The sequence below is a fragment of the Felis catus genome, chromosome A2 (genome assembly GCF_018350175.1).
Source record: "Felis catus isolate Fca126 chromosome A2, F.catus_Fca126_mat1.0, whole genome shotgun sequence".
In the NCBI taxonomy this organism is placed as follows: Eukaryota; Metazoa; Chordata; class Mammalia; order Carnivora; family Felidae; genus Felis; species Felis catus.
In genome coordinates, this window is record NC_058369.1 from 70,513,398 (window position 1) to 70,584,626 (window position 71,229).

The window sequence follows — 71,229 nt, forward strand, 5'->3', positions numbered from 1 at the left end:
GGCTAAAAGACACATGAGATGATGCTCAACATCCCTCAACATCAGGGAAATACCAATCAAAACCCTGATGAGTTCCCACCTCACCCTTGTCAGAATGGTTAACATTAACAACCCAAGACACAATAGGTGTTGGTGAGGATTCAGGGAAAGGGGAAGCGTCTTGTATTGATGGTGGGAATGCAATCTGGTGCAACCACTCTGGAAAACTGTATGGAGGTGCCTGAAAAAGTTGAAAATAGAACGACCCTATGATCCAGCAATTACACTCCTAGTTAGTTACCCAAGCAAGCAGCAGAGGCCCAGCCTGCATCCTCCCCTGTCCTGAAAGCAGAGAATGGCTGCTCTACTTAGAAGCGGAGCTATGGAACAGGAGGTGCACAAGGGTCTGGGGTGTGTCACGGGATGGGGCCTGGATGAGTGTGTTCCAGGACATGGGGCAGGGGTGCTGTGCAGGAGGTCAGAATGAGTGGGAGTGTGGGCTCTTCCCTGCCCCCTGGGTCACTCCCAGGTACCCTGATGACCTCAGTTCTGGCTTGTCCTCTGAATTCCTCAGGTATCCACTCAGTCTCAGGGGTTGCTCCCTTCCCAAAGAAGGCCCTAACGTCATAAACAGTCTGTAGATATTGGAAACTGCAGGCTACACCTGAAAAATATGTACAAATTATGTCCCCAAAATTGTGCTAGGTGTGCCATTCTAAAGAAATAGAGATTAATGGTACACATGTACCCTTCAGTACAAGTATGAGAGTCAAAATATTGGAATTGGCCCAATTATTCAACTTGTAGAGACACAGAGTGAATGATGATGTGTGGCCCCTGAGGATGCAGAAGGGGACAGAACTTGAGCCTGTCCATTATAGGGACATCAGGTACTAAACAGCATACTCATGAAACCCTTCCTGCCCAACCTGTCACACAACTGATACACACACACACACACACGCACACACGCACACACACACACAAACACACACAATTGCTGCACTCAAAGTGAAAGGACTGGAAGGAGGGACCCCATGTCTAATGGCAAATATTTCTTGACAGGGGTATATCATTTTCTTCATATGTATTTGTATTTATTTATTTTTTTTCTAATTCTTAATTTTCAGAGAGAGAGAGAGAGAGAAAATCCAGAGGAGGGCTTCGTGCTGTCATTGTAGAGCCTGACTTGGGGCTTGATCCCATGAACCATGAGATCATGACCTGAGACAAAATCAAGTCAAAACACTCAACCGATTGTGCCACCTTGGCGCCTGTCCTTATTATTCAGATTTTTATTTCATTTAAGAAACAACATCCGTATAAAACCTATATCAGTAGTAAATGAGAAGATTTCATATTTGAATTTGATGTTTGTTTAATATGCACCTTAGACTAATTTATTTTTAAAAATTTTTTTATTAACGTTCTTATTTATTTTTGGGACAGAGAGAGACAGAGCATGAACGAGGGAGGGTCAGAGAGAGGGAGACACAGAATCTGAAACAGGCTCCAGGCTCTGAGCGGTCAGCACAGAGCCCGATGCGGGGCTCGAACCCATGGACTGCGAGATCATGACCTGAGCTGAAGTCGGCCGTTCAACCGACTGAGCCACCCAGTCTGCTCCAGACATTTCTCTTGTGGCTTTTAGCTCTTGAGTCAAACTTCTAAATGGGATCCCTATCCCAGATAATGAAGATATTTCAAGTAGGGGGCTTCACATAATCTTTGTTCTTTGGGGAATATTCCTCTGTCCTAAAAATATTAGTTTGATTGAACATTTAACCAATTATTAATCACTCTCATGTTATGTAGCCAGACACAATAAGCCATGGTGTGTGATTGCACACACCTGAAAACCCCAGAGGAGCTAAAGCAGCAGAAACCGAGGTCAGTGGTTGCAGAGACCGGGGTGAGGGTTGAGCCATGGCTGACGGGTAGTATACATGTGTCTGTGATGGAAATATTCTAGGAGAACATAGTGGTCATGGTTGTATAATTCTGTGAATATACGTAATGGCCCTTCAATGTGTACATTCAAAGAATCAGAGTAAAATTATTTTGAAGTGAATTTATGTTTACCTTATTAAAAATACATAAGGACAGTAAATACATAAGGACAGTAAATATCTCTATACAAACCACAAAAATTACAAAACAAAGACTGTAACAAGAGACAAAGAAGGACACTATATAATCATAAAGGGTACAGTCCAACAAGATGTGATTGCAAATAATTTGGCACCCAACATGAGAGCACCCAATACATAAAGCAGCTATTGAAAGCATAATGGAAGCATTGACAAGAACACAATAACAGTAGGGGACTTTAACAGCACACTTACATCAATGCACAGAACATCCAAAAGGAAAATCATCAAGAAAAGGGTGCATTTGAATGAGACATTGGACCAAATGTATCTAATGCGTATATGCAGACCATTCCATGTTAAAACAATGGAATACACATTGTACATTGCACACAAGCGTCCATGGAACATTCTCTGGAATAGATCACATCTTAGGTCACAAAACAAATTTTAACAAATTCAAGAAGATTGAAGTCATACAACGTACCTTTTCTGATCACAATGCTATGAAAGTAAAAATCAGCCACAAGAAAAAATTTGGAATGACCAAAAATACATGGGGGTTAAATAACATGCGATCAAAGAGCTAAAAGGTGAGCCAAGAAATAAGAGAGGAAATTTTAGAGATAGATATAGATTATACACACACACACACACACACACACATATATATATATATATATATATATATATATATATATATATATATATATATATATATATACGAGAGAGACAGAAAATGAAAATACACAGGTCCTAAATCTTTGGGATGCAACAAAAGTGTTCTCAGATAGAAGTTTATAGCAATACACTTCCTCACAAAGCAAGAAAAACTCCCTCATAAACAATGTAACCTTACATCTAAAGGAGCTAGAAAAAGAACAACAAAACCCAAAACCATTAGAAGGAAGGAAATAATGAAGAGTAGAGCAGAAATAAACAAAAATCAAGGTAAACAAACAAAGGAACAGATCAATGCACCAGGAGCTCATATGTAGCATTGCTGGTGTGATGTGGGCTGAGAGCAAACAGTCAAGAAAGAATTTTGAGCCATTTTTGGTGCAAAAATGTGCTTATTACAGGATGGAGCTAGAACCCATGGGTAGGAAGAGCTGCACTTGTGTTTGTGAGAAGTGACTGATGCCATACTTTCTACTTAGTGGGGGCTAAGGGTAATGCAAGTCTCTAAGGAATTTAGAAGTAGTACTTTCAGGACCATGAGGAGCTAGCTGCTGCTAAGATAAGGTTGTTTACTACTGGCTATTAAAACATCAGTCTTGAAACCCTTCCGATGTGTATCAGTAGGCCATATGCTTGAGAGGTAATTGCTAACATCTATCTGGGGAAGTGTTTATGGCTATCAGGGAAAGTGACACTAACCGGGGCCAAGCTATAGTGGTAAAACGTTAAATAAAGTCCTGGAGAGACCTGTAGGAGGATGACAATCTGTAAGCCTCAGGAATTCTACCTGGAGACTATGAGCTGCAGCCAAGTCCAGCTTTTGTTTCTTTTTCTTAATTCTTTTTTTTGTTTACTATGAAGTGTATTGTCAAATTGGTTTCCACACAACACCCAGTGCTCATCCCATCAGGTGCCCTCCTCAATGCTCATCACCCACCCTCCCCTCCCTCCCAACCCCATCAACCCTCAGTTTATTCTCAGTTTTTAAGAGTCTCAATGATGGTTTGCCTCCTTCCCTCTCTGTAACTTGTGTTCCCCCTTCTCCTCCCCCCAGGTCTTCTGTGGAATTTCTCAGGATCCATACAGGAGTGAAAACATATGGTATCTGTCTTTCTCTGCCTGACTTACTTCACTTGGCATAACACTCTGCAGCTCCATCCACGTTGCTACAAAAGGCCAGATTTCCTTCTTTCTCATTGCCAAGTAGTATTCCATTGTATATATAAGCTACAACTTCTCCATCCATTCGTCAGTTGATGGACATTTGGGCTCTTTCCATAATTTGGCTATTGTTGAAAGTGCCGCTATAAACATGGGGGTACAAGTGCCCCTATGCATCAGCACTCCTGTATCCCTTGGGTAAATTCCTAGCAGTGGTATTGTGGGTCATAGGGTAGATCGATTTGTAATTGTTTGAGGAACCTCCACACTGTTTTCCAGAGCGGCTGCACCAGTTTGCATTCCCACCAACGGTGCAAGAGGGTTCCCTTTCTCCACATCCTTGCCAGCATCTATAGTCTCCCGATTTGTTCATTTTAGCCACTCTGACCGGCGTAAGGTGGTATCTGAGTGTGGTTTTGATTTGTATCTCCCTGATGAGGAGCGACGTTGAGCATCTTTCCATGTGCCTGTTGGCCATCTGGATGTCTTCTTTAGAAAAGTGTCTACTCATGTCTTCTGCCCCTTTCTTCACTGGATTATTTGTTTTTGGGGTGTGGAATTTGGTGAGTTCTTTATAGATCTTGGATACTAGCCCTTTATCCGATATGTCATTTACAAATATCTTTTCCCATTCCATCAGTTGCCTTTTAGTTTTGTTGATTGTTTCCTTGGCAGTGCAGAAGCTTTTTAGCTTCATGAGGTCCCAATAGTTCGTTTTTGCTTTGAATTCTCTTGCCGTTGGAGATGCATCAAGCAAGAAACTGCTGCAGTTGAGGTCAGAGAGGTTTTTTCCTGCTTTCTCCTCTAGGGTTTTGATGGTTTCCTGTCTCACATTCAGGTCCTTCATCCATTTTGAGTTTATTTTTGGGAATGGTGTAAGAAAGTGGTCTAGTTGGTCGAGTTTCATTCTTCTGCATGTTGCTGTCCAGTTCTCCTAGCCCCATTTGTTAAAGAGATTGTCTTCTTTCCATTGGATATTCTTTCCTGCCTTGTCAAAGATTAGTTGGCCATACTTTTGTAGGTCTCACCCTGGGGTTTCTATTCTATTCCATTGGTCTATGTGTCTGTTTTGGGGCCAATACCATGCTGTCTTGAGGATGCCAGCTTTGTAGTCGAGGCTAAAGTCTGGGATTGTGATGCCTCCTGCTTTGGTTTTCTTTTTCAACATTACTTTGGCTATTCGGGGTCTTTTGTGGTTCCATACACATTTTAGGATTGCTTGTTCTCGCTTCGAGAGGAATGCTGGTGCCGTTTTGATTGGGATTGCGTTGAATGTGTCGATTGCTTTGGGTAGTATTGACATTTTAACAATATTAATTCTTCCAATCCATGGGCACAGAGTATTTTTCCATTTCTTTGTATCTTCTTCAATTTCCTTCATAAGCTTTCTATAGTTTCAGCATACAGATCTTTTACATCTTTCGTTAGGTTTATTCCTAGGTATTTTAGGATTCTTGGTGCAGTTGGGAATGAGATCAGTTTCTTTATTTGTTTTTCTGTTGCTTCACTATTAGTGTATGAGAATGCAACTGATTTCTGTACATTAATTTTGTATCCTGCGACTTTGCTGAATTCATGTATCAGTTCTAGCAGACTTTTGGTGGAGTCTATTGGGTTTTCCATGTATAATATCATGGCATCTGCAAAAAGTGAAAGCTTCACTTCATCTTTGCCAATTTGGATCCCTTTGATTTCCTTTTGTTGTCTGACTGCTGATGCTAGAACTTCCAACACTATGTTAAACAACACTGGTGACAGTGGACATCCCTGTCGTGTTCCTGATCTCAGGTGGAAAGCTCTCAGTTTTTCCCCACTGAGGATGATATTAGCTGTGGGCTTTTCATAAACGGCTTTTGTGATGTTTAAGTATGTTCCTTCTATCCCAGCTTTCTTGACGGTTTTGATTAAGAAAAGATGCTGAATCATCAAATGCTTTTTCCGCATCGACTGACAGGATCATATGGTCCTTATCTTTTCTTTTATTAATGTGATGTATCACACTGATTGACTTGGGAACATCGAACGAGCCCGGCAGCCCAGGAATGAATCCCACTTGATCATGGTGAATAATTCTTTTTCCATGCTGTTGAATTCGATTTGCTAGTATCTTGTTGAGAATTTCTGCATCCATATTCATCAGGGATATTGGCCTGTAGTTCTCTGTTTTTTGCTAGGTCTCTGCCCGTTTTGGGAATGAAAGTAATGCTGGCTTCATAGAATGGGTCTGCAAGTTTTCCTTCCCTTTCTATTTTCTGGAACAGCTTGAGAACGATAGATATTATCTCTGCTTTCCATGCCTGCTGATGGGTATTGAGGAGGGCACCTGTTGGGATGAGCACTGGGTGTTGTATGGAAACCAATTTGACAATAAATTTCATATTAAAAAATAAATTAAAAAAATAAATTAAAAAAATAAAACATCTTTGCATTTCTGGGATAAATACTAATTGATCTCAGTTTAGTTTTGTAGTGCAGTCTTGGATTCAGTCAACTATTTTATTGAAAATGTGTATGCCTGAGAAACTGAATAGAAGACCATGGGGGAGGGGAAAGAAAAAAACAAAAAGGGAGGGAGCCAAACCATAAGAGACTCTTAAAAACTGGGAAGAAATTGAGGGTTGATGGGGGTGGGAGGGTGGGGAGGGTGGGTGATGGGTACTGAGGACGGTACCTGTTGGGATGAGCACTGGGTGTCATATGGAAACCAATTTGACAATAAATGTCACATGAAAAAAAATGCCTGGTTGAATTCCCCTGGGAAGCCATCTGGTCCTGGACTCTTACTTGTTGGGAGATATTTTTTTTTTCCAACATTTTTATTTTTACTTTTGGGACGGAGAGAGACAGAGCATGAACGGGGGAGGGGCAGAGAGAGAGGGAGACACAGAATCGGAAACAGGCTCCAGGCTCCAAGCCATCAGCCCAGAGCCCGACGCGGGGCTCGAACTCACGGACCGCGAGATCATGACCTGGCTGAAGTCGGACGCTTAAACGACTGCGCCACCCAGGCGCCCCGGGAGATATTTTTTAACTGATTAAATTTCTTCGCTGGGTATGGGTCTGTTCATGTTTTCTGTTTCTTCCTGTTTGAGTTTTGAAAGTGTGTGGGTGCTTAGGAATTTGTCCGTTTCTTCCAGGTTGTCCAGATTGTTCCCATATAATGTTTCATAGGTTTCCCTGATAAATTGCTTGTATTTATGAGGGATCGGTTGTAATAATGCCATTTTCATTCATTATTTTATTTATTTGGGTCATCTCCCTTTTCTTTTTCAGAAGCCTGGCTGGAAGTTTATCAATTTTGTTTATTTTTTTTTTCAAAAAAAAGAAAAAAAAAAACAAAAAAACAACTCTTGGTTTCATTGATCTGCTCTACAGTTGTTTTTCTTTTTTTCCTATTTTTTATATCTGCTCTGATCTTTATTATTTCTCTTCTTCTGCTGGGTTTGGAGTGCCTTTGCTGTTCTGCTTCTATTTCCTTTAAGTGTGCTGTTAGAGTTTGTATTTGGGATTTTCCTTGTTTCTTGAGATAGGCCTGGATTGCAGTGTGTTTTCCTCTCAGGACTGCCTTCGCTGCACCCCATAGAGTTTGGATTGTTGTATTTTCATCTTCATTTGTTTCCATATATTTTTTAATTTCTTCTCTAATTGCCTGGTTAACCCATTCATTCTTCAGTAGGGTGTTCTTTCAACTCCATGCTTTTGAAGGTTTTCCAGACTTTTTCCTGTGGTTGATTTCAAGTTTCATAGCATTGTGGTCTGAAAGTGTGCATGGTATGATCTCAGTTCTTTTATACTTATGAAGGGCTGTTTTGTGACCCAGTGTGTGATCTATCTTGGAGAATGTTCCATGTGCGGTCGAGAAGAAAGTATATTCTGTTGCTTTGGGATGCAGAGTTCTAAATAGATCTGTCAAGTCCATCTGATCCAATGTATCATTCAGGGCCCTTGTTTCTTTAATGATCTGTGTCTACATGATCTATCCAATGTTGTCAGTGGAGTATGAAAGCCCCTGCAATGACCACAGTCTTATCAATGAGGTTGCTTATGTTCGTGATTAATTGTTTTATATATTTGGGGGCTTCCATATTCACCGCATAGACATTTTTAATTGTTAGAACGTCTTGATGGATAGACCCTGTAATTATTATATAATGTCCTTCCTCATCTCTTGTTACAGCCTTTAATGTAAAGACTAGTTGGTCTGATAAAAGTATGGCTACTCCAGCTTTCTTTTGACTTCCAGTAGCATGATAGATAGTTCTCCATCCCCTCACATTCAATCTGAAGTTGTCCTTAGGTCTAAAATGAGTCTCTTGTAGACAGCAAATAGATGGGTCTTGTTTCTTTTATAGATTCTGATACCCTATGTCTTTTGGTTGGAGCATTTAGTCCATTTACATTCAGTGTTACTGCTGAAAGACATGGGTTTAGAGTCATTGTGACATCTGATGTTTTCATGCTTGTAGTGGTGTCTCTGGTATTTTGTGGTCCTTGCAACATTTCCCTCACAGAATCCCCCTTAGGATCTCTCGTAGGGATGGTTTAGTGGTGATGAATTTTTCAGTTTTTGTATGTTTGCGAAGACCTTTATCTCTCCTTCTATTCTGAATGACAGGCTTGCTGGATAAAGGATTCTCGGCTGCATATTTTTCCTGTTCATCACATTGAAGACTTTCTGCCATTCCTTTCTGGACTGCCAAGTTTCAATAGATAGGTCTGCTACTACCCTTCTGTGTCGACCTTTGTATGTTAGGGCCCATTTATCCCTAGCTGCTTGCAGGATTCTCTTTATCCTTCTTTTTCCACTTTCACTATGATATGTCGTGCAGAAGATCGATTCAAGTTATGTCTGAAGGGAGTTCTCTGTAGCTCTTGGATTTCAATGCATGTTTCTTTCCCCAGATTGGAGAAGTTCTCAGCTATTATTTGTTCAAGTACACCCTCAGCCCCTTTTTCTCTGACTCTTCTGGAATTTCTATGATACGGACATTTTATCAAAGAACAAAGAACAAAGATTAGGTGAAGGCCCCTACTTGAAATATCTTCATTGTCTGGCATGGGGACCCTCTGGGGTTTGACACAAGAGCAGAAGCCAGAAGACAAATGTCTGGACCAGAGAGAATTCCTTGAAAATCTTTCATTTTCCTGGACAGGCCATGGTGATATTGGTCTAATGTGCATATTATAAAAATACCCAAATGTAGCAGTCAATATTCCATTTATACTAATCTATTAGGCGATAAAGTATAACGTTGTTAAAGGTTTTTTACAGGTGATGTTTATTTAGTAAAAGGAAGATTTAAATAATGAAGACAGGCACCGAGGTGGCTCAATGGGTGAGTTTCTGAGTCGATTTGGCTCAGTTCATGATCTCATGGTTCTTGAGATCAAGTCCCAAGTCAGGCTCTGCAATGACAGCTTGAAGCCCTGGTCAGGATTCCACTTCTCGCTCTTTCCAAATAAATAAAGAGGAAACAACAAATACAGACAGAGAAAAAATATACATTCTTTGAAGAAATAATAGCCCGTAAGACATGGTGTCATCTTCACAGTCCTTTGGCTTTGAGTGCAGCAGGTGTCTCTGTTTGTGTCTACGCGTGGTGAGCAGGTTGGGCATCCATCCAGGACTATGGTCTTGTACTATGGTATGTCCCCACAGTGGACAGGCACAGTCCTGTCCCCTTCTGCATTCTCAGGGGCCACACATCATCCTGTACTCTGCGTCTGCAGAAGCTGAATGACTGGGCCAATTCCAATATTTTGACTCTCATCATTGTACAAAAGGGCACATCTGTACGGGAACTCTCTCTTTCTTTAGGCGTGTATACCTAGCACAACTTTGGGGACGTAATTTATAGGCATTTTTCGGGCACTGCCTCCAGTTTCCAATATCTACAGACTCTTTACTCCGTTGCGGTCTTATGTGAAAATCAGGGACCCCCGGGACTGAGTGGATCCCTGAAGAATAGGAGGACAAGCCAGCACTGAGGCCATCAGGGTACCTAGGAGTGACCCATGGGGCAGGGAAGAAACCACACTCCCTCATTCTGACCTCCTGCACAGCATCCCTGCCCCATGTCCTAGAACACACCCATCCAGGCCCCATCCCATGACAAACCCCAGTGGCCTGTGCACCTCCAGGTCCATAGCTCTGCCTCTCAGAAGAGCAGCCAGTCCCTGCTTTCAGGCCAGTGGAGGATGCAGGCTGGGCCACTGCTGTCTGCTTGCTGGCTCTCCTCCCAGGCTGGGTCGCTTACTCTCAGGAAAGTACCTTAAGTGCAGGTCAGGTCAATGAGTTAAAGACCATGACCTGAATGGGTTCATCCTGAGGATTCAGTGGCAACAGCCAAAACCACTTGAACCTCGGCAAGCAAGAGAGTGCTTTACACAGCATATCAGCAGCTCAGGGAGACTGCAGGATGGAGTCTCAGTCAGGCTTTGATACCGAGTCAAGCCCCTCCACCCTTCAGGCTCCTCCAGCAGTGGCGCCCGGCACCTGCCAGCCTCATCTTTGGGGAGCAGTGTCCCTGTCATGAGCAGCCACACAGCACCCTCTGGTGACCCACCACAAGGCACACAGGAATACTGCAGGGCTCCCTGATCTCCCAGCAAAGAAAGTGCCATTCCAACTGACACATCCTCAGAGGATTCCAGGCAGATCAGACCCAACTCTGTAAAATCCAATGTTTTTGAGGTGCCTTTCAGGAAGTCTATGAAAAATGTAGGTCTCGTCCCAACTGCAGTATTCTGAATTGAATTCACTGAGCGGTGGAGTCAGGCACTGGGTTCCAGGACAGAAAAGAGAGACAAGGTGGCCAGCTCCCAAGATGCACAGGGCGTGTTGTGGCAATGTGTTGGGAACCATATATTTATGTTACAGCTCTCTGGGTCTGGTTGAAAGAAAACATATATCCAAACAAACCTTCTTTATCGACTTGGTGGATTATATCAACCACGAAACATTTCAGAAAATTTGCACACTCTCACTCCATATATCTGCTTACTCTCATCTAAATTCGATCACATCACCCTATATTCCCAGATACTTTTTCACTTACTGGGAGTGCATGATATGCTCTAGAGACACCACAGTGACTCTACAACAGTACTAGTAGACCTTATAAATGATTTCAGTCCTGTTAACATATGTATGCCGTTGTACATAATGTGCTTCATTTCTGTACATGAATCACAAACTATCAGAGCGAGAAATTAAGAAAATAATTTTAAAATCACTCCAAAAGAAGAAAATTCTTGACAATAAATCACCCTACAGGCACCTGGGTGTCACAGTCAGTGAAGCATCTGACTTTCGCTCAGGTCGTGACCTCATGATTTGTGTTGTGAGACTTCTGTTGGGCTCTGTGCTGACAGCTCAAAGTCTGGAGCCTGCTTCAGATTCTGTGTCTCCCTTTCTCTCAGCTCTTCTCCACTCATACACGTGCTCTCTCTCTCTCTTTCTGTGTGTGTATGTGTGTGTGTTTCCATGTATCTCTCTGTGTCAAGAATAAATAAACATAAAAAACTTAAAAAGAAAAGAATGAATTTAACCAAGAAGATGAAAGATCTCTTTACTGAAAACCAGAAATCAGTGGAGAAAGAATTTGAACAGACAGAAATAAGCAGAAAGACATTCTATGCTAGTGGATCCCAAGAATTAAGATTGTCAAAATGTCCACACTACTTAAAGCCACCTACACATTCCCTAGGTGCAATCCTTTACAAAGTTGAAGCACTTTCCCAAAAATAGAATAATCCTTCAAGGTGGAAAGAAGCACAAAAGGCTCTGAATACCAAAGTCATTAAGAGAACGAGGACCACATCTGGAAGCATCATGCTTTTTGATTTGAAACTAGATCTCAAAGCTACAATAACCCAAGTAGTACAGTCTTGGGGTAAAAGCAGACACACAGGTCATTGGAACAGAACTGAAGTCCCAGGAAGAAACCCACACATATGTAACCAATTAATTCACAACAAAAGAACCAAGAATATAACCTGAGGCAAAGGCAGTCTTCCTCAATGGTGGTGCCCAGAATCACTGAGCACAGAAAAACAACAGGCGCGGAAAAACAACTTGACACCTATTTAGCATCACACACAGAAACGAAGTTGAAATGTACTACAGACTTGAGACCTGAAACCATAAATACCTGGATAAGAACTTGGACAGAAGGTGTGGGAAATCGCACAACGATCTCCTGAGTTGGGAGATTACAGGGCACGCTTGGCAGAGCAGATCACTGCTCTTTGGCCTTCCTGCAAACAGCCAGCAGCAGCTCACTTACCTACCTGGTGTGTATCTGGGGGACAGGCGAGACTTGGCTGATCTAGTGCGTGTGTATCTAGGGGTTGGGTTCTGCATGGGCTCACCAAGTCCTTGGACCGTGTTGTCACGTGGAATATTTTATCCTGTCTAGATATGGTTCGCACCATATCTTCAATACGTTCTTTCTAGCATGTGGCCTGCTGGTGTGTTGCACATCGTTTGTAGGCTTAATGACTACGGGAGCCTGAGAGCAGCTCGCAGAGACGTCCCTTAAACTCCCTCTCACCTCTCTTGACGTGCATGGAGTGTGAAGCAATCCTTTCTGCTGTCCTTGGCTTTGCTGGACAGAGCCAAATGCCAAACCCATGAGAATGTTTGGATCACAGTCTTGACTTGAGTTTTGGGATTTGACACCAGAAGCCAAAGCTACAAAGGAAAACTAAACAAGTGGGACTACATGAAACTAAAAAAAAAAAAAACAAGTTCTGCACAGCAACAATATCTTCCACAGAATGGAAAGGCAACATTGTTAATGGGAGAAAATACTTGCAAACTATATACATGGTCAAGGGTTAAAACACAAAAGATATCAAGAACTCCTACAGAGCGACAATGCAAAACCAAAGAGCAATGATAGAACTGGCAGAGTCCTGAAGAAGCATTCTTCCAATGAAGACATACAGATGGCCACCACATACATGAAGAGAAGTTCCATGTCACTCCACATTAGGGAAATGAAAGTCCAAAGCCAAAGAGATATCACCTGAAACCTGTCTGAATGGTCTTATCAAAAAGACAAGAAAACACAAGCATCGGGTACAATGTGGAAGAAAGCGAATCATTGGGCCCTGTTGATGGCATTGAAACTTGGTGCAGAGGCAGTCGCAAACAATGTAAAGTTTCCTCACACAATTCAGAGGAGAACATCCATATCATCCAGCAACTTCCCTCAATTACCCCCCTAGGTACTACTCTGAACATGAAATCACTAACTCCCGAAAATACCTTCACACCTGTTATTATGCCACAGTGTTTATAATAGCCTGGAGGGCATTTTGCCAGTGAAAAAACTCACACAGAGAAAAACACATACAGAATGCTCGCACATATATGGGGAATCTGACTCAAAAACTAAAGAAACAAAAAACAAAAATCCTCAAAACAGAATGAAACAAGCCCATCCATACATAAAGATGATTGCAACGGGGGGGGGGGGTGCAGGAAGGAGGGAAATAGGTAAAGGTCAAGACACATCATCGAATAAAAAAAGACCATGTCAACAGGGAAAGGGAGAGTAAAGGTGACTCAGTATCTCAAATTCTAGCTTCCTCTATTTCAGAGACATTAGTTCAGTCCATTCCATTCACTAGACCTACGTGAATAGTAACCAATTACAAGGACTTGGCAGTTCTTTACCAGGACTTGAGTTCTTTAATTAGGATTTCGTATCCAACAGGACAGATTGCTTAGATTATTAGGTAACTTAGATTTTCCATTACATTTATGGTTACTTGAAGTACCATGATGTCACTAAAACTCCTTAGATCTAAGTGGACGCTTTCATTACCCTCAACATATGTACATACCACTAAAAGAGTACAATGAAGTTAAGGTGCATTGTCCATCACACAAAAGTGATTGTTTTTCTCCTTGTTGTAGCGAGCGTTTGGTGACAAAAAGGTTCCGGGAATCGAGCTCCTTATCAAATTCCATGCGATGGGTTATGCAGAATATAGTAATCATGGTAATCAAGAAAATAATGATCTTCAAGAAAATCATAATCTCCAGAATTGCTGACAGAGACAACTCACCCCCCGGGGACAAATCAGATGCTTAGGAGCCTCAGCTGCTCAAAGTGGCCGACACCACACCATCTTACTGAAAATATAAAGTACCAGTCAGCTTGATATGTAAGTTTGGGAAAGCCTTAGTTCTCAGACTTTTGCTTTCGGTGAGGTCACGGTGCTGCCTGCAGGAAGTTTTCATCTGGTGTAACAGCATTGGGACACACTATTGAAATGAAAATTTCCTATGCAACAAAACTGTTTCTTTGGAAAGAACTGGGACCCTGCCGTGGTCCGGACTAAATACAAGACATGGCACCGCAGACAATTACACACATGCACGAACACAAACGCCAACAACCTGACAGAGGTGGAACCCATGCAATGAAAGAGCATTTGCTCAAGACCTCATTTCCAAAGGAGGCTAAGAGACCAGCACCGTCTGCTCAGGTATACATGCACTGGTTTCTAGAGACCCGGCGGGCTCAGAGTCATTTCTCCCTCAGGCTGCCTGGTGAATACTGGAGGAGATGTGACTCCTAAGGACTGAAACTCTTGAAAAACAAAACGAATGCAACACAGGAGGCGTTCCATGGACACATGAAGCGCCACACCCCACGGATATGAAGAACAAAACCCAAAGTCGGCCTGGAACGAGGAGCTTTCGAGTCCACCTTCCTCGCCAGAGTATGAAGAAGACGGGGTCCTAGGAAGGTCTTGCTGACCCATGCCCCCCGGTGTGCCGCCACCCTCACCAAGAGCCCCGCGTGTCCCTCTCCAAAGTGTCTCAGGCTGGATGTGAAACGATAGGGTTCCCCGCAGAGGGCGTGACTCAGGCCCCAGAGCCTATTTTGCTGGAATCCCCGTTTGAGGGCACACGCACGTCTCCAAGCCCACCTCTGCTCGCAGGACACGCACGCTAGGTGCAAATGCTTTCCCTGCCTCTCCACAGGCAGCAGTGGGAAAGCCAGCGGTGCAGCACGCTCATGTGGCGCCCGACTGCCTGGCTTCATGTCTCGAGTCTTCCCCCTTCACAGCAGTGACCCCCGGCACACATTCTTTCACATCTTCCCTTGGAAATACGAACGGGGACCAGAGTCCTTGCCGAGGTACTCTGTGTCGTCAGCATAGATTTCTCAAGTGCTCAGAACAGTGCCTGGAACAGGCTAAGTGCTCTACCAAGGTGGGATAAGACCAAGGAGAAAACAAACACGCAAAGGCAGTCCCCTCCCTCGTGGCCAGCACCTAGGCAACTGCTGGGGCTGGTGAGGCAGGGGAGGGATCCCTTCCTTCCCCCGAAGGTGTCCGGCTCCCCCTCCCTCCTCAGGACTTCCCGCTGGCATCAAGAAAACCTCCCTGCCTGATTCCGGGTGGTGGCGGCTAGGAACCCAGTGCCTCAGGGAGAGGCCCTCGCACATCTCCCTGGATACTTGGACGGGCTTCAGGTCAACAGACTCTGCCTCCTCACCTATATGGTAACAGGGACTGCACACCCGTGGAGCCACCTCACGACTTGCAAAGCATCAAAGGTGTTCGGACCACAACCAAGTTTCGACGACACGCACGGCGACTACTTTACCAAGGAAACCTCTCACATGGCGAGCTCACGGATCAATATCCATGCGATGACTCAGGCAGAATAATCACGGTAATCATGAAGGTAATGATACTCAAGGTCACCATAATCTCCTTCATTCTGGAGAGACACAACTCACCCCTCAGGGACCAAACAGACGCTTAGGAGCCTGAGCTGCTCCAAGTGGCCTACACCATACCATCTTCCTGAAAACATAAAGCACCAGTCACCTCGACATGGAAGTGTGGGAAAGCCTCTGCTCTTAGGCCTTTGCTTTCAGTGAGGTCAAGGTGCTGCCTTCAGGATGGTTTCAGCCTTTGAGACAGGATTGGAACTCTCTAGTGAACTGAGATATTCCCATGCAACAAAACGCATTCCTTGCAAGAACTGGGTCCCTGACGCGGTCCGGACTCCACACGGGCCACAGCACCACACTCACGCACACACATCTCCCCAACAACCGGGGAGAGGTACAACCCATGCAATGAAAGATCCTGTGCTCAAGACCTCATTTCCAAAGGAGGCTGAGAGAGGAGCACTGCCTGCTCCAGTACACACGCCCTGGTTTCTAGGGAACCGGTGGGCTCCGAGTCACTTCTCCCTCGTGCTGCCTGGGGAGTCCCGGAGGAGATGTGATTGCCAAGGGCTGAAACTCTTGAAACACGGAATGAATGCAAGACAGGAGGCGCTCCACGGAAACGGGAAGCACCACGCCCCACGGATAGGAACAACAAAACCCACAAGTCTGCCTTTGACAAGGAGCTTTTCCATCCACCTTTCTCGCAAGAGTGCTAAGAAGACGTTCCCACCCGACATGTCCCAAAGAGATGACTTTGGACTCCATCCACAACACCCAGTTCTCTTCAGCACACATCTCCAAGGAGGAAAGAGTCTGGACCACCCTCTCAAAGAAAGAAGCGCCACTTATTCCTGGCCAATTTGCTCAGAGTTCATTGATTCAATGCACATTGCCTTCAGAAAGGAAGAGCTCAACAGGGAGTTGCACTTGCCCTAATCCAGACCCCTATCCTGTAGTCCCATTGATTCCCATGATAGAGGATCCCCTTTAGCCACAAGTGGGGTGAGATCTCCCCCTCCCCATCAGAGGGTGCAACTCTGCCACCAGGGGCGGGGCGGGGCGCGGCGGGGCAGGGCAGCAGGTGTGGAGGTGGGAGGCAGGAGGCTTGTGTTCACCTGCTGCTTCCACTCTCAATCCCTTCAACACCATCCCCTGCTGGCCTCCAGCGACTCAGGCCCACCACCCCGACTCTCCCTGGAATGTTTCTCTGGAATCTCAGGTCCCTTGTGCTTCATTTTCACAGGCAGGAATGTTTCCTCCTGCTCATGGATGCGACTTCCCTGGCCCTGCCTTGATATTTTCCCACAACCGCAGGTCCACGCTTTCCTTCCATCGTTTGTTCGTTCTTTCGTTCGTTCCTTCCCACCTCCACCCTCCAACCACCAAGCCAGTCAGACCTCCATGGGCACTCAGGTCGCCCCCCCCCCCGACCTGAGGCACGCCCCACCGCCGGAGCCTAACCCCCTAATGGATCTGGGCCCTCCTCCTCCAGGGAACCGGGGTCCAACCCAGAAAGCTCACTCCTGAGTCCTCCAGACCGCAGCCGCAAAGGAGCCCAAGAAGAACCCGGAGCACGAGTGAGGGGGCGTGGTCATGGAAGGGGAAGACAGAGAGGGGCAGGGTGGAAGGCCACGTGGGACCTTGTCACTAGGATCCCTACCTTGGCAGCACCGCGACTGAGGCAGGTCCTGGAGGGAGGCTGTGGGTCTCAGCTGCTCCACCGTTAGGCTTCTCCCAGATGGTCTTTCGGGGGCGCCGGGGGGCATCGCATCGCGCTCTGTCCCTGCAAGGGCTGGCACTCCAGCAGAGCAACCAAAACCAAGGCGACCCGGGAGCGTGTCGCGCGCCCTGGCCTCTGGTCCAGGAGCAGCAGGAGCAGCAGGGCCACCACCCTCCTAGGCTGGAGGCTCAGGGCTCCCAGTCTTAATCGCGTGGGGGGCGCGAGCACTACCATTAGTGCTAGGGCTCCCCTAGGGCAACCGCCAAGGTTACCGGGTCACAGGCGACAGGCAGCAGCATGTCCCCGGTCGGGGGAGGGGGGGTGCGGGGCGTCAGGCCCTGACTGGCCCAGACACTTGGGGGCCCGGGGCGGCAGACAGGCTGGGAGCCAGGACACAGAACACCACTACAGCCTCACCTGTGCCCCTCAACGGGCTCCGCCCCTGGCCCAAGCGCATGTGCACACTTGTGCGCGCCCTCCCGCACACCTGCTTGGTCCCGCAACCAGGCCGCCCCATCCCCCCATCCCCCCACCCCCGCCCCCCTCAGGGGGCACAGCTCCTGGGTGAAAGGGTCTGCACCACTGCACCTCGCTGCGCCCACCAGATGCTCTGACCGCCTACCCGCCAGCCTGACACCCAGGAGCCAGGCAGAGGGCTCCAGAGACCAGGTCAGTGGGACAGGGACTGGCAGGTGTCTCCTCCAAAGGTGGACTACTCCCTTTCTCCCCTCAAGAGACCCAGGAGGCTTCTGCAAAGCTGGTTTCCCAGGGAGGTGGCTCAACGTGAACCCAGTGCTCCCTCTTTCATCCTAGGCCTCTGTGTTTGTTCTTCACTCTGCCTCACGTTGCCGCCAACCGTGGACATCTATCTGTAGCTGTGCACCCTCCTCGCTCGTAACCCGTGACCGCAAGGGCAGCCCTAAGGGACAGGGAGACACACTGGGCACACGAGACTCCTTCCACCTCCCTTCTCCTGGAAAGGCCGGTGCTTTTCAGCTCTGCATGCCCTTCCCATGGCCCTACCTGGACTGCACCACCAGCGGCCCACCCTCAAGTCCACCCTGCCACCGCTGACTGTGGCACGTCCTTCAAATCTGTGGAACCGCCTGTCCACCTCCACTACCTCCCAACCCCCATGTTTTCTTCACAGTGTGCCTCAGATCCCAACTCCTCCGTGCCATTTTTCTTTTCTTGGGTTTCAATTGCTTTTCAAAGTTTCTTTCTTTTGGTGAGTGAGTGAGAGAGAGAGAGAGAGAGAGAGAGGCCATCACCCATGCGATTGTGCAGCAAGCATCGACTGAACGTGCAAGGTGTACCAGACCCTGCTCTGGACGGCGAAGTGTAAGTGAACACAGATATATGGAATTCTTTCCATTTAACTGGCTAACTGGGCTGCAGTTTCAATATTCACATTATACTTGCAGTCATGTGGTCATATTATGAGCGTTTTCGTACTTGAAAACAATCCATCGTAGGAGGCACTTCATTGACTTCTCAACCTCCAGTCGTTTACTTCCTATTGGCCTAGATCTTAATGGAATTTGTTTAAATGTTTTTGAATGGTTATTTATTTTTGAGACAGAGGGAGACAAAGCGTGAGTGGGGGAGGGGCAGAGAGTGAGGGACACACAGTATCGAAAACAGCCTGTCAGCACAGAGCCTGATGCGGGGCTCGAACCCACGAACCGTGAGATCATGTTCTGAGACGAAGGCGGACGCTCAACCCACGGAGCCACCCTGGCGCCCCGATACTCTCATACATCTTAATAGTATATGTCTGTAAGCTCACTAATTGCAATTTTTTACTTGTTGTTTTCCTAATTCTTCTATTTAAAAGTCAATGATCCTTCACTTCTTAAAGATATTCAGGGATAGCGATACAACGTCATATTAATACGTAGAGATCGCACACAAACACACACATAGATGTTTGCTCTTCTTATTTCCTTCATACAATGTGTCCCGGAGGAAGAATATTTTCCTTCAGCTCAGGAATTACCTTCGTATGTTTTCTGGTGCATATCTAGGGATGCATTTTCTATGGTTTGTGGGACATAGGTTCTCACAGACCACTACTTAAAAATCCTTGCCTTTAAAGCAAGGAATGAGTGAAAAGGTGGATATTTTAGGCACTCTAGACCAGGCTGATAACATGCTCCCATGTGCATTTCCTTGTTCTCTTTCCCCTTTATCGCCCCTTGTGCTGCTGGTTGTGCAAGTACCTGATATCCTCGGGAGGGAGAAGGGACAAAATGGAGGAACTCTGGGGTCCTCAATGACCACATGAAGGACTTTAGTCTCCAATCTAAACACACACCTAGCTCTGTCATGTGAGGAAATCTATGGGGACATGCTTTTTGAAATGTGGCGCGTTCTCTGCTAATTCAGCATAACCTAATACACGTACGAAATGTTAACCCGCAAGATCACTTAGAGATCAGTCTAGTTCCATGAAAATTGCCTGTTTCAGTCAGTAGGGCATGAGACTCTTGATCTTGGAGTGTGATTTCACACCCCAAATTACGACTAGAGTGGACTCAACAGATATACGAGAAAATAAGTATTGGAAAATGACCCAGGTAAATTAGGCTACAATGACTGAGCTGCTAATTGGTGGGTGGGATCCCTTTACCTCCTCAGTCAGCCCCCGGGAATGAGCATCTGAGCATTCACATAGTGCCAGTGCTGGTAAGGCAGCCACATCTTCCCTCTAGGAGTTCAAGGACTAGCCAGGAAGATGGAAAGAACAGGAAACAAAAATGGGAATGACATGAGCAAGGACTCCATAGAAAACTTCAAGGTGCGACAACTGGGTCCTGAGCTCCACGAGGGGAGGGTCTGACAAGGCTGTGCTGAGGAAACGTTACTATTTCCTGCCGCAGTGCAAGAACGAGTCAGCCCTGCACTAGTCCGAGGGTATGGAGCCTGACAGAAGGCACAGTGCGGCGGACACTCGGAGGCAGGGGTCGTTGTTTCAGAGGGGACATGTGAAAGGACACCAGGGAGACCGGAAAGAGCTAGGGAGGATAGCAGAGAGGGAGGGTGAGGAGGGCCAGGGCCTGGGGCAGGAGGACGTTGTCACTACTCTGCTCTAGTGCCGTGGGTCAATATGCCCCCACCCTTAGTGGCTTCCCCATAAACTTCCCCCCTCACAGGCCCAGGGGACTAGGAATTCAGCAGGGCTCAGCTGAGGGCTCCTGCCAGAGCCTCTCAGGAGGTTGGGGATGCTGCCATCACTCAGACAGAACCTGCTTCACTAACCCCTGAGCCCACTTCAGGGTGGTGGCAGGATTCAGTCAACATCGAGTGCCATAGTTCTTCCCTGTCTGTTGTTGTCTCTCAGGGCTAGGCTGTGTGTACCTGTCCATGTCACGACTCGACATGAGGGTTGGTCCCTACTGTGAGGAGCTGAGAGACAACACAGAGAGTGACAGTGAGCACGTGGCCGTGACATGCACATTTTATCACCTAAACTTGTTTGGTCTGGGGTCATGGTGCCATCTTCTTTGCAACAGAAATCAAACACTACGTCCATACCACACTCCAGGAAGGAAATCCCACAAGGATGTGTTGAGAGGATGTGGGCATCCCAGGGAGCCACTGAGAGGAAGAGAAAGTGAAGACCCTACCAGGGTCAGTGCCTTGGCCAGAATCACAGACGGGTAGAAAGTCAGAACCAGGCATGACCCCAACTTCATGTCCTCAAAATGGGGTCCTGGATTTGACCCAGGATTTTGGAGGGGGTCTGGAAAAGGGTGTGTTACTGTCACTGGGTGCAGACATGGAGGTGGCGTGGGGGTGAGGCTGAAGAGGAGCGTCACAGAAGACATCCCAGCACGTTCTTCCCTGAGGAGGACCCCCAGGCCAGGGCAACCCACTGAGTGCCACCCTGTCCCCATTGTATGTACCCAGTGGAAAGGCAGGGAATGGCTCGTGGCACACTACTGACAAAGTCTACGTAAAAGAGAGTTCTGTCCTCCTAGGCCCCAACTCCAATCCCTTCTGTAGGCATTGCTTTAGAAAGTAGAGAACCTAAGCTCCTAGGAAATGTTGGGCCATCCTTCCCTAGGTGGGGATGTGACCTTCTGGGACCCCAGAAAACAAGCACTGGTAAACACACATACACACACACACTCACGCACGTACGCACACCCGGGAGGACTGTGGGCTGGGATCAGAGGAGCAGCAGAATCAGAGGAGGTGAGAAGTTGAAGTCAATGTGGTTGGATAAACTTCCAACAGGTGACACCGCTGCTCCAATTTCACAGGTATCATCCCACATATGCCTGAGGACATCCTGAGGACATGCTAGAATGATCTCCATTGGGCGGAAAAGACACGGACCATCCCTGAGAAGCACAGTCGCGAATCTGGGACCAGAAAGAGGTAAGAAAGAAGAGTTCTGTCTCAACCCAGATAGGTCTCACAGCTGGGACCCTGGCTGCACCAGAGCTTCTCAGGGGACTGTGGAGAGGAGTGCATTGGTGGAACTGTGTACCGATGTGACATTTCATGGAGAATGGGGGTGAGCAGTCAGCAAAGAGAGGACTATTTGCAAAGGTGTTATCCCAGAGGGGGACTCAGGAGGTGGATCCTAGGCAGTGACATCACTTTGCTCACAATAGGCCCCAGGAAAGCTTGGAACTCCTGTAACCTGGCACCCATGTTCTAGGAAGGTCCCATACCAGGCTCACTTGCCTCCAGACACAGAGACTTTAGGATGTTCTCTTGTTGTTTTCCCAGGTACCGGGGCTCTGGATGCCAGAAACCCCAGTGCGCAGGATTACTCAGATGTTGGAGAGGTTTCCTTAACCCACGCTGGCGATGCCTCAGGATGTTTTCCAGGAGGTCACATAAGGTAACACAGAGCAGCCTAGAGCAGGCCAGGTCAGGTCAGGTCACAGCTCGGAGCCTTCCCTGGGCACCCCCATCCCCTCATGTTCAGTTTCGGGGAAAGGGGGACATGGGGGCCGGTCCTCCCCGGGACCGGAGCAGGTTCGATGGCAGTGGACCACCTGGTGGACCCATCATGGCCATGCACATGTCATGCTGGGAAGGAGGGAAAAGGGATCTCTGAGGTGCCTCTAACCTGTAACAGGTTGAATCCAAGGCCCTCAAGCCACCTTGCTTCTCCTCCGTGGGGGAGCTGAGTGCACACTGTGGTGTCATATCTGGAATGAATTCATATGGGTCCGAGGACAAGCGAAAGCAAGCAGACACGGCTTTGAGGACTCCTGCCTGCCTGCCTGCCTGCCTGCAGCCTGCTGGGCACTGTCTTGACAGAGCCACATGCCACAGATGGAGGAGAACCTGAATGAGAGCCCCTGCTCTACTTCCCTGAAGGAAAGGAGGAAGCCCCATGCCATCAGCACGAAGCCGCGCTGGCTCAGGGTGAGTGCAGGTACCAGGGAAACCCAACACCAAGGGGCCACAGGCAATGCAAAGAATCCCAGGGCCCAGAAAACACACTGCTGCTCCCCTGGTAGCGCTCGGAGACTCCTGGTCCCAGATGAACCTGGAACCCCATCTGCTCCTCAAACATGCCAGCAGGGCCCAGCCCCTGCCACGGCCAGACGCAACGTCACTCTCCACTTATTTGGAGGAAGATCAGAAAGGAGGCGTGAGACCATTTCACGTCCCATTCTGTCTAGAATATATTGGCATTGTTGTACACGTTTCCCCGACGAACGTTCCCAGGTGTCCCGTTTCGCCCGACCATCCTTCCCCACCTTCTCCACGTCTGACACACGTTCATGAGGAGCAGGGAGATATTTTACCCAAAGGACATGGGGCTCATTGCATTATGTCTACTGCTCTGCACTTTGGTGGCCAAGCAACACGCCCCTGGGGCCCCTCCAGTCAGGAGCAAGGGCCTTAACACCTAGACAACATTCTGGAAATGAGACCACTCACCTCACCCATTCAGCCCTTCACAAATGTGGGACTGTGACAGGATTCCCTTCTCTTGCCATGTCACAGTGCTGCACTGAACATCCTACATGTTCTATTATCCTGATCCAACCTTTGCCAGGTAAAGTCCCTGTCTTGGGATCCCCAGAATGGACTGTGCGGTTAGAAATCACAGGGACACTGCTGTTAATGCAGGGAGCTGCTGTCCATACTCATCTAACAATCTGACCTGAGATCCTAATGTGTTCAGTCATTTCCCACCTCAAATTCTCGTGTGAATGCCAAGATCCTTTTCCCACTCTGGGCAACCACGTCTCAGGCTTTCCACAAGTCACTGGCGTCTGGGGGTTTGGTCTGCATTCTGGACTCCAACCCTCCTGTTGGCCATAGTGCTGTGTCTGATTCTATGTCCCTCCTGTGTTGTACCTCAGGGTACAAAGGTCACACGCGGGGATGATAATGAGAACTGTGTGCGGTGGACCATCGATGCAGGCCTGCTGAAGCAGCGAGTGGAACACCTCGTGCCCGCCTTCCTGGGGAGAGACCCCACATATGTCTCCACCTTCTTGGGCACGTACACAACCTTTACTACCACCCAAAAGGTCTTGGAAGTGTTGTTTATGAGGTGAGCACCCTGCCCTTCACAGCCCAGTGTGATTCAGCCCCTTAAAGCTTTGAGTCTAAGGAAAGTCACCAAATGTCCTTAGTCTCCATTTGTTCCTCTGATCGGGGTAGAATAACTCCAGGTCCTCAGTGGGGGCACTGCAGGGAAAGTCACCCTGGCCTGTGGAAAGGTCTGCTGGCAGGGCTGCGTCTCTGCTGGGTCATCTTTGTCCTCTTGCCCATGATCAACTTTCTGCCTCATCCCTCACTGTCGCCAGGTGCTGACTTGGGCTGTTTTCCCATTGGAAAAGGAGATTGGAGGCTCTATCTGTGTGTCTGAGTCCTGGCTCAAACCAGTCAACGATGCCCAGGATGAGCAGGACGCCCAGACCCACACCAATATGTGTGATGGAGCTGACTCGGGCCCAATCATTCTTCAAACACGCACGAAGCCCCACTAGGTGCAGGCACTTCTGTAGGAGCTGACGGTACCCTCCCCTCCAGAGCTCCATTCTAGTCAGCAGTCAGGGACTCTGGATAGGACAAGACGTAGCATCCACAGGACAGCTCATATGATGTCCTTCTGGCCTCCTCCAGATACGGATGCTTCCATTCGGAGGCTGAGGAGGATGGCGGACCCCGGGAGCAGGAGAAACGGTGAGTAGGCTGAGCTCAGGCTGGAGGGCCTTCCTTCTCCAAGAGGGCAGTGCTGAGACTGTGCGTGGGAGGGGCTGCAGGACCCAGCATCCCACACGTCTGAGAGTCCTGTGAGAGGGCAAAGTTCTGAGGGCTTTCTCTTGGAAACAAGGAAAGGGGTTCTGTCCTGTCTGGTCGACGATGGGCTGTGGGCACAGGGAGGCAGCAGAGGGCGCCAGAGGACCGCGTCAGCCCCTTACAGAGTCCATCCAACCCCATCCCTTCCCACTCACAGCCTTGCCTGGACCCCCATCAGGGGACCCAGAATAACGGTTTTGGGGAGCATCACGCTCACCACCTTGGGGAACAATCACGGTGCGTGCTTAGCCAGGGTACAGGACACACAGTGAGGGCTCAAGGAGCACATATCACCCACACGATGGGAGAACGGTGTCAGGGGGAGGACACCCACATGGGCACTGAGTGCATGAGGCAGCACAGAGGCACAGGTCGTCACGTTGAGGGCATCAGGAGGGTCCCAGCAAGCCCAGGTAAGAGACAGAGTCCTCTTGTCCCGTATTTGCGCAGATTTTCGTGGAGCGCTAGGGTATGCAGTGAAGGCACTGACTCACCCCGACACCACCCCTCCACTCACGCACGGACTTGAATTCCAGTGGGAGGTAGGCAGCGGGACACAGCGAAGAGTCTGGCTGGCTTCCCCAAGAAGGACAGAGACGACCACATCATTGGCTAAGGGGTTCCCGTCAAACAGAATCTTGACGGTCCCTCTTCAGTGACCAGGTCACTCGTAGGCGGGACTGCCAAATCACAGGTGGACAACGTACAGAACCACCCTCTGGACGTCCAGGAGCAGGAGGCATAGAGGCCAGGTCCCACAGGCCTGTCCTGAGACATCAGTGGGGGGAACACCCCATGGTGATTGTTCTGGCTACTTTTGTATCCCCAGGGCCATCTCCTCCATCCTGGGCACCTGGATGGATCACTACCCCGAGGAATTTTTCCGCCCTCCAGACTTCACCAGCTTGAAGCTGCTGCGGGCGTACGTAAGGGTCCACATGCCCGGCTCCGAGTTGCAGCGCCGCGCCCGCCTTCTCTACTCATGGCGGAAACACCGTGAGCCCAATGAGCCCGAGTCTCTGGGCGAGGAGGACTCTGGGTGGGAGATGTGGGCGTGTGGAGGGGACGGGATATGCCACAGGGAACATGTTTCCTGAGACTGTAGGTGGGCCAGGCGTAGGGACTAGTCTCAGATCACTGTTCCATTAGCCTACCGTCTGGGAGATTTCCTCCTGCTGTGTTCTTTGACTCAGATGACAATGTCTGCGGGAGAGGTTTCCTGCCATGGAATGGCAATCACGGTGATGACACTTTCTATTCTTGAAGCTTTGGCAGCAGCTCTAGAGCCCCGTCCAGACGTGCCTCGGGAGCGAGCCCCCGCTATCTCTGTGGTGCCCACTGCAACCTCGCAGCCCAGGCTGCCGGAAGCCACCAGTTCTCCTGGAGCTCAGCGCGTACGAGAATCGGAGACCCTCACTGCAGCGACCCCACCAGGGCATGAGGTACTCCCAGCTCTGGCTGACAGTCAGGAGCTGGAAGAGCCACCTGCCCCTTTGGTGGCCCCACAGCATGAGCAGCCCCCAGCCCCAGCCGGTGGGGTCACGGAAGGGCTGGAGCAACCACCTGCTGCAGCTGAGCAACCAGCCTCAGCTCCCCAACAGCGGCTCATGTCGGCTGCAGCCCCACAGGATGAATTGCCTCACCTTGTCATTGTGTTCTTTGTCATTTTAGTAGTGGGTATAGAGGTATTTAGTGTCCTTACATACTATTGGTTTATACTCAAAACATAAATTAAGTTTCAAAAAATTTACTCTGATCCTTTGAAATTACAACTTCAAGTGTCAGTACGTACATTCGCAGGATTTTACACCCGTGACCACTATGTACTCCTAGAACATTTCCATCACAGAGACACGTGGACTACTAATCACCCACGGCTCATTCCCTCACCCCAGTCTCTGCAACCAGCGATCTCGGTTTCTGCTGCTTCAGCTCCTCTGGGATTTCCATGTGTGTGCAAACACACCACATGGCCTGTTGTGTCTGGCTACATGGCAGGGGACTGATTAATAATTGCTTAAATATTCAATGGCACTAATATTTTTTATGACAGAGGAATAGTCCTCAAAGAACAAAGATTAGGTGAAGCCCCCACTTGAAATATCTTCATTATCTGGCATGGGGACCCTCTGAGGTCTGACACAAGAGCAGAAGCCAGAAGAGAAATGTCTGGACCAGAGCGAATACCTTGAAAATCTTTCCTTTTCCTCCACTGGCCATGGTGATATTAGTCTAACGTGCATAATATGAAAATACCCAAATGAAACCTTCAATATGCCATTGACACTAATCTATTAGGCAATAAAGTATAAAGTTCTGGAAGGTTTCCTACAGGTGGCATGTATTCAGTAAAATGAAGATTTAAATAATGAGGACAGGCACCAAGGTGGCTCAATGGGCGAGTTTCCGAGTCGAATTTGGCTCCGGTCACGATCTCATGATTCTTGAGATCAAGTCCCAAGTCAGGCTCTGCAATGACAGCTTGAAGCCATCCCTGGTCAGGATTCCCCTTATTGCTCTTTCCAAAAAAATAAATAGGAAACAACAAATACATACGGCAAACAAAAATGTATATTCTTTGAAGAACTAATGGCCCCCAAGACATGGTGTCATCTTCACACTCCTTTGGCTTTGAGTGCAGCAGGTGACTGTGTTTGTGTTCACGAGTAGTGTGACAGGTTGGGCATCCATCCAGGACTATGGTCTTGTACTATGGGATGTCACCACAGTGGACAGGCACAGTCCTGTCCCCTTCTGCATTCTCAGGGGCCACACATCATCCTCTACTCTGCGTCTCCAGAAGCTGAATGACTGGGCCAATTCCAATATTTTCTCTCTCATCACTGTACAGAAGGCCACATGTGTACCGAACCTCTCCCTTTCTGTAGGAATGGACCAACGAAGGAGGCTGGATGCTACTGGAACAGCGAGTGGAGCACCTGGTACCTGCTTTCCTGGGTGGAGACCCCTCCTACCTCTTCACATTTTTGAGCACGTACAGAGCTTTTGCTACCACCCAGCAGGTCCTGGAAATACTGTTTATGAGGTGAGCACCCTGCCCTTCACAGCCCAGTGTGATTCAGCCCCTGAAAGCTCTGAGTCTCAGGAAAGTCACCAAACGTCCTGGCCTCTCACTTTGTTCCTCCGATCCGGGTGGAAACACTCCAGGTCCTCAGTGGGGGCACTGCAGGGAAAGTCACCCTGGCCTGTGGAAAGCTCTGCTGGCAGGGCTGTGTCTCTGCTGGGTCATCTTTGTCCTCTTGCCCATGATCAACTTTCTGCCTCATCCCTCACTGTCGCCAGGTGTTGACTTGGGCTGTTTTCCCATTGGAAAAGGAGATTGGAGGCTCTATCTGTGTGTCTGAGTCCTGGCTCAAAACAGTCAACGATGCCCAGGATGAGCAGGATGCCCAGACCCACACCAATATGTGTGATGGAGCTCACTGGGGCCCTATCATTCTTCAAACACGCACGAAGCCCCACTAGGTGCAGGCACTTCTGTAGGAGCTGACTGGGATCCAATGCGCAGAGCGGACGGTACCCTCCCCTCCAGAGCTCCATTCTAGTCAGCAGTCAGGGACTCTGGATAGGACAAGACGTAGCATCCACAGGACAGCTCATATGATGTCCTTCTGGCCTCCTCCAGATACGGATGCTTCCATTCGGAGGCTGAGGAGGATGGCGGACCCCGGGAGCAGGAGAAACGGTGAGTAGGCTGAGCTCAGGCTGGAGGGCAGTGCTTCCTTCTCCAAGAGGGCAGTGCTGAGACTGTGCGTGGGAGGGGCTGCAGGACCCAGCATCCCACACGTCTGAGAGTCCTGTGAGAGGGCAAAGTTCTGAGGGCTTTCTCTTGGAAACAAGGAAAGGGGTTCTGTCCTGTCTGGTCGACGATGGGCTGTGGGCACAGGGAGGCAGCAGAGGGCGCCAGAGGACCGCGTCAGCCCCTTACAGAGTCCAACCCCATCCCTTCCCACTCACAGCCTTGCCTGGACCCCCATCAGGGGACCCAGAATAACGGTTTTGGGGAGCAACACGCTCACCACCTTGGGGAACAATCACGGTGCGTGCTTAGCCAGGGTACAGGAGACACAGTGAGGGCTCAAGGAGCACATATCACCCACACGATGGGAGAACGGTGTCAGCGGGAGGACACCCACATGTGCACTGAGTGCATGAGGCAGCACAGAGGCACAGGTCGTCACGTTGAGGGCATCAGGAGGGTCCCAGCAAGCCCAGGTAAGAGACAGAGTCCTCTTGTCCCGTATTTGCGCAGATTTTTGTGGAGCGCTAGGGTATGCAGTGAAGGCACTGACTCACCCCGACACCACCCCTCCACTCACGCACGGACTTGAATTCCAGCGGGAGGTAGGCAGCGGGACACAGCGAAGAGTCTGGCTGGCTTCCCCAAGAAGGACAGAGACGACCACATCATTGGCTAAGGGGTTCCCGTCAAACAGAATCTTGACGGTCCCTCTTCAGTGACCAGGTCACTCGTAGGCGGGACTGCCAAATCACAGGTGGACCACGTACAGAACCACCCTCTGGACGTCCAGGAGCAGGAGGGATAGAGGCCAGGTCCCACAGGCCTGTCCTGAGACATCAGTGGGGGGAACACCCCATGGTGATTGTTCTGGCTACTTTTGTATCCCCAGGGCCATCTCCTCCATCCTGGGCACCTGGATGGATCACTACCCCGAGGAATTTTTCCGCCCTCCAGACTTCACCAGCTTGATGCTGCTGCGGGCGTATGTAAGGATCCACATGCCAGGCTCCGAGCTGCAGCGCCGCGCCCGCCTTCTCTACTCATGGCGGAAACACCGTGAGCCCAATGAGCCAGAGTCTCTGGGCGAGGAGGACTCTGGGTGGGAGATGTGGGCGTGTGGAGGGGACGGGATATGCCACAGAGAACATGTTTCCTGAGACTGTAGGTGGGCCAGGCATAGGGACTGTTCTCAGATCACTGTTCCATTAGCCTGCCGTCTGGGAGATTTCCTCCTGGTGGGTTCTTTGACTCAGATGACAATGTCTGCGGGAGAGGTTTCCTGCCATGGAATGGCAATCACGGTGATGACACTTTCTATTCTTGAAGCTTTGGTAGCAGCTCTAGAGCCCCGTCCAGACGTGCCTCGGGAGCGAGCCCCCGCTATCTCTGTGGTGCCCACTGCAGCCTTGCAGCCCAGGCTGCCTGAAGCCACCAGTTCTCCTGGAGCTAAGCGCGTACGAGAATCGGAGACCCTCACTGCAGCGTCCCCGCCAGGGCAGGAGGTACTCCCAGCTCTGGCTGATAGTCAGGAGCTGGAAGAGCCACCTGCCCCTTTGGTGGTCCTAGAGCATGAGCAGCCCTCAGCCCCAGCCGGCGGAGTCACGGAAGGGCTGGAGCAACCACCTGCTGCAGCTGAGCAACCAGCCTCAGCTCCCCAACAGCGGCTCATGTCGGCTGCAGCCCCACAGGATGAATTCCCTCACCTCGACATTGCGTTCTTTGTCATGTTAGGATTAGGCATAGAGATATTTAGTGTACTTATGTACTATTGGCTTACACTTAACACATAAATTAAGTTTCAAAAAATTTACTCTGATCCTTTGAAATTACAACTTCAAGTGTCAGTACGTACATTCGCAGGATTTTACACCCGTGACCACTATGTACTCCTAGAACATTTCCATCACAGAGACACGTGGACTACTAGTCACCCACGGCTCATTCCCTCACCCCAGTCTCTGCAACCAGCGATCTCGGTTTCTGCTGCTTCAGCTCCTCTGGGATTTCCATGTGTGTGCAAACACACAACATGGCCTGTTGTGTCTGGCTACATGACAGGAGACTGATTAATAATTGCTTAAATATTCAATGGCACTAATATTTTTTATGACAGAGGAATAGTCCTCAAAGAACAAAGATTAGGTGAAGCCCCCACTTGAAATATCTTCATTATCTGGCATGGGGACCCTCTGAGGTCTGACACAAGAGCAGAAGCCAGAAGAGAAATGTCTGGACCAGAGCGAATACCTTGAAAATCTTTCCTTTTCCTCCACTGGCCATGGTGATATTAGTCTAACGTGCATAATATGAAAATACCCAAATGAAACCTTCAATATGCCATTGACACTAATCTATTAGGCAATAAAGTATAAAGTTCTGGAAGGTTTCCTACAGGTGGCATGTATTCAGTAAAATGAAGATTTAAATAATGAGGACAGGCACCAAGGTGGCTCAATGGGCGAGTTTCCGAGTCGAATTTGGCTCCGGTCACGATCTCATGATTCTTGAGATCAAGTCCCAAGTCAAGCTCTGCAATGACAGCTTGAAGCCATCCCTGGTCAGGATTCCCCTTATTGCTCTTTCCAAAAAAATAAATAGGAAACAACAAATACATACGGCAAACAAAAATGTATATTCTTTGAAGAACTAATGGCCCCCAAGACATGGTGTCATCTTCACAGTCCTTTGGCTTTGAGTGCAGCAGGTGACTGTGTTTGTGTTCACGAGTAGTGTCACAGGTTGGGCATCCATCCAGGACTATGGTCTTGTACTATGGGATGTCGCCACAGTGGACAGGCACAGTCCTGTCCCCTTCTGCATTCTCAAGGGCCACACATCATCCTTTACTCTGCGTCTCCAGAAGTTGAATGACTGGGCCAATTGCAATATTTTGTCTCTCATCACTGTACACAGGGGCACATGTGTACCAAACTCTCCCTTTCTGTAGGCGTGTACACCAAGCACTACTTTGGGGACATAATTTATAGGCATTTTTTCGGGGACTGCCTCCAGTGTACAATATCTATAGACTCTTTATTCCGTCGGGGTCTTATGTGAAAATCAGGGACCCCTGGGACTAGGTGGATCCCTGAAGAATCAGGAGGACAAGCCAGTACTGTAGCCATCAGGGTACCTAGGAGTGACCCATGGGGCAGGAAAGAAACCACACTCCCTCATTCTGACCTCCTGCACAGCATCCCTGCCCCATGCCCTGGAACACACTCATTCAGGCCCCATCCCATGACAAACCCCAGCTGCCTGTGCACCTCCTGTTCCATAGCTCTGCTTCTCAGTAGAGCAGCCAGTCCCTGCTTCCAGCCAGGGGAGGCTGCAGGCTGGAGCACTGCTGTCTGTTTGCTGGTCCTCCTCCCAGGCTGGGTCGCTTACTCTCAGGAAAGTACCTCTAAGTGCAGATCAGGTCAATGAGTTAAAGACCAGGACCTGAATGTCTTCGTCCTGACGACTGAGTGGCAACAGCAGCAAGAACCACTTGGACCTCGGCAAGCCAGAGAGTCCTTTACACAGCACATCAGGAGCTCAAGGAGACTGCAGGATGGAGACTCAGTCAAGGCTTTTGATAGCGAGTCAAGCCCCTCCACCCTTCAGGCTCCTCCAGCAGTGACGCCCGGCACCTGCCAGCCCCATCTTTGGGGAGCAGTGTCCCTGTCATGAGCAGCCACACAGCACCCTCTGGTGACCCACCACAAGGCACACAGGAATACTGCAGGGCTCCCTGATCTCCCAGCAAAGAAAGTGCCATTCCAACCGACACATCCTCAGACAATTCCAGGCAGATCAGACACAACTCTGTAAAATCCAATGTTTTTGAGGTGCCTTTCAGGAAGTCTATGAAAAACATAGGTCTCTTCCCAGATGAAGTATTCTGAGATGAATTCACTGAGTGGTGGAGTCAGGTACTGGGTTCCAGGACAGAAAAGGGAGACAAGGTGGCTACCTCCCAAGATGCACAGGGCGTGTTGTGGCAATGTGTTGGGAAGCATATATTTATGTCACAGCTCTCTGGGTCTGGTTTAAACAAAACATATATCCAAACAAACCATGTTCATGGACTTGTTGGATTGTATCAACCACAAAACATTTCACAAAATTTGCACATTCTCACTCCACATATCTGCTTACTCTCATCTAAATTCGATCGCATCATCCTATGTTCCCAGGTACTTTTTCACTTATTGGGAGTGCATGATATGCTCTAGAGAGACTGCCGTGACTCGACAACATTAGTGGTAGACCTAATAAATGAATTCAGGCATGTTAAGATATGTATGTGGTTGTACATAATGTGCTTCAATTCTATACACAAATAACAAAGTCTCAGAGCGAGAAATTAAGAAAAAAATTTAAAATCACTCCAAGCGAGGAAAAAGCTTAAGAGGAAATTTAGCCTACAAACACCTGGGTGGCACAGTCAGTGAAGCATCTGACTGTGGCTGAGGTCGTGATCTCATAATGTTGTTTTGAGCCCTGTGTGGGGCTCTGTGCTGACAACTCAGAGTCTGGAGCCTACTTTAGATTCTGTGTCTCCTTTCTCTCAGTTCTTCCCCACTCATCTGCGTTCTCTCTCACTCTCTCTCTCTCTCTGTCTCTCTCTCTGTCTCTCTCTCTCTCTCTCTCTCTCTCTGTTTCTGTGTGTGTGTGTGTGTGTGTGTGTGTATGTGTGTGTTTCCACGTATCTCTCTCTGTCAAAAGGAAGCATAAGAAACTTAAAAAAGAAAAGAATGACTTTAACCATGAAGGAGTGAGACCTCTTTCCTGAAAAGAAGAAATCACTGGAGAAAGAATTTGAAAAGACAGAAATAAGCAGAAAGACATTCTAAGCTAGTGGATCCTAAGAATTAACATTATCAAAATGTCCACACTACTTAAAGCCATCTACACATTCCCTAGGTGCAATCCCTATCAAAGCTTAAGCACGTTCCCAAAAATAGAATAATCCTTCAAGGTGGACAGAACCACAAAAGGCTCTGAATACCAAAGTCATTGTGAGAAGGAAGAAAACAGCTGGAAGCACCATGCTTTCTGATTTGAAACTAGATATCAAAGCTACAATAACCCAAGCAGTACACTATTGGGGTAAAAGCGGACACACAGGTCACTGGACCAGAACTGAAGGCCCAGGGAGAAACCCACACATATGTAACCAATTAATTCTCAACAAAAGAACCAAGAATATAACCTGAGGCAAAGGCAGTCTCCTCAATAGGTGGTGCCCAGAAACACTGGGCACAGAAAAACAACGGGGGCAGAAAAACAACGTGACACCTATTTAGCATCACACACAGAAACGAAGTTAAAATGTATTACAGACTTGAGACCTAAAACCACAAATACCTGGATAAGACCTTGGGCAGGAGGTGTGGGAAATCGCACAACAATGTCCTGAGTTGCGAGGTTATAGAGAAAGCTTTGCAGAGCAGATCACTGCTCTCTGGCCTTCCTGCAAACAGTTGCAGCAGCTCACTTACCTAGTTGCTGTGTATCTGGGGGGCCGGAGAGACTTGGCCAATCTAGTGCGTGTGTATCTAGGGGTTGGGTTCTGCATGGGCTCACCAAGTCCTTGGACCATGTCGTCACGTGGAATATTTTATCCTGTCTCGATGTGGTTCGCACCATGTCTTCAATACGTTCTTTCTAGCATGTGGCCCGCTGACGTGTTGCACATCGTTTGTAGGCGTAATGACTACGGGAGCCTGAGAGCAGCTCGCGGAGACGTCCCTTAAACTCCCTCACCTCTCTTGACTTGCGTGGAGTCTGAAGCAAGCCTTTCTGCTGTCCTTGGCTTTGCTGGACAAAGCCAAATGCCAAACCCACGACAATGTTTGGATCTCAGTCTTGACTTCAGTTTAGGGATTTGACACCAGAAGCCAAAGCCACAGAGGAAAACTAAACAAGTGGGACTACATGAAACTAAAAAAACAAGTTCTGCACAGCAACAATATCTTCAACAGAATGAGAAGGCAACGTAGTGAATGGGAGAAAATACTTGCAAACTACATACGTGGTCAAGGGTTAAAACACAAAAGATATCAAGATCTACTACAGCGCAACAATGCAAAACCAAAGAGCAATGATGGACCTGGCAGAGTCCTGAAGAAACATTCTTCCAATGAAGACATACAGATGGCCACCACATACATGAAGAGAAGTTCCATGTCACTCCACATTAGGGAAATGAAAGTCCAAAGCCAAAGAGATATCACCTGAAACCTGTCTGAATGGTCTTATCAAAAAGACAAGAAAGCACAAGCGTCAGGTACAATGTGGAAGAAAGCGAATCACTGGGCCCTGTTGGTGGCATTGGAACTTGGTGCAGAGGCAGTTGCAAACAATGTAAAGTTTCCTCACACAACTCAGAGGGGAACAACCATATCATCCAGCAACTTCCCTCAATTACCCCCCTAGGTACTACTCAGAACACATGAAATCACTAACTCCCAAAAATACCTTCACACCTGTTATTATGCCACAGTGTTTTATAATAGCCTGGAGGGCATTATGCCAAGTGAAAGAACTCACACGGAGAAAAACACATACAGAATGCTCGCACATATATGGGGAATCTGAAACAAAAACTAAGAAAACAAAAAACAAAAATCCTCAAAACAGAAGGAAACAAGCCCATCAATACATAAAGATGATGGCCAAGGGAGGGGGGCAGGAAGGAGGGAAATAGGGTAAAGGTGAAAAGACATCACCGAATATAAAAAGACCATGTCACCAGGGAAAGGGAGAGTAAAGGTTGCTCAATATCTCAAATTCTAGCTTCCTGTATTTCAGAGACCTTAGTTCAGTCCATTCCATTCACTAGACCTACTAGAATAATAAGGAATTATCAGGTCTTGGCAGTTTTTGCAAGATGAGTTCTTTACTTAGGATTTCGTATCCAAAAGGACAGAGTGCTTAGATTACTAGGTAACTTAGATTTTTCCATTATTTTTACGGTTTCTTGAAGTACCATGATGTCACAAAAACCTCCTTAGATCTAAGTGGACACTTTCATTACTCTAAACATATGTACATAGCACTAAAACAGTACAGTGAAGGTAAGGTGCATTGTCCATCGCACAAAAGTGATTGTTTTTCTCCTTGTTGTAGCGAGCGTTTGGTGACGAAAAGGTTCCGGGTATCGAGCTCCTTATCAAATTCCATGCGATGGGTTATGCAGAATATAGTAATCATGGTAATCCAGAAAATAATGACCCTCAAGAGAATCATAATCTCCTGAATTGCTGACAGAGACAACTCACCCCCCAAGGACAAACCAGATGCTTAGGAGCCTCAGCTACTCAGAGTGGCCTACACCACACCATCTTACTGAAAACATAAAGTACCAGTCAGCTTGATATGTAAGTTTGGGAAAGCCTCAGTTCTCAGACTTTTGCTTTCGGTGAGGTCACGGTGCTGCCTGCAGGAAGTTTTCATCCGTTGTAACAGCATGGGGACACACTGTTGAAATGAGAACTTCCTATGCAACAAAACTGTGTCTTTGGAAAGAACTGGGACCCTGCCGCGGTCCGGACTAAATACAGGACACGGCACCGCAGACATTTACACACATGCACAAACACAAACTCCAACAACCTGACAGAGGTGGAACCCATGCAATGAAAGAGCGTTTGCTCAAGACCTCATTTCCAAAGGAGGCTGAGAGACCAGCACCGTCTGCTCAGGTACACATGCACTGGTTTCTAGAGACCCGGTGGGCTCAGAGTCACCTCTCCCTCATGCTGCCCGGTGAATCCTGGAGGAGATGTGATTCCGAAGGTCTGAAACTCTTGAAACACAGAACGAATGCAACACAGGAGGCGTTCCACGGACACATGAAGCGCCACGCCCCACGGATATGAAGAACAAAACCCAAAGTCTGCCTGGAACGAGGAGCTTGCCATCCACCTTCCTCGCCAGAGTGCGAAGAAGACGTTCCCACCCAACATGTCCCAAAAAGATGACTTTGGACTCCATCCACAACACCCAGTTCTCTTCAGCACACACGTCCAACTAGGAAAGAGTCTGCACCACCCTCTAAAACACAGAAGCGCCACTTATTCCTGGCCGATTGCCTCCGAGTTCATTGACTGAACGCAAACTGCCTTCAGAAATGAAGAGCTCAACAGGGAGTTGCACTACCCCCACCTCAGACCCCAAACGCCAGAGTCCCATTGACTCCCATGATAGAGGACCCCCTTTAGCCACAAGCGGGATGGGATCTCCCCCGCCCCATCAGAGGGTGAAACTGTGTCACCAGGGGCGGGGCGGGGCTGGGCAGGGAAGGGCAGCTGGTGTGGAGGGGGGAGGCAGGAGGCCTGTGTTCACCTGCTGCTTCCACTCTCAATGGCTTCAACACCTTCCCTGGATGGCCTCCAGGAACTCAGGCCCACCACCCTGACTCTGCCTGGAATGTTTCTCTGGAATCTCAGGTCCCTTGTGCTTCATTTTCACAGGCAGGAATGATTCCTCCTGCTCACGGCAGCGACTTCCCTGGCCCTGCCTTGATATTTTCCCACAACCACAGGTCCAGGCTTTCCTTCGTTCCTTCCTTAGTTCGTTCATTCGCACATCCACCCTCCAGCCACCAATCCAGTCTGACCTCCAAGGGCACTCAGGGCGCCCCCCCCTCGACCTGTGCCACTCCCCACCACTGGAGCCTAACCCCCTACTCGATCTGGGGTCATCCTCTTCCAGGGAACCCAGGTCCAATCCAGACAGCTCACTCCTGAGTCCTCCAGACCACAGCTGCAAAGGAGCCCAAGAAGAAGCCCAGAGCAGGAGGGAAGGGGGATGTGGATGGAAAGGGGAAGACACAGAAGGGCAAGGGGGAAGGCCACGTGGGACCTTGTCGCTAGGGTCCCTACTTTTGCAGTACCGCAACTGAGGCAGGTCCTGGAGGGAGGCTGTGGGTCTCAGCTGCTCCACCTTTAGGTTTCTCCCAGATGGTCTTTGGGGGGCGCCGGGGGCACTGCATCGCGCTCTTCCCCTCCCAGTGTTGGCACTCCAACAGCTCGGGAACAGACCTAGGCGCCCCGGAAGCGCGTCCCGCTCCCAGGCCTCTGGCTCCAAAAGCAGCAGGAGCAGTAGAGCCGCCACCCTCTGAGGCTGGAGGCTCATGGCTCCCAGTCTTCTCCATGTGGGCCCCCGTCTATGCTTCCATGAGCACTTCTGCGAGCAGTACTGCGACGACAACCGCCAATGCCATGGCTATGGGGTAACAGGCGCCAGGCAGCAGCATGTCCCCAGAAGGGGGCTGAGGTGGGCGTCAGTCCCTGGCTGGCCCAGACACTTGGGGGCTTGAGGCGGCAGGCGGGCTGGGAACCAGGACTCACAAAACCACTGCAGCCTTAGGTGTGTCCCTCACCGAACTCCGCCCCTAACCCACGAGCATGTGCTCACTCGTGTGCGGGCTCCCGCACACCTGCTTGGGCCCAGGATCCAAGCCGCCCCAACCCCCCACCTGCAACCCCCGCAGGTGGCACAGTTCCTGGCCGCTAGGGTCTGCACCACCCCACCTCCCCGTGCTCACCAGATGCTCTGACCGAGTGCCCGCCACCCTGACAGCCGGGAGCCAGGCAGAGGGCTCCAGAGACCAGGCCAGTGGGACAGGGACTGGCAGGTGTCTCCTCCCAAGGTGGACACCTCCCTGTCACCCCTCAAGAGACCCAGGAACCTTTTGCATAGCTGGATTCCCAGGGAGGTGGCTGGACGTGAACCCAGTGATCCCTCTTGCATCCTAGGCCTCTGTGTTTCTTCTTCACTCTGCCTCACATTCCCGCCAACCGGGGACATCTACAGCCGTGCACCCTCCTCGCTCGTGACCCGGAACCGCAAGGGCAGCCCTAAGGGACAGGGAGACACATTGGGCACACGAGACTCCTTCCACCTCCCTTCTCCTGGAAAGGCCGGTGCTTTTCAGCTCTGCATGCCCTTCCCATGGCCCTACCTGGACTGCACCACCAGCGGTCCCACCCTCAAGTCCACCCTGCCACCGCTGACTGTGGCACGTCCTTCAACTCTGTGGAACCGCCTGTCCACCTCCACTACCTCCCAACCCCCATGTTTTCTTCACAGTGCGCCTCAGATCCCAAATCCTCCGTGCCATTTTTCTTTTCTTGGGTTTCAGTTGCTTTTCAACCTTTCTTTCTTTTGGTGAGAGAGAGAGAGAGAGAGAGAGAGAGAGAGGCCATCACCCATGCGATTGTGCAGCAAGCATCGACTGAACACGCAAGGCGTACCCGACCCTGCTCTGGAGGGCCAGTGTGCAGACGTGGGCAAGGAAACGTATGCCTGAGGATTCAAGGGGAGCCACAGGACTACCGTCCAGGGTGAGGAGGAGTAGAGAGACCAAGCAGTCGAGGCTTTCTACGAAAGGAGCATCAAGGGCACGAACCTACGCAGCCCTGGAAGGAGAGCAGAGAGTCACGGACATATGGATCATCGAAGGCCAGTCCCAATGGGCAGCCTCCATCTCACGTGTCCTCACCTGAGGACTTCCAAAGAGGCACCCCCAGACTGGACCTGGTAGAAACAGGACTTACAGCAAAAGCACAAGACTGGTCTGTGGACTTCATGGTCATGGGAAGGACACCATCTCACAAGCCCCACCAGGGGACGCTGGACTCTGGTGACTTGGACTTACTGTGTACCATCAGGACCTGTCAGGACTCTTTCAAGTGCACAAGGGAAGAGAAAACTAAGCCGCAAACCTAGGAGACTAGAGATGCAAAACCCTTCTCCCCCCAGGGGCAACGTCAATGATCGCATGCTATACAAATGCAAATGCCCTCTGCTAGCATTAGAAAGGTCACCAGTTTTCGGCCTCCTTTATCGGTCTCATACCACAAGTGCACTAGGGTTCCATTGGCTCCATAGGGACCATTTGCCTGCATTCTCCGTGGGAGCAGCTTCCTGTCCTACCAGAACCCTCACGTGTGTCTCCCTGTCATGGCACGTACTGATACATACGAGGACGACGTTTCCCGTTCATTTTGAACATTGTGCTGATGCCTCCCTCCTGGCTCTGCGTCTCCACTGAGAAGACCATTTGGCTCAGTTTACATGGGGTTTGTGTGTGTGTGTGTGTGTGTGTGTGTGTGTGTGTGTGTATGTGTTTCTGCGTGCGTCTGTGTGTGTGTGCGCGCGCGCGCGAGTGTGTATGCATATACATATATATACACATACACGAATGTGTGTACGTATATGTAGACACGTATGTGTATGTACACAGGTATCCATACGGACACACAGGTAGCTAGATCTAGATATAAACGTAGCTGTTCTTTCTTTTGAAAAGACACACTGCAAACTCTGTGGGCCGCCTGGATGACTCAGCTGGGTAACGGTCCGACTTCGGGTCACGTCAGGCTCTCAGGGTTCCTGAGCTGAGTCGCGCCTAGTGCTCCGGGCTGACAGCTCAGAGCCTGGAACCTGATTCCCTTCTGGGTTTCCTCTCTCTCTCCCTGCCCCTCCCTCGCTTGTGCTCTCTCTGTCTCTCTCGCTTTCTCTCAGACGTGAACATTAAAAAAGAAACAAAAGCGTGTGGCTCTGGATCTCGGCTCACGTCACGATCTCACAGTTGGTGAGGCTGAGCCTCCACAAGGAGCCCCACCTCAAGGTGGGCGCCAACGATGCGGAGCCCGCTGGCCCTCCTCTCTCTCGCCCTCCCTGTCTGCCCTATCCCTGCTCACGGGCACACGTGCGTGCGTCCACTCTCTCTCCGTCTCTCAGAATGAATGAAAGAAACAAAGAACCTCAAATGATAACACTAAAGGAACACCGTCGAGTTCATGACTACAGCGAATGAATGGCTGTGCCCGTGGCCAGCACCTGCCCTGGGGAACGTTCTATTTCCTATTTGTTCATGTTTCTTCACTCTGGAGACACAGGGAGCCAGAGAGCAAGCCGGCAAGCCAGGGACCGCCAGTGGGGGAGGGGCAGAGAAGCAGAGAGAGACACACACAGAATCTGAAAACAGGCCCCAGGGCCTGAGCTGTGGGCACAGAGCCCAGCGCGGGGCTGGAACTCAGGAACCGCGAGGGCGGGACCTGAGCCCAAGTCGGAAGCTCAACCCACTGAACCACCCAGGCGCCCGGGGAAGGTTCCATTCAGGAGTCCACTCCATCCATCCCCGCCCATTTCCGCAAGGTCAGAGCCCTTACGACACACACCACCAGGAAGGATGCTCTACAACTGTCCACAACCTGCCCTCTGTCTTCCAAAGAGGCTGCCCTGACGATATGTAGCAAAGCGGGCGCTCTGATCCAAAGGCCCACGGATAAAGGTCATGCCTGCCTACCCTTAGGGCCTGATGACTCCCCAGGTTCCCCTTGCAGCGCACTCTGTCCCATGGGAAACGTCGTGGCTTTGGGTTCCAAGGTGCCCTGCAGCTGAGCGCAGGCCACCGGGCACGACCTCACCGCAGCTGCCTACCAGGAGACAGCTTCGCACCCTTCACCCTTCCTGCAGGCCCTGTGCTCAGGGTCTCGGACCAGCCAGGGCGCAGGACACAAGCAGAGAACGTCAGCATTTGAGGACGCAGACACGGCCTTGGGGTTCCCCTCCTCGGGGACCACGTTCACCACCCGGACGCCTGCGACGTTGGCAACTGGCACACAGGGCGACGGGGAGTGTGGACCGCATGAAATGAGGGCCCTCGGCCGCTTCTCCTGCAATTCAGAGGGGGAACTCGCAAAGGTCACCTCAGTCACCAGCTCCCAAGAAGCCTCCCTGCGGAAGGGATGGTGCCATCCACAGCCTGTTCATCCTTCCAGCCCTGCCTGGGTTTCAGGGGGAGCACAGCACCGGGGGGCGGGGGGGGGGCCGGGGCGGGGGTCCTAGGAAGGTCCCGCTGACCCATGCCCCCCGCTGTGCCGCCACCCTCACTAAGAGCCCCGCGTGTCACTCTCCAAAGTGTCTCACGCTGGATGTGAAATGATAGGGTTCCCCGCAGAGGGCGTGACTCAGGCCCCAGAGCCTATTTGGCTGGATTCCCCGTTTGAGGGCACACGCACGTCTCCAAGCCCACCTCTGCTCGCAGGACACGCACGCTAGGTGCAAATGCTTTCCCTGCCTCTCCACAGGCAGCAGTGGGAAAGCCAGCGGTGCAGCACGCTCATGTGGAGCCCCACTGCCTGGCTTCATGGCTCGAGTCCTCCCCCTTCACAGCAGTGACCCCCGGCACACATTCTTTCACATCTTCCCTTGGAAATACGAACGGGGACCAGAGTCCTTGCCGAGGTACTCTGTGTCGTCGGCATAGATCTCTCAAGTGCTCAGAACAGTGCCTGGAACAGGCTAAGCGCTCTACCAAGGTGGGATAAGACCAAGGAGAAAACAAACACGCATAGGCAGTCCCCTCCCTCGTGGCCAGCACCTAGGCAACTGCTGGGGCTGGTGAGGCAGGGGAGGGATCCCTTCCTTCCCCGGACGGCGTCCGGCTCCCCCTCCCTCCTCAGGACTTCCCGCTGGCAGCAAGAAAACCTCCCTGCCTGATGCTGGGTGGTGCCGGCTAGGAACCCAGTGCCTCAGGGAGAGGCCCTCGCACATCTCCCCGGACACTTGGACGGGCTTCAGGTCAACAGACTCTGCCTCCTCACCTATATGGCAACAGGGACTGCACACCCGTGGAGCCGCTTCAGGACTTGCAAAGCATCAAAGGTGTTCGGACCACAACCAACTTTCGACGACACGCACGGCGACTACTTTACCAAGGAAACCTCTCACGTGGCGAGCTCATGGATCAATATCCATGCGATGACTCAGGCAGAATAATCACGGTAATCGTGAAGGTAATGATACTCAAGGTCACCATAATCTCCTTCATTCCGGAGAGACACAACTCACCCCTCAGGGACCCAACAGACGCTTAGGAGCCTGAGCTGCTCCAAGTGGCCTACACCACACCATCTTCCTGAAAACATAAAGCACCAGTCAGCTCGACATGGAAGTGTGGGAAAGCCTCTGCTCTTAGGCCTTTGCTTTCCGTGAGGTCAAGGTGCTGCCTTCAGGATGTTTTCAGCCTTTGAGACAGCATCGGAACTCTCTAGTGAAATGAGATATTCCCATGCAACAAAACGCATTCCTTGCAAAGAACTGGGTCCCTGACGCGGTCCGGACTCCACACGGGCCACAGCACCACACTCACGCACACACACTCCCCCCCCCCCAACAACCGGGGAGAGGTACAACCCATGCAATGAAAGACCGTTTGCTCAAGACCTCATTTCCAAAGGAGGCTGAGAGAGGAGCACTGCCTGCTCCAGTACACACGCACTGGTTTCTAGGGACCCGGTGGGCTCCGAGTCACTTCTCCCTCGTGCTGCCTGGGGAGTCCCGGAGGAGATGTGATTGCCAAGGACTGAAACTCTTGAAACACGGAACGAATGCAAGACAGGAGGCGCTCCACGCAAACGGGAAGCACCACGCCCCACGGATAGGAACAACAAAACCCACAAGTCTGCCTTGGACAAGGAGCTTTTCCATCCACCTTCCTCGCCAGAGTGCGAAGAAGACGTTCCCACCCAACATGTCCCAAAGAGATGACTTTGGACGCCATCCACAACACCCAGTTCTCTTCAGCACACATCTCCAAGGAGGAAAGAGTCTGCACCACCCTCTAAAACACAGAAGCGCCACTTATTCCTGCCTCCCTGGCTCCGAGTTCACTGATGGAATGCACGTTGCCTTCAGAAAGGAAGAGCTCAACAGGGAGTTGCACTTGCCCTAATCCAGACTCCTACCCCCTAGTCCCATTGACTCCCACGATGATAGAGGACCCCCTTTCGCCACAAGCGGGGTGAGATCTCCCCCTCCCCATCAGAGGGTGCAACTCTGCCACCAGGGGCGGGGCGGGGCGCGGCGGGGCGCGGCGGGGCTGGGCAGGGCAGGAGAGCAGGTGTGGAGGGGGGGAGGCAGGAGGCCTGTGTTCACCTGCTGCTTCCACTCTCAATCCCTTCAACACCGTCCCCTGCTGGCCTCCAGCAACTCAGGCCCACCACCCCGACTCTCCCTGGAATGTTTCTCTGGACTCTCAGGTCCCTTGTACTTCATTTTCACAGGCAGGAATGATTCCTCCTGCTCATTGCTGCCACTTCCCTGGCCCTGCCTTGACACTTTCCCACACCCGCAGGTCCACGCTTTCCTGCCTTCCTTCGTTAGTTCGTTCCTTCCTTCGTAGGATCCCACCTCCACCCGCCAACCACCAACCCAGTCAGACCTCCATGGGCACTCAGGGTGCCCCCCCTCTCCACCTGAGACACTCCCCACCGCCTGGGCCTAATCCCCTACTCGATCTGGGGCCCTCCTCCTCCAGGGAACCGGGGTCCAACCCAGAAAGCCCACTCCTGAGGCCTCCAGACCGCAGCCGCAAAGGAGCCCAAGAAGAAGCCCGGAGCACCAGGGAGGGGGGGAGGTGCTCAGGGAAGGGGAAGACAGAGAGGGGCAGGGGGGAAGGCCACGGGCGACCTTGTCGCTAGGGTCCCTACCTTGGCAGCACCGCGACCGAGGCAGGTCCTGGAGGGAGGCTGTGGGTCTCAGCGGCTCCACCTTTAGGCTTCTCCCAGATGGTCTTTGGGGGGCGCCGGGGGGGCATCGCATCGCGCTCTGCCCCAGCCAGTGCTGGCACTCCACCAGCGCGGCCAAACCCCGAGGCGCCCGGGAAGCGCGTCCCGCTCCCAGGCCTCTGGCTCCAAAAGCAGCAGGAGCAGCAGGGCCGCCACCCTCCGAGGCTGGAGGCTCCTGGCTCCCAGTCTTCTCCACGCGGGGCCCCGCCTGCGCTCCCGCCAGCGCTCCCGCGAGCACTACCGCTACCCCTACCGCCAATGCCATGGCTACCGGGTCGCAGGAGCCAGGCAGCAGCATGTCCCCGGTCGGGGGCTGAGGTGGGCGTCAGTCCCTGGCTGGCCCAGACACTTGGGGGCTTGGGGCGGCAGGCGGGCTGGGAGCCAGGACTCACAGCGCCGCTGCAGCCTCAGCTGTGTCCCTCACCGGGCTCCGGCCCCGGCCCACGCGCATGCGCGCACTCGTGCGCGCGCGCTCCCGCACACCTGCTTGGGCCCAGGATCCAAGCCGCCCCATCCCCCCACCCCCACCCCCACCCCCACCCCCACCCCCACCCCCACCCCCCTGCAGGGGGCACAGCTCCTGGGCGCCACGGTCTGCACCACCGCACCTCCCTGTGCCCACCAGATGCTCTGACCCACTGCCCGCCAGCCTGACAGCCGGGAGCCAGGCAGAGGGCTCCAGAGACCAGGCCAGTGGGACAGGGACTGGCAGGTGTCTCCTCCCAAGGTGGACACCTCCCTGTCACCCGTCAAGAGACCCAGGAACCTTTTGCACAGCTGGTTTCCCACGGAGGTGGCTGGACGTGAACCCAGTGATCCCTCTTGCACCCTAGGCCTCTGTGTTTCTTCTTCCCTCTGCCTCACATTCCCGCCAACCGGGGACATCTACAGCCGTGCACCCTCCTCGCTCGTGACCCGTGACCGCAAGGGCAGCCCTAAGGGACAGGGAGACACACTGGGCACACGAGACTCCTTCCACCTCCCTTCTCCTGGAAAGGCCGGTGCTTTTCAGCTCTGCATGCCCTTCCCATGGCCCTACCTGGACTGCACCACCAGCGGCCCACCCTCAAGTCCACCCTGCCACCGCTGACTGTGGCACGTCCTTCAACTCTGTGGAACCGCCTGTCCACCTCCACTACCTCCCAACCCCCATGTTTTCTTCACAGTGCGCCTCAGATCCCAAATCCTCCGTGCCATTTTTCTTTTCTTGGGTTTCAATTGCTTTTCAACGTTTCTTTCTTTCTTTTGGTGAGTGAGAGAGAGAGAGAGAGAGAGGCCATCACCCATGCGATTGTGCAGCAAGCATCGACTGAACGCGCAAGGCGTACCCGACCCTGCTCTGGAGGGCCAGTGTGCAGAGGTGGGCAAGGAAACGTATGCCTGAGGATTCAAGGGGAGCCACAGGACTACCGTCCAGGGTGAGGAGGAGCAGAGAGACCAAGCAGTCGAGGCTTTCTACGAAAGGAGCATCAAAAGGGCACGAACCTACGCAGCCCTGGAAGGAGAGCAGGGAGTCACGGATCATCGAAAGCCAGTCCCAATGGGCAGCCTTCATCACGTGTCCTCACCTGAGGACTTGCAAAGAGGCACCCCCAGACCGGACCTGGTAGAAACAGGACTTACAGCCAAAGCACAACACTGGTCTGTGGACTTCATGGTCATGGGAAGGACACCATCCCACAAGCCCCACCAAGGGACTCTGGACTCTGGTGACCTGGACTTACTGTGTACCATCAGGACCTGTCAGGACTCTTTCAAGTGCACAAGGGAACAGAAAAGTAAGCCGCAAACCTAGGAGAATAGAGATGCAAAACCTTTCTCCCCCCAGGGGCAACGTCAATGATCGCACGCTATACAAATGCAAATGCCCTCTGCTAGCATTAGAAAGGTCACCAGTTTTCGGCCTCCTTTATCGGTCTCTTACCACAAGTGCACTAGGGTTCCATTGGCTCCAGAGGGACCATTTGCCTGCATTCTCCGTGGGAGCAGCTTCCTGTCCTACCAGAACCCTCACGTGTGGCTCCCTGTCATGGCACGTACTGACACATACGAGAATGACGTTTCCCTTTCATTTTGAACATTGTGCTGATGCCTCCCTCCTGGCTCTGCGTCTCCACTGAGAAGACCGTTTGTCTCAGTTTACATGCGGTGTGTGTGTGTGTGTGTGTGTGTGTGTGTGTGTGTGTGTGTGTTTCTGTGTGCGTGTCTGTGTGTGCGCGCGCGCGAGTGTGTAGGCATATACATATATATACACATACACGAATGTGTGTACGTATATGTAGACACGTATGTGTATGTACACAGGTATCCATACGGACACACAGGTAGCTAGATCTAGATATAAACGTAGCTGTTTTTTCTTTTGAAAGTACACACTGCAAACTCTGTGGGCCGCCTGGATGACTCAGCTGGGTAACGGTCCGACTTCGGGTCACGTCAGACTCTCAGGGTTCCTGAGCTGAGTCGCGCCTAGTGCTCCGTGCTGACAGCTCAGAGCCTGGAACCTGATTCCCTTCTGGGTTTCCTCTCTCTCTCCCTGCCCCTCCCTCGCTTGTGCTCTCTCTGTCTCTCTCGCTTTCCCTCAGACGTGAACATTAAAAAAGAAACAAAAGCGTGTGGCTCTGGATCTCGGCTCACGTCACGATCTCACAGTTTGTGAGGCTGAGCCTCCACAAGGAGCCCCACCTCAAGGTGGGCGCCAACGATGCGGAGCCCGCTGGCCCTCCTCTCTCTCTCCCTCCCTGTCTGCCCTATCCCTGCTCACGGGCACACGTGCGTGCGTCCACTCTCTCTCCGTCTCTCAGAATGAATGCAAGAAACAAAGAACCTCAAATGATAACACTAAAGGAACACCGTCGAGTTCATGACTACAGCGAACGAATGGCTGTGCCCGTGGCCAGCACCTGCCCTGGGGAACGTTCTATTTCCTATTTGTTCATGTTCCTTCACTCTGGAGACACAGGGAGCCAGAGAGCAAGCCGGCAAGCCAGGGACCGCCAGTGGGGGAGGGGCAGAGAAGCAGAGAGAGACACACACAGAATCTGAAAACAGGCCCCAGGGCCTGAGCTGTGGGCACAGAGCCCAGCGCGGGGCTGGAACTCAGGAACCGCGAGGGCGGGACCTGAGCCCAAGTCGGAAGCTCAACCCACTGAACCACCCAGGCGCCCGGGGAAGGTTCCATTCAGGAGTCCACTCCATCCATCCCCGCCCATTTCCGCAAGGTCAGAGCCCTTACGACACACACCACCAGGAAGGATGCTCTACAACTGTCCACAACCTGCCCTCTGTCTTCCAAAGAGGCTGCCCTGACGATATGTAGCAAAGAGGGCGCTCTGATCCAAAGGCCCACGGATAAAGGTCATGCCTGCCTACCCTTAGGGCCTGATGACTCCCCAGGTTCCCCTTGCAGCGCACTCTGTCCCATGGGAAACGTCGTGGCTTTGGGTTCCAAGGTGCCCTGCAGCTGAGCGCAGGCCACCGGGCACGACCTCACCGCAGCTCCCTACCAGGAGACACCTTCGCACCCTTCACCCTTCCTGCAGGCCCTGTGCTCAGGGTCTCGGACCAGCCAGGGCGCAGGACACAAGCAGAGAACGTCAGCATTTGAGGACGCAGACACGGCCTTGGGGTTCCCCTCCTCGGGGACCACGTTCACCACCCGGACGCCTGCGACGTTGGCAACTGGCACACAGGGCGACGGGGAGTGTGGACCGCATGAAATGAGGGCCCTCGGCCGCTTCTCCTGCAATTCAGAGGGGGAACTCGCAAAGGTCACCTCAGTCACCAGCTCCCAAGAAGCCTCCCTGCGGAAGGGATGGTGCCATCCACAGCCTGTTCCTCCTTCCAGCCCTGCCTGGGTTTCAGGGGGAGCACAGCACCGGGGGGGGGGGGGCGGGGGTCCTAGGAAGGTGCCGCTGACCCATGCCCCCCGCTGTGCCGCCACCCTCCCCAAGAGCCCCGCATGTCACTCTCCAAAGTGTCTCAGGCTGGATGTGAAATGATAGGGTTCCCCGCAGAGGGCGTGACTCAGGCCCCAGAGCCTATTTGGCTGGATTCCCCGTTTGAGGGCACACGCACGTCTCCAAGCCCACCTCTGCTCGCAGGACACGCACGCTAGGTGCAAATGCTTTCCCTGCCTCTCCACAGGCAGCAGTGGGAAAGCCAGCGGTGCAGCACGCTCATGTGGAGCCCCACTGCCTGGCTTCATGCCTCGAGTCTTCCCCCTTCACAGCAGTGACCCCCGGCACACATTCTTTCACATCTTCCCTTGGAAATACGAACGGGGACCAGAGTCCTTGCCGAGGTACTCTGTGTCGTCAGCATAGATCTCTCAAGTGCTCAGAACAGTGCCTGCAACAGGCTAAGCGCTCTACCAAGGTGGGATAAGACCAAGGAGAAAACAAACACGCATAGGCAGTCCCCTCCCTCGTGGCCAGCACCTAGGCAACTGCTGGGGCTGGTGAGGCAGGGGAGGGATCCCTTCCTTCCCCGGACGGCGTCCGGCTCCCCCTCCCTCCTCAGGACTTCCCGCTGGCAGCAAGAAAACCTCCCTGCCTGATTCTGGGTGGTGCCGGCTAGGAACCCAGTGCCTCAGGGAGAGGCCCTCGCACATCTCCCCGGACACTTGGACGGGCTTCAGGTCAACAGACTCTGCCTCCTCACCTATATGGCAACAGGGACTGCACACCCGTGGAGCCGCTTCAGGACTTGCAAAGCATCAAAGGTGTTCGGACCACAACCAAGTTTCGAGGACACGCACGGCGACTACTTTACCAAGGAAACCTCTCACGTGGCGAGCTCATGGATCAATATCCATGCGATGACTCAGGCAGAATAATCACGGTAATCGTGAAGGTAATGATACTCAAGGTCACCATAATCTCCTTCATTCCGGAGAGACACAACTCACCCCTCGGGGACCAAACAGACGCTTAGGAGCCTGAGCTGCTCCAAGTGGCCCACACCACACCATCTTCCTGAAAACATACAGCACCAGTCAGCTCGATATGGAAGTGTGGGAAAGCCTCTGTCTTAGGCCTTTGCTTTCCGTGAGGTCAAGGTGCTGCCTTCAGGATGTTTTCAGCCTTTGAGACAGCATCGGAACTCTCTAGTGAAATGAGATATTCCCATGCAACAAAACGCATTCCTTGCAAAGAACTGGGTCCCTGACGCGGTCCGGACTCCACACGGGCCACAGCACCACACTCACGCACACACACTCCCCCCCGCCCCCAACAACCGGGGAGAGGTACAACCCATGCAATGAAAGACCGTTTGCTCAAGACCTCATTTCCAAAGGAGGCTGAGAGAGGAGCACTGCCTGCTCCAGTACACACGCACTGGTTTCTAGGGACCCGGTGGGCTCCGAGTCACTTCTCCCTCGTGCTGCCTGGGGAGTCCCGGAGGAGATGTGATTGCCAAGGACTGAAACTCTTGAAACACGGAACGAATGCAAGACAGGAGGCGCTCCACGCAAACGGGAAGCACCACGCCCCACGGATAGGAACAACAAAACCCACAAGTCTGCCTTGGACAAGGAGCTTTTCCATCCACCTTCCTCGCCAGAGTGCGAAGAAGACGTTCCCACCCAACATGTCCCAGAGAGATGACTTTGGACGCCATCCACAACACCCAGTTCTCTTCAGCACACATCTCCAAGGAGGAAAGAGTCTGCACCACCCTCTAAAACACAGAAGCGCCACTTATTCCTGCCTCCCTGGCTCCGAGTTCACTGATGGAATGCACGTTGCCTTCAGAAAGGAAGAGCTCAACAGGGAGTTGCACTTGCCCTAATCCAGACTCCTACCCCCTAGTCCCATTGACTCCCACGATGATAGAGGACCCCCTTTCGCCACAAGCGGGGTGAGATCTCCCCCTCCCCATCAGAGGGTGCAACTCTGCCACCAGGGGCGGGGCGGGGCGGGGCGCGGCGGGGCGCGGCGGGGCTGGGCAGGGCAGGAGAGCAGGTGTGGAGGGGGGGAGGCAGGAGGCCTGTGTTCACCTGCTGCTTCCACTCTCAATCCCTTCAACACCGTCCCCTGCTGGCCTCCAGCAACTCAGGCCCACCACCCCGACTCTCCCTGGAATGTTTCTCTGGACTCTCAGGTCCCTTGTACTTCATTTTCACAGGCAGGAATGATTCCTCCTGCTCATTGCTGCCACTTCCCTGGCCCTGCCTTGACACTTTCCCACACCCGCAGGTCCACGCTTTCCTGCCTTCCTTCGTTAGTTCGTTCCTTCCTTCGTAGGATCCCACCTCCACCCGCCAACCACCAACCCAGTCAGACCTCCATGGGCACTCAGGGTGCCCCCCCTCTCCACCTGAGACACTCCCCACCGCCTGGGCCTAATCCCCTACTCGATCTGGGGCCCTCCTCCTCCAGGGAACCGGGGTCCAACCCAGAAAGCCCACTCCTGAGGCCTCCAGACCGCAGCCGCAAAGGAGCCCAAGAAGAAGCCCGGAGCACCAGGGAGGGGGGGAGGTGCTCAGGGAAGGGGAAGACAGAGAGGGGCAGGGGGGAAGGCCACGGGCGACCTTGTCGCTAGGGTCCCTACCTTGGCAGCACCGCGACCGAGGCAGGTCCTGGAGGGAGGCTGTGGGTCTCAGCGGCTCCACCTTTAGGCTTCTCCCAGATGGTCTTTGGGGGGCGCCGGGGGGGCATCGCATCGCGCTCTGCCCCAGCCAGTGCTGGCACTCCACCAGCGCGGCCAAACCCCGAGGCGCCCGGGAAGCGCGTCCCGCTCCCAGGCCTCTGGCTCCAAAAGCAGCAGGAGCAGCAGGGCCGCCACCCTCCGAGGCTGGAGGCTCCTGGCTCCCAGTCTTCTCCACGCGGGGCCCCGCCTGCGCTCCCGCCAGCGCTCCCGCGAGCACTACCGCTACCCCTACCGCCAATGCCATGGCTACCGGGTCGCAGGAGCCAGGCAGCAGCATGTCCCCGGTCGGGGGCTGAGGTGGGCGTCAGTCCCTGGCTGGCCCAGACACTTGGGGGCTTGGGGCGGCAGGCGGGCTGGGAGCCAGGACTCACAGCGCCGCTGCAGCCTCAGCTGTGTCCCTCACCGGGCTCCGGCCCCGGCCCACGCGCATGCGCGCACTCGTGCGCGCGCGCTCCCGCACACCTGCTTGGGCCCAGGATCCAAGCCGCCCCATCCCCCCACCCCCACCCCCACCCCCACCCCCACCCCCACCCCCACCCCCCCGCAGGGGGCACAGCTCCTGGGCGCCACGGTCTGCACCACCGCACCTCCCTGTGCCCACCAGATGCTCTGACCCACTGCCCGCCAGCCTGACAGCCGGGAGCCAGGCAGAGGGCTCCAGAGACCAGGCCAGTGGGACAGGGACTGGCAGGTGTCTCCTCCCAAGGTGGACACCTCCCTGTCACCCGTCAAGAGACCCAGGAACCTTTTGCACAGCTGGTTTCCCACGGAGGTGGCTGGACGTGAACCCAGTGATCCCTCTTGCACCCTAGGCCTCTGTGTTTCTTCTTCCCTCTGCCTCACATTCCCGCCAACCGGGGACATCTACAGCCGTGCACCCTCCTCGCTCGTGACCCGTGACCGCAAGGGCAGCCCTAAGGGACAGGGAGACACACTGGGCACACGAGACTCCTTCCACCTCCCTTCTCCTGGAAAGGCCGGTGCTTTTCAGCTCTGCATGCCCTTCCCATGGCCCTACCTGGACTGCACCACCAGCGGCCCACCCTCAAGTCCACCCTGCCACCGCTGACTGTGGCACGTCCTTCAACTCTGTGGAACCGCCTGTCCACCTCCACTACCTCCCAACCCCCATGTTTTCTTCACAGTGCGCCTCAGATCCCAAATCCTCCGTGCCATTTTTCTTTTCTTGGGTTTCAATTGCTTTTCAACGTTTCTTTCTTTCTTTTGGTGAGTGAGAGAGAGAGAGAGAGAGAGGCCATCACCCATGCGATTGTGCAGCAAGCATCGACTGAACGCGCAAGGCGTACCCGACCCTGCTCTGGAGGGCCAGTGTGCAGAGGTGGGCAAGGAAACGTATGCCTGAGGATTCAAGGGGAGCCACAGGACTACCGTCCAGGGTGAGGAGGAGCAGAGAGACCAAGCAGTCGAGGCTTTCTACGAAAGGAGCATCAAAAGGGCACGAACCTACGCAGCCCTGGAAGGAGAGCAGGGAGTCACGGATCATCGAAAGCCAGTCCCAATGGGCAGCCTTCATCACGTGTCCTCACCTGAGGACTTGCAAAGAGGCACCCCCAGACCGGACCTGGTAGAAACAGGACTTACAGCCAAAGCACAACACTGGTCTGTGGACTTCATGGTCATGGGAAGGACACCATCCCACAAGCCCCACCAAGGGACTCTGGACTCTGGTGACCTGGACTTACTGTGTACCATCAGGACCTGTCAGGACTCTTTCAAGTGCACAAGGGAACAGAAAAGTAAGCCGCAAACCTAGGAGAATAGAGATGCAAAACCTTTCTCCCCCCAGGGGCAACGTCAATGATCGCACGCTATACAAATGCAAATGCCCTCTGCTAGCATTAGAAAGGTCACCAGTTTTCGGCCTCCTTTATCGGTCTCTTACCACAAGTGCACTAGGGTTCCATTGGCTCCAGAGGGACCATTTGCCTGCATTCTCCGTGGGAGCAGCTTCCTGTCCTACCAGAACCCTCACGTGTGGCTCCCTGTCATGGCACGTACTGACACATACGAGAATGACGTTTCCCTTTCATTTTGAACATTGTGCTGATGCCTCCCTCCTGGCTCTGCGTCTCCACTGAGAAGACCGTTTGTCTCAGTTTACATGCGGTGTGTGTGTGTGTGTGTGTGTGTGTGTGTGTGTGTTTCTGTGTGCGTGTCTGTGTGTGCGCGCGCGCGAGTGTGTAGGCATATACATATATATACACATACACGAATGTGTGTACGTATATGTAGACACGTATGTGTATGTACACAGGTATCCATACGGACACACAGGTAGCTAGATCTATATATAAACGTAGCTGTTTTTTCTTTTGAAAGTACACACTGCAAACTCTGTGGGCCGCCTGGATGACTCAGCTGGGTAACGGTCCGACTTCGGGTCACGTCAGACTCTCAGGGTTCCTGAGCTGAGTCGCGCCTAGTGCTCCGTGCTGACAGCTCAGAGCCTGGAACCTGATTCCCTTCTGGGTTTCCTCTCTCTCTCCCTGCCCCTCCCTCGCTTGTGCTCTCTCTGTCTCTCTCGCTTTCCCTCAGACGTGAACATTAAAAAAGAAACAAAAGCGTGTGGCTCTGGATCTCGGCTCACGTCACGATCTCACAGTTTGTGAGGCTGAGCCTCCACAAGGAGCCCCACCTCAAGGTGGGCGCCAACGATGCGGAGCCCGCTGGCCCTCCTCTCTCTCTCCCTCCCTGTCTGCCCTATCCCTGCTCACGGGCACACGTGCGTGCGTCCACTCTCTCTCCGTCTCTCAGAATGAATGCAAGAAACAAAGAACCTCAAATGATAACACTAAAGGAACACCGTCGAGTTCATGACTACAGCGAACGAATGGCTGTGCCCGTGGCCAGCACCTGCCCTGGGGAACGTTCTATTTCCTATTTGTTCATGTTTCTTCACTCTGGAGACACAGGGAGCCAGAGAGCAAGCCGGCAAGCCAGGGACCGCCAGTGGGGGAGGGGCAGAGAAGCAGAGAGAGACACACACAGAATCTGAAAACAGGCCCCAGGGCCTGAGCTGTGGGCACAGAGCCCAGCGCGGGGCTGGAACTCAGGAACCGCGAGGGCGGGACCTGAGCCCAAGTCGGAAGCTCAACCCACTGAACCACCCAGGCGCCCGGGGAAGGTTCCATTCAGGAGTCCACTCCATCCATCCCCGCCCATTTCCGCAAGGTCAGAGCCCTTACGACACACACCACCAGGAAGGATGCTCTACAACTGTCCACAACCTGCCCTCTGTCTTCCAAAGAGGCTGCCCTGACGATATGTAGCAAAGAGGGCGCTCTGATCCAAAGGCCCACGGATAAAGGTCATGCCTGCCTACCCTTAGGGCCTGATGACTCCCCAGGTTCCCCTTGCAGCGCACTCTGTCCCATGGGAAACGTCGTGGCTTTGGGTTCCAAGGTGCCCTGCAGCTGAGCGCAGGCCACCGGGCACGACCTCACCGCAGCTCCCTACCAGGAGACACCTTCGCACCCTTCACCCTTCCTGCAGGCCCTGTGCTCAGGGTCTCGGACCAGCCAGGGCGCAGGACACAAGCAGAGAACGTCAGCATTTGAGGACGCAGACACGGCCTTGGGGTTCCCCTCCTCGGGGACCACGTTCACCACCCGGACGCCTGCGACGTTGGCAACTGGCACACAGGGCGACGGGGAGTGTGGACCGCATGAAATGAGGGCCCTCGGCCGCTTCTCCTGCAATTCAGAGGGGGAACTCGCAAAGGTCACCTCAGTCACCAGCTCCCAAGAAGCCTCCCTGCGGAAGGGATGGTGCCATCCACAGCCTGTTCCTCCTTCCAGCCCTGCCTGGGTTTCAGGGGGAGCACAGCACCGGGGGGGGGGGGGGGGGCGGGGGCGGGGGTCCTAGGAAGGTGCCGCTGACCCATGCCCCCCGCTGTGCCGCCACCCTCCCCAAGAGCCCCGCATGTCACTCTCCAAAGTGTCTCAGGCTGGATGTGAAATGATAGGGTTCCCCGCAGAGGGCGTGACTCAGGCCCCAGAGCCTATTTGGCTGGATTCCCCGTTTGAGGGCACACGCACGTCTCCAAGCCCACCTCTGCTCGCAGGACACGCACGCTAGGTGCAAATGCTTTCCCTGCCTCTCCACAGGCAGCAGTGGGAAAGCCAGCGGTGCAGCACGCTCATGTGGAGCCCCACTGCCTGGCTTCATGCCTCGAGTCTTCCCCCTTCACAGCAGTGACCCCCGGCACACATTCTTTCACATCTTCCCTTGGAAATACGAACGGGGACCAGAGTCCTTGCCGAGGTACTCTGTGTCGTCAGCATAGATCTCTCAAGTGCTCAGAACAGTGCCTGCAACAGGCTAAGCGCTCTACCAAGGTGGGATAAGACCAAGGAGAAAACAAACACGCATAGGCAGTCCCCTCCCTCGTGGCCAGCACCTAGGCAACTGCTGGGGCTGGTGAGGCAGGGGAGGGATCCCTTCCTTCCCCGGACGGCGTCCGGCTCCCCCTCCCTCCTCAGGACTTCCCGCTGGCAGCAAGAAAACCTCCCTGCCTGATTCTGGGTGGTGCCGGCTAGGAACCCAGTGCCTCAGGGAGAGGCCCTCGCACATCTCCCCGGACACTTGGACGGGCTTCAGGTCAACAGACTCTGCCTCCTCACCTATATGGCAACAGGGACTGCACACCCGTGGAGCCGCTTCAGGACTTGCAAAGCATCAAAGGTGTTCGGACCACAACCAAGTTTCGAGGACACGCACGGCGACTACTTTACCAAGGAAACCTCTCACGTGGCGAGCTCATGGATCAATATCCATGCGATGACTCAGGCAGAATAATCACGGTAATCGTGAAGGTAATGATACTCAAGGTCACCATAATCTCCTTCATTCCGGAGAGACACAACTCACCCCTCGGGGACCAAACAGACGCTTAGGAGCCTGAGCTGCTCCAAGTGGCCCACACCACACCATCTTCCTGAAAACATACAGCACCAGTCAGCTCGATATGGAAGTGTGGGAAAGCCTCTGTCTTAGGCCTTTGCTTTCCGTGAGGTCAAGGTGCTGCCTTCAGGATGTTTTCAGCCTTTGAGACAGCATCGGAACTCTCTAGTGAAATGAGATATTCCCATGCAACAAAACGCATTCCTTGCAAAGAACTGGGTCCCTGACGCGGTCCGGACTCCACACGGGCCACAGCACCACACTCACGCACACACACTCCCCCCCGCCCCCAACAACCGGGGAGAGGTACAACCCATGCAATGAAAGACCGTTTGCTCAAGACCTCATTTCCAAAGGAGGCTGAGAGAGGAGCACTGCCTGCTCCAGTACACACGCACTGGTTTCTAGGGACCCGGTGGGCTCCGAGTCACTTCTCCCTCGTGCTGCCTGGGGAGTCCCGGAGGAGATGTGATTGCCAAGGACTGAAACTCTTGAAACACGGAACGAATGCAAGACAGGAGGCGCTCCACGCAAACGGGAAGCACCACGCCCCACGGATAGGAACAACAAAACCCACAAGTCTGCCTTGGACAAGGAGCTTTTCCATCCACCTTCCTCGCCAGAGTGCGAAGAAGACGTTCCCACCCAACATGTCCCAAAGAGATGACTTTGGACGCCATCCACAACACCCAGTTCTCTTCAGCACACATCTCCAAGGAGGAAAGAGTCTGCACCACCCTCTAAAACACAGAAGCGCCACTTATTCCTGCCTCCCTGGCTCCGAGTTCACTGATGGAATGCACGTTGCCTTCAGAAAGGAAGAGCTCAACAGGGAGTTGCACTTGCCCTAATCCAGACTCCTACCCCCTAGTCCCATTGACTCCCACGATGATAGAGGACCCCCTTTCGCCACAAGCGGGGTGAGATCTCCCCCTCCCCATCAGAGGGTGCAACTCTGCCACCAGGGGCGGGGCGGGGCGGGGCGCGGCGGGGCGCGGCGGGGCTGGGCAGGGCAGGAGAGCAGGTGTGGAGGGGGGGAGGCAGGAGGCCTGTGTTCACCTGCTGCTTCCACTCTCAATCCCTTCAACACCGTCCCCTGCTGGCCTCCAGCAACTCAGGCCCACCACCCCGACTCTCCCTGGAATGTTTCTCTGGACTCTCAGGTCCCTTGTACTTCATTTTCACAGGCAGGAATGATTCCTCCTGCTCATTGCTGCCACTTCCCTGGCCCTGCCTTGACACTTTCCCACACCCGCAGGTCCACGCTTTCCTGCCTTCCTTCGTTAGTTCGTTCCTTCCTTCGTAGGATCCCACCTCCACCCGCCAACCACCAACCCAGTCAGACCTCCATGGGCACTCAGGGTGCCCCCCCTCTCCACCTGAGACACTCCCCACCGCCTGGGCCTAATCCCCTACTCGATCTGGGGCCCTCCTCCTCCAGGGAACCGGGGTCCAACCCAGAAAGCCCACTCCTGAGGCCTCCAGACCGCAGCCGCAAAGGAGCCCAAGAAGAAGCCCGGAGCACCAGGGAGGGGGGGAGGTGCTCAGGGAAGGGGAAGACAGAGAGGGGCAGGGGGGAAGGCCACGGGCGACCTTGTCGCTAGGGTCCCTACCTTGGCAGCACCGCGACCGAGGCAGGTCCTGGAGGGAGGCTGTGGGTCTCAGCGGCTCCACCTTTAGGCTTCTCCCAGATGGTCTTTGGGGGGCGCCGGGGGGGCATCGCATCGCGCTCTGCCCCAGCCAGTGCTGGCACTCCACCAGCGCGGCCAAACCCCGAGGCGCCCGGGAAGCGCGTCCCGCTCCCAGGCCTCTGGCTCCAAAAGCAGCAGGAGCAGCAGGGCCGCCACCCTCCGAGGCTGGAGGCTCCTGGCTCCCAGTCTTCTCCACGCGGGGCCCCGCCTGCGCTCCCGCCAGCGCTCCCGCGAGCACTACCGCTACCCCTACCGCCAATGCCATGGCTACCGGGTCGCAGGAGCCAGGCAGCAGCATGTCCCCGGTCGGGGGCTGAGGTGGGCGTCAGTCCCTGGCTGGCCCAGACACTTGGGGGCTTGGGGCGGCAGGCGGGCTGGGAGCCAGGACTCACAGCGCCGCTGCAGCCTCAGCTGTGTCCCTCACCGGGCTCCGGCCCCGGCCCACGCGCATGCGCGCACTCGTGCGCGCGCGCTCCCGCACACCTGCTTGGGCCCAGGATCCAAGCCGCCCCATCCCCCCACCCCCACCCCCACCCCCACCCCCACCCCCACCCCCACCCCCCCGCAGGGGGCACAGCTCCTGGGCGCCACGGTCTGCACCACCGCACCTCCCTGTGCCCACCAGATGCTCTGACCCACTGCCCGCCAGCCTGACAGCCGGGAGCCAGGCAGAGGGCTCCAGAGACCAGGCCAGTGGGACAGGGACTGGCAGGTGTCTCCTCCCAAGGTGGACACCTCCCTGTCACCCGTCAAGAGACCCAGGAACCTTTTGCACAGCTGGTTTCCCACGGAGGTGGCTGGACGTGAACCCAGTGATCCCTCTTGCACCCTAGGCCTCTGTGTTTCTTCTTCCCTCTGCCTCACATTCCCGCCAACCGGGGACATCTACAGCCGTGCACCCTCCTCGCTCGTGACCCGTGACCGCAAGGGCAGCCCTAAGGGACAGGGAGACACACTGGGCACACGAGACTCCTTCCACCTCCCTTCTCCTGGAAAGGCCGGTGCTTTTCAGCTCTGCATGCCCTTCCCATGGCCCTACCTGGACTGCACCACCAGCGGCCCACCCTCAAGTCCACCCTGCCACCGCTGACTGTGGCACGTCCTTCAACTCTGTGGAACCGCCTGTCCACCTCCACTACCTCCCAACCCCCATGTTTTCTTCACAGTGCGCCTCAGATCCCAAATCCTCCGTGCCATTTTTCTTTTCTTGGGTTTCAATTGCTTTTCAACGTTTCTTTCTTTCTTTTGGTGAGTGAGAGAGAGAGAGAGAGAGAGGCCATCACCCATGCGATTGTGCAGCAAGCATCGACTGAACGCGCAAGGCGTACCCGACCCTGCTCTGGAGGGCCAGTGTGCAGAGGTGGGCAAGGAAACGTATGCCTGAGGATTCAAGGGGAGCCACAGGACTACCGTCCAGGGTGAGGAGGAGCAGAGAGACCAAGCAGTCGAGGCTTTCTACGAAAGGAGCATCAAAAGGGCACGAACCTACGCAGCCCTGGAAGGAGAGCAGGGAGTCACGGATCATCGAAAGCCAGTCCCAATGGGCAGCCTTCATCACGTGTCCTCACCTGAGGACTTGCAAAGAGGCACCCCCAGACCGGACCTGGTAGAAACAGGACTTACAGCCAAAGCACAACACTGGTCTGTGGACTTCATGGTCATGGGAAGGACACCATCCCACAAGCCCCACCAAGGGACTCTGGACTCTGGTGACCTGGACTTACTGTGTACCATCAGGACCTGTCAGGACTCTTTCAAGTGCACAAGGGAACAGAAAAGTAAGCCGCAAACCTAGGAGAATAGAGATGCAAAACCTTTCTCCCCCCAGGGGCAACGTCAATGATCGCACGCTATACAAATGCAAATGCCCTCTGCTAGCATTAGAAAGGTCACCAGTTTTCGGCCTCCTTTATCGGTCTCTTACCACAAGTGCACTAGGGTTCCATTGGCTCCAGAGGGACCATTTGCCTGCATTCTCCGTGGGAGCAGCTTCCTGTCCTACCAGAACCCTCACGTGTGGCTCCCTGTCATGGCACGTACTGACACATACGAGAATGACGTTTCCCTTTCATTTTGAACATTGTGCTGATGCCTCCCTCCTGGCTCTGCGTCTCCACTGAGAAGACCGTTTGTCTCAGTTTACATGCGGTGTGTGTGTGTGTGTGTGTGTGTGTGTGTGTGTGTCTGTGTGCGTGTCTGTGTGTGTGCGCGCGCGCGAGTGTGTAGGCATATACATATATATACACATACACGAATGTGTGTACGTATATGTAGACACGTATGTGTATGTACACAGGTATCCATACGGACACACAGGTAGCTAGATCTATATATAAACGTAGCTGTTTTTTCTTTTGAAAGTACACACTGCAAACTCTGTGGGCCGCCTGGATGACTCAGCTGGGTAACGGTCCGACTTCGGGTCACGTCAGACTCTCAGGGTTCCTGAGCTGAGTCGCGCCTAGTGCTCCGTGCTGACAGCTCAGAGCCTGGAACCTGATTCCCTTCTGGGTTTCCTCTCTCTCTCCCTGCCCCTCCCTCGCTTGTGCTCTCTCTGTCTCTCTCGCTTTCCCTCAGACGTGAACATTAAAAAAGAAACAAAAGCGTGTGGCTCTGGATCTCGGCTCACGTCACGATCTCACAGTTTGTGAGGCTGAGCCTCCACAAGGAGCCCCACCTCAAGGTGGGCGCCAACGATGCGGAGCCCGCTGGCCCTCCTCTCTCTCTCCCTCCCTGTCTGCCCTATCCCTGCTCACGGGCACACGTGCGTGCGTCCACTCTCTCTCCGTCTCTCAGAATGAATGCAAGAAACAAAGAACCTCAAATGATAACACTAAAGGAACACCGTCGAGTTCATGACTACAGCGAACGAATGGCTGTGCCCGTGGCCAGCACCTGCCCTGGGGAACGTTCTATTTCCTATTTGTTCATGTTCCTTCACTCTGGAGACACAGGGAGCCAGAGAGCAAGCCGGCAAGCCAGGGACCGCCAGTGGGGGAGGGGCAGAGAAGCAGAGAGAGACACACACAGAATCTGAAAACAGGCCCCAGGGCCTGAGCTGTGGGCACAGAGCCCAGCGCGGGGCTGGAACTCAGGAACCGCGAGGGCGGGACCTGAGCCCAAGTCGGAAGCTCAACCCACTGAACCACCCAGGCGCCCGGGGAAGGTTCCATTCAGGAGTCCACTCCATCCATCCCCGCCCATTTCCGCAAGGTCAGAGCCCTTACGACACACACCACCAGGAAGGATGCTCTACAACTGTCCACAACCTGCCCTCTGTCTTCCAAAGAGGCTGCCCTGACGATATGTAGCAAAGAGGGCGCTCTGATCCAAAGGCCCACGGATAAAGGTCATGCCTGCCTACCCTTAGGGCCTGATGACTCCCCAGGTTCCCCTTGCAGCGCACTCTGTCCCATGGGAAACGTCGTGGCTTTGGGTTCCAAGGTGCCCTGCAGCTGAGCGCAGGCCACCGGGCACGACCTCACCGCAGCTCCCTACCAGGAGACACCTTCGCACCCTTCACCCTTCCTGCAGGCCCTGTGCTCAGGGTCTCGGACCAGCCAGGGCGCAGGACACAAGCAGAGAACGTCAGCATTTGAGGACGCAGACACGGCCTTGGGGTTCCCCTCCTCGGGGACCACGTTCACCACCCGGACGCCTGCGACGTTGGCAACTGGCACACAGGGCGACGGGGAGTGTGGACCGCATGAAATGAGGGCCCTCGGCCGCTTCTCCTGCAATTCAGAGGGGGAACTCGCAAAGGTCACCTCAGTCACCAGCTCCCAAGAAGCCTCCCTGCGGAAGGGATGGTGCCATCCACAGCCTGTTCCTCCTTCCAGCCCTGCCTGGGTTTCAGGGGGAGCACAGCACCGGGGGGGGGGGGGGGGGGCGGGGGCGGGGGTCCTAGGAAGGTGCCGCTGACCCATGCCCCCCGCTGTGCCGCCACCCTCCCCAAGAGCCCCGCATGTCACTCTCCAAAGTGTCTCAGGCTGGATGTGAAATGATAGGGTTCCCCGCAGAGGGCGTGACTCAGGCCCCAGAGCCTATTTGGCTGGATTCCCCGTTTGAGGGCACACGCACGTCTCCAAGCCCACCTCTGCTCGCAGGACACGCACGCTAGGTGCAAATGCTTTCCCTGCCTCTCCACAGGCAGCAGTGGGAAAGCCAGCGGTGCAGCACGCTCATGTGGAGCCCCACTGCCTGGCTTCATGCCTCGAGTCTTCCCCCTTCACAGCAGTGACCCCCGGCACACATTCTTTCACATCTTCCCTTGGAAATACGAACGGGGACCAGAGTCCTTGCCGAGGTACTCTGTGTCGTCAGCATAGATCTCTCAAGTGCTCAGAACAGTGCCTGCAACAGGCTAAGCGCTCTACCAAGGTGGGATAAGACCAAGGAGAAAACAAACACGCATAGGCAGTCCCCTCCCTCGTGGCCAGCACCTAGGCAACTGCTGGGGCTGGTGAGGCAGGGGAGGGATCCCTTCCTTCCCCGGACGGCGTCCGGCTCCCCCTCCCTCCTCAGGACTTCCCGCTGGCAGCAAGAAAACCTCCCTGCCTGATTCTGGGTGGTGCCGGCTAGGAACCCAGTGCCTCAGGGAGAGGCCCTCGCACATCTCCCCGGACACTTGGACGGGCTTCAGGTCAACAGACTCTGCCTCCTCACCTATATGGCAACAGGGACTGCACACCCGTGGAGCCGCTTCAGGACTTGCAAAGCATCAAAGGTGTTCGGACCACAACCAAGTTTCGAGGACACGCACGGCGACTACTTTACCAAGGAAACCTCTCACGTGGCGAGCTCATGGATCAATATCCATGCGATGACTCAGGCAGAATAATCACGGTAATCGTGAAGGTAATGATACTCAAGGTCACCATAATCTCCTTCATTCCGGAGAGACACAACTCACCCCTCGGGGACCAAACAGACGCTTAGGAGCCTGAGCTGCTCCAAGTGGCCCACACCACACCATCTTCCTGAAAACATACAGCACCAGTCAGCTCGATATGGAAGTGTGGGAAAGCCTCTGTCTTAGGCCTTTGCTTTCCGTGAGGTCAAGGTGCTGCCTTCAGGATGTTTTCAGCCTTTGAGACAGCATCGGAACTCTCTAGTGAAATGAGATATTCCCATGCAACAAAACGCATTCCTTGCAAAGAACTGGGTCCCTGACGCGGTCCGGACTCCACACGGGCCACAGCACCACACTCACGCACACACACTCCCCCCCCGCCCCCAACAACCGGGGAGAGGTACAACCCATGCAATGAAAGACCGTTTGCTCAAGACCTCATTTCCAAAGGAGGCTGAGAGAGGAGCACTGCCTGCTCCAGTACACACGCACTGGTTTCTAGGGACCCGGTGGGCTCCGAGTCACTTCTCCCTCGTGCTGCCTGGGGAGTCCCGGAGGAGATGTGATTGCCAAGGACTGAAACTCTTGAAACACGGAACGAATGCAAGACAGGAGGCGCTCCACGCAAACGGGAAGCACCACGCCCCACGGATAGGAACAACAAAACCCACAAGTCTGCCTTGGACAAGGAGCTTTTCCATCCACCTTCCTCGCCAGAGTGCGAAGAAGACGTTCCCACCCAACATGTCCCAGAGAGATGACTTTGGACGCCATCCACAACACCCAGTTCTCTTCAGCACACATCTCCAAGGAGGAAAGAGTCTGCACCACCCTCTAAAACACAGAAGCGCCACTTATTCCTGCCTCCCTGGCTCCGAGTTCACTGATGGAATGCACGTTGCCTTCAGAAAGGAAGAGCTCAACAGGGAGTTGCACTTGCCCTAATCCAGACTCCTACCCCCTAGTCCCATTGACTCCCACGATGATAGAGGACCCCCTTTCGCCACAAGCGGGGTGAGATCTCCCCCTCCCCATCAGAGGGTGCAACTCTGCCACCAGGGGCGGGGCGGGGCGGGGCGCGGCGGGGCGCGGCGGGGCTGGGCAGGGCAGGAGAGCAGGTGTGGAGGGGGGGAGGCAGGAGGCCTGTGTTCACCTGCTGCTTCCACTCTCAATCCCTTCAACACCGTCCCCTGCTGGCCTCCAGCAACTCAGGCCCACCACCCCGACTCTCCCTGGAATGTTTCTCTGGACTCTCAGGTCCCTTGTACTTCATTTTCACAGGCAGGAATGATTCCTCCTGCTCATTGCTGCCACTTCCCTGGCCCTGCCTTGACACTTTCCCACACCCGCAGGTCCACGCTTTCCTGCCTTCCTTCGTTAGTTCGTTCCTTCCTTCGTAGGATCCCACCTCCACCCGCCAACCACCAACCCAGTCAGACCTCCATGGGCACTCAGGGTGCCCCCCCTCTCCACCTGAGACACTCCCCACCGCCTGGGCCTAATCCCCTACTCGATCTGGGGCCCTCCTCCTCCAGGGAACCGGGGTCCAACCCAGAAAGCCCACTCCTGAGGCCTCCAGACCGCAGCCGCAAAGGAGCCCAAGAAGAAGCCCGGAGCACCAGGGAGGGGGGGAGGTGCTCAGGGAAGGGGAAGACAGAGAGGGGCAGGGGGGAAGGCCACGGGCGACCTTGTCGCTAGGGTCCCTACCTTGGCAGCACCGCGACCGAGGCAGGTCCTGGAGGGAGGCTGTGGGTCTCAGCGGCTCCACCTTTAGGCTTCTCCCAGATGGTCTTTGGGGGGCGCCGGGGGGGCATCGCATCGCGCTCTGCCCCAGCCAGTGCTGGCACTCCACCAGCGCGGCCAAACCCCGAGGCGCCCGGGAAGCGCGTCCCGCTCCCAGGCCTCTGGCTCCAAAAGCAGCAGGAGCAGCAGGGCCGCCACCCTCCGAGGCTGGAGGCTCCTGGCTCCCAGTCTTCTCCACGCGGGGCCCCGCCTGCGCTCCCGCCAGCGCTCCCGCGAGCACTACCGCTACCCCTACCGCCAATGCCATGGCTACCGGGTCGCAGGAGCCAGGCAGCAGCATGTCCCCGGTCGGGGGCTGAGGTGGGCGTCAGTCCCTGGCTGGCCCAGACACTTGGGGGCTTGGGGCGGCAGGCGGGCTGGGAGCCAGGACTCACAGCGCCGCTGCAGCCTCAGCTGTGTCCCTCACCGGGCTCCGGCCCCGGCCCACGCGCATGCGCGCACTCGTGCGCGCGCGCTCCCGCACACCTGCTTGGGCCCAGGATCCAAGCCGCCCCATCCCCCCACCCCCACCCCCACCCCCACCCCCACCCCCCCGCAGGGGGCACAGCTCCTGGGCGCCACGGTCTGCACCACCGCACCTCCCTGTGCCCACCAGATGCTCTGACCCACTGCCCGCCAGCCTGACAGCCGGGAGCCAGGCAGAGGGCTCCAGAGACCAGGCCAGTGGGACAGGGACTGGCAGGTGTCTCCTCCCAAGGTGGACACCTCCCTGTCACCCGTCAAGAGACCCAGGAACCTTTTGCACAGCTGGTTTCCCACGGAGGTGGCTGGACGTGAACCCAGTGATCCCTCTTGCACCCTAGGCCTCTGTGTTTCTTCTTCCCTCTGCCTCACATTCCCGCCAACCGGGGACATCTACAGCCGTGCACCCTCCTCGCTCGTGACCCGTGACCGCAAGGGCAGCCCTAAGGGACAGGGAGACACACTGGGCACACGAGACTCCTTCCACCTCCCTTCTCCTGGAAAGGCCGGTGCTTTTCAGCTCTGCATGCCCTTCCCATGGCCCTACCTGGACTGCACCACCAGCGGCCCACCCTCAAGTCCACCCTGCCACCGCTGACTGTGGCACGTCCTTCAACTCTGTGGAACCGCCTGTCCACCTCCACTACCTCCCAACCCCCATGTTTTCTTCACAGTGCGCCTCAGATCCCAAATCCTCCGTGCCATTTTTCTTTTCTTGGGTTTCAATTGCTTTTCAACGTTTCTTTCTTTCTTTTGGTGAGTGAGAGAGAGAGAGAGAGAGAGAGGCCATCACCCATGCGATTGTGCAGCAAGCATCGACTGAACGCGCAAGGCGTACCCGACCCTGCTCTGGAGGGCCAGTGTGCAGAGGTGGGCAAGGAAACGTATGCCTGAGGATTCAAGGGGAGCCACAGGACTACCGTCCAGGGTGAGGAGGAGCAGAGAGACCAAGCAGTCGAGGCTTTCTACGAAAGGAGCATCAAAAGGGCACGAACCTACGCAGCCCTGGAAGGAGAGCAGGGAGTCACGGATCATCGAAAGCCAGTCCCAATGGGCAGCCTTCATCACGTGTCCTCACCTGAGGACTTGCAAAGAGGCACCCCCAGACCGGACCTGGTAGAAACAGGACTTACAGCCAAAGCACAACACTGGTCTGTGGACTTCATGGTCATGGGAAGGACACCATCCCACAAGCCCCACCAAGGGACTCTGGACTCTGGTGACCTGGACTTACTGTGTACCATCAGGACCTGTCAGGACTCTTTCAAGTGCACAAGGGAACAGAAAAGTAAGCCGCAAACCTAGGAGAATAGAGATGCAAAACCTTTCTCCCCCCAGGGGCAACGTCAATGATCGCACGCTATACAAATGCAAATGCCCTCTGCTAGCATTAGAAAGGTCACCAGTTTTCGGCCTCCTTTATCGGTCTCTTACCACAAGTGCACTAGGGTTCCATTGGCTCCAGAGGGACCATTTGCCTGCATTCTCCGTGGGAGCAGCTTCCTGTCCTACCAGAACCCTCACGTGTGGCTCCCTGTCATGGCACGTACTGACACATACGAGAATGACGTTTCCCTTTCATTTTGAACATTGTGCTGATGCCTCCCTCCTGGCTCTGCGTCTCCACTGAGAAGACCGTTTGTCTCAGTTTACATGCGGTGTGTGTGTGTGTGTGTGTGTGTGTGTGTGTGTGTGTGTGTTTCTGTGTGCGTGTCTGTGTGTGCGCGCGCGCGCGAGTGTGTAGGCATATACATATATATACACATACACGAATGTGTGTACGTATATGTAGACACGTATGTGTATGTACACAGGTATCCATACGGACACACAGGTAGCTAGATCTATATATAAACGTAGCTGTTTTTTCTTTTGAAAGTACACACTGCAAACTCTGTGGGCCGCCTGGATGACTCAGCTGGGTAACGGTCCGACTTCGGGTCACGTCAGACTCTCAGGGTTCCTGAGCTGAGTCGCGCCTAGTGCTCCGTGCTGACAGCTCAGAGCCTGGAACCTGATTCCCTTCTGGGTTTCCTCTCTCTCTCCCTGCCCCTCCCTCGCTTGTGCTCTCTCTGTCTCTCTCGCTTTCCCTCAGACGTGAACATTAAAAAAGAAACAAAAGCGTGTGGCTCTGGATCTCGGCTCACGTCACGATCTCACAGTTTGTGAGGCTGAGCCTCCACAAGGAGCCCCACCTCAAGGTGGGCGCCAACGATGCGGAGCCCGCTGGCCCTCCTCTCTCTCTCCCTCCCTGTCTGCCCTATCCCTGCTCACGGGCACACGTGCGTGCGTCCACTCTCTCTCCGTCTCTCAGAATGAATGCAAGAAACAAAGAACCTCAAATGATAACACTAAAGGAACACCGTCGAGTTCATGACTACAGCGAACGAATGGCTGTGCCCGTGGCCAGCACCTGCCCTGGGGAACGTTCTATTTCCTATTTGTTCATGTTCCTTCACTCTGGAGACACAGGGAGCCAGAGAGCAAGCCGGCAAGCCAGGGACCGCCAGTGGGGGAGGGGCAGAGAAGCAGAGAGAGACACACACAGAATCTGAAAACAGGCCCCAGGGCCTGAGCTGTGGGCACAGAGCCCAGCGCGGGGCTGGAACTCAGGAACCGCGAGGGCGGGACCTGAGCCCAAGTCGGAAGCTCAACCCACTGAACCACCCAGGCGCCCGGGGAAGGTTCCATTCAGGAGTCCACTCCATCCATCCCCGCCCATTTCCGCAAGGTCAGAGCCCTTACGACACACACCACCAGGAAGGATGCTCTACAACTGTCCACAACCTGCCCTCTGTCTTCCAAAGAGGCTGCCCTGACGATATGTAGCAAAGAGGGCGCTCTGATCCAAAGGCCCACGGATAAAGGTCATGCCTGCCTACCCTTAGGGCCTGATGACTCCCCAGGTTCCCCTTGCAGCGCACTCTGTCCCATGGGAAACGTCGTGGCTTTGGGTTCCAAGGTGCCCTGCAGCTGAGCGCAGGCCACCGGGCACGACCTCACCGCAGCTCCCTACCAGGAGACACCTTCGCACCCTTCACCCTTCCTGCAGGCCCTGTGCTCAGGGTCTCGGACCAGCCAGGGCGCAGGACACAAGCAGAGAACGTCAGCATTTGAGGACGCAGACACGGCCTTGGGGTTCCCCTCCTCGGGGACCACGTTCACCACCCGGACGCCTGCGACGTTGGCAACTGGCACACAGGGCGACGGGGAGTGTGGACCGCATGAAATGAGGGCCCTCGGCCGCTTCTCCTGCAATTCAGAGGGGGAACTCGCAAAGGTCACCTCAGTCACCAGCTCCCAAGAAGCCTCCCTGCGGAAGGGATGGTGCCATCCACAGCCTGTTCCTCCTTCCAGCCCTGCCTGGGTTTCAGGGGGAGCACAGCACCGGGGGGGGGGGGGGGGGGGGGGGCGGGGGTCCTAGGAAGGTGCCGCTGACCCATGCCCCCCGCTGTGCCGCCACCCTCCCCAAGAGCCCCGCATGTCACTCTCCAAAGTGTCTCAGGCTGGATGTGAAATGATAGGGTTCCCCGCAGAGGGCGTGACTCAGGCCCCAGAGCCTATTTGGCTGGATTCCCCGTTTGAGGGCACACGCACGTCTCCAAGCCCACCTCTGCTCGCAGGACACGCACGCTAGGTGCAAATGCTTTCCCTGCCTCTCCACAGGCAGCAGTGGGAAAGCCAGCGGTGCAGCACGCTCATGTGGAGCCCCACTGCCTGGCTTCATGCCTCGAGTCTTCCCCCTTCACAGCAGTGACCCCCGGCACACATTCTTTCACATCTTCCCTTGGAAATACGAACGGGGACCAGAGTCCTTGCCGAGGTACTCTGTGTCGTCAGCATAGATCTCTCAAGTGCTCAGAACAGTGCCTGCAACAGGCTAAGCGCTCTACCAAGGTGGGATAAGACCAAGGAGAAAACAAACACGCATAGGCAGTCCCCTCCCTCGTGGCCAGCACCTAGGCAACTGCTGGGGCTGGTGAGGCAGGGGAGGGATCCCTTCCTTCCCCGGACGGCGTCCGGCTCCCCCTCCCTCCTCAGGACTTCCCGCTGGCAGCAAGAAAACCTCCCTGCCTGATTCTGGGTGGTGCCCGCTAGGAACCCAGTGCCTCAGGGAGAGGCCCTCGCACATCTCCCCGGACACTTGGACGGGCTTCAGGTCAACAGACTCTGCCTCCTCACCTATATGGCAACAGGGACTGCACACCCGTGGAGCCGCTTCAGGACTTGCAAAGCATCAAAGGTGTTCGGACCACAACCAAGTTTCGAGGACACGCACGGCGACTACTTTACCAAGGAAACCTCTCACGTGGCGAGCTCATGGATCAATATCCATGCGATGACTCAGGCAGAATAATCACGGTAATCGTGAAGGTAATGATACTCAAGGTCACCATAATCTCCTTCATTCCGGAGAGACACAACTCACCCCTCGGGGACCAAACAGACGCTTAGGAGCCTGAGCTGCTCCAAGTGGCCCACACCACACCATCTTCCTGAAAACATACAGCACCAGTCAGCTCGATATGGAAGTGTGGGAAAGCCTCTGTCTTAGGCCTTTGCTTTCCGTGAGGTCAAGGTGCTGCCTTCAGGATGTTTTCAGCCTTTGAGACAGCATCGGAACTCTCTAGTGAAATGAGATATTCCCATGCAACAAAACGCATTCCTTGCAAAGAACTGGGTCCCTGACGCGGTCCGGACTCCACACGGGCCACAGCACCACACTCACGCACACACACTCCCCCCCGCCCCCAACAACCGGGGAGAGGTACAACCCATGCAATGAAAGACCGTTTGCTCAAGACCTCATTTCCAAAGGAGGCTGAGAGAGGAGCACTGCCTGCTCCAGTACACACGCACTGGTTTCTAGGGACCCGGTGGGCTCCGAGTCACTTCTCCCTCGTGCTGCCTGGGGAGTCCCGGAGGAGATGTGATTGCCAAGGACTGAAACTCTTGAAACACGGAACGAATGCAAGACAGGAGGCGCTCCACGCAAACGGGAAGCACCACGCCCCACGGATAGGAACAACAAAACCCACAAGTCTGCCTTGGACAAGGAGCTTTTCCATCCACCTTCCTCGCCAGAGTGCGAAGAAGACGTTCCCACCCAACATGTCCCAGAGAGATGACTTTGGACGCCATCCACAACACCCAGTTCTCTTCAGCACACATCTCCAAGGAGGAAAGAGTCTGCACCACCCTCTAAAACACAGAAGCGCCACTTATTCCTGCCTCCCTGGCTCCGAGTTCACTGATGGAATGCACGTTGCCTTCAGAAAGGAAGAGCTCAACAGGGAGTTGCACTTGCCCTAATCCAGACTCCTACCCCCTAGTCCCATTGACTCCCACGATGATAGAGGACCCCCTTTCGCCACAAGCGGGGTGAGATCTCCCCCTCCCCATCAGAGGGTGCAACTCTGCCACCAGGGGCGGGGCGGGGCGGGGCGCGGCGGGGCGCGGCGGGGCTGGGCAGGGCAGGAGAGCAGGTGTGGAGGGGGGGAGGCAGGAGGCCTGTGTTCACCTGCTGCTTCCACTCTCAATCCCTTCAACACCGTCCCCTGCTGGCCTCCAGCAACTCAGGCCCACCACCCCGACTCTCCCTGGAATGTTTCTCTGGACTCTCAGGTCCCTTGTACTTCATTTTCACAGGCAGGAATGATTCCTCCTGCTCATTGCTGCCACTTCCCTGGCCCTGCCTTGACACTTTCCCACACCCGCAGGTCCACGCTTTCCTGCCTTCCTTCGTTAGTTCGTTCCTTCCTTCGTAGGATCCCACCTCCACCCGCCAACCACCAACCCAGTCAGACCTCCATGGGCACTCAGGGTGCCCCCCCTCTCCACCTGAGACACTCCCCACCGCCTGGGCCTAATCCCCTACTCGATCTGGGGCCCTCCTCCTCCAGGGAACCGGGGTCCAACCCAGAAAGCCCACTCCTGAGGCCTCCAGACCGCAGCCGCAAAGGAGCCCAAGAAGAAGCCCGGAGCACCAGGGAGGGGGGGAGGTGCTCAGGGAAGGGGAAGACAGAGAGGGGCAGGGGGGAAGGCCACGGGCGACCTTGTCGCTAGGGTCCCTACCTTGGCAGCACCGCGACCGAGGCAGGTCCTGGAGGGAGGCTGTGGGTCTCAGCGGCTCCACCTTTAGGCTTCTCCCAGATGGTCTTTGGGGGGCGCCGGGGGGGCATCGCATCGCGCTCTGCCCCAGCCAGTGCTGGCACTCCACCAGCGCGGCCAAACCCCGAGGCGCCCGGGAAGCGCGTCCCGCTCCCAGGCCTCTGGCTCCAAAAGCAGCAGGAGCAGCAGGGCCGCCACCCTCCGAGGCTGGAGGCTCCTGGCTCCCAGTCTTCTCCACGCGGGGCCCCGCCTGCGCTCCCGCCAGCGCTCCCGCGAGCACTACCGCTACCCCTACCGCCAATGCCATGGCTACCGGGTCGCAGGAGCCAGGCAGCAGCATGTCCCCGGTCGGGGGCTGAGGTGGGCGTCAGTCCCTGGCTGGCCCAGACACTTGGGGGCTTGGGGCGGCAGGCGGGCTGGGAGCCAGGACTCACAGCGCCGCTGCAGCCTCAGCTGTGTCCCTCACCGGGCTCCGGCCCCGGCCCACGCGCATGCGCGCACTCGTGCGCGCGCGCTCCCGCACACCTGCTTGGGCCCAGGATCCAAGCCGCCCCATCCCCCCACCCCCACCCCCACCCCCACCCCCACCCCCACCCCCCCGCAGGGGGCACAGCTCCTGGGCGCCACGGTCTGCACCACCGCACCTCCCTGTGCCCACCAGATGCTCTGACCCACTGCCCGCCAGCCTGACAGCCGGGAGCCAGGCAGAGGGCTCCAGAGACCAGGCCAGTGGGACAGGGACTGGCAGGTGTCTCCTCCCAAGGTGGACACC

The 71,229-nt window shown here is 53.9% G+C and overlaps 1 protein-coding gene across 4 annotated transcripts; it reads left to right on the forward strand.

Annotated features, from left to right (window-relative positions):
• Positions 1-17,843: 17,843 nt before the first annotated feature.
• LOC123383817 (ral guanine nucleotide dissociation stimulator-like) lies at positions 17,844-30,240 on the forward strand. Of its 4 annotated transcripts, none has more exons than XM_045052158.1 (12): positions 17,844-18,008; positions 21,608-21,725; positions 22,083-22,197; positions 22,623-22,730; positions 23,681-23,874; positions 24,450-24,509; positions 25,456-25,622; positions 25,893-26,068; positions 27,515-27,672; positions 28,273-28,332; positions 29,279-29,445; positions 29,716-30,240. In XM_045052158.1, exons 3-12 carry the CDS (start codon positions 22,174-22,176, stop codon positions 30,177-30,179), a joined length of 1,578 nt encoding a protein of 525 aa, XP_044908093.1. In that variant the 5' UTR covers positions 17,844-18,008; positions 21,608-21,725; positions 22,083-22,173; the 3' UTR covers positions 30,180-30,240. The 4 variants fall into 4 exon arrangements, with proteins under 4 accessions (XP_044908093.1, XP_044908092.1, XP_044908090.1 ...); XM_045052157.1 differs by lacking the exon at positions 17,844-18,008 and adding an exon at positions 18,433-18,680; XM_045052155.1 differs by lacking the exons at positions 17,844-18,008; positions 21,608-21,725 and having other exon boundaries at positions 21,828-22,197.
• Positions 30,241-71,229: the final 40,989 nt, after the last annotated feature.

Excerpts from the sequence above, each read along its gene's own strand:
- LOC123383817 (XM_045052155.1), top strand. The coding sequence starts at position 22,060 with ATGTTCTCTTGTTGTTTTCCCAGGTACCGGGGCTCTGGATGCCAGAAA. Across the intron at positions 22,198-22,622 it reads TTTCCAGGAGGTCACATAAG|AGCCACATGCCACAGATGGA; the intron begins GTAACACAGAGC and ends CTGTCTTGACAG. Across the intron at positions 28,333-29,278 it reads CCCCGGGAGCAGGAGAAACG|GGCCATCTCCTCCATCCTGG; the intron begins GTGAGTAGGCTG and ends TTGTATCCCCAG.